The sequence below is a fragment of the Oncorhynchus kisutch genome, linkage group LG16 (genome assembly GCF_002021735.2).
Source record: "Oncorhynchus kisutch isolate 150728-3 linkage group LG16, Okis_V2, whole genome shotgun sequence".
In the NCBI taxonomy this organism is placed as follows: Eukaryota; Metazoa; Chordata; class Actinopteri; order Salmoniformes; family Salmonidae; genus Oncorhynchus; species Oncorhynchus kisutch.
In genome coordinates, this window is record NC_034189.2 from 4,558,324 (window position 1) to 4,630,412 (window position 72,089).

General features: G+C 45.2%; 3 protein-coding genes across 3 annotated transcripts in view; 1 reads left to right on the top strand and 2 right to left on the bottom strand.

The window, feature by feature from the left end:
• Positions 1 to 4,247: 4,247 nt before the first annotated feature.
• Positions 4,248 to 9,900, bottom strand: LOC116353912 (uncharacterized). Its single transcript, XM_031791627.1, has 2 exons — positions 9,367 to 9,900; positions 4,248 to 7,872 (listed from the first exon to the last, which is right to left on the bottom strand). Exon 2 carries the CDS (start codon positions 7,777 to 7,779, stop codon positions 5,293 to 5,295), a length of 2,487 nt encoding a protein of 828 aa, XP_031647487.1. The 5' UTR covers positions 7,780 to 7,872; positions 9,367 to 9,900; the 3' UTR covers positions 4,248 to 5,292.
• Positions 9,901 to 21,112: 11,212 nt separating this feature from the next.
• Positions 21,113 to 58,903, top strand: LOC109881161 (protein phosphatase methylesterase 1). Its single transcript, XM_031791631.1, has 13 exons — positions 21,113 to 21,356; positions 22,879 to 23,047; positions 29,832 to 29,889; positions 30,064 to 30,115; positions 30,912 to 31,066; positions 32,140 to 32,230; positions 34,469 to 34,534; positions 37,089 to 37,242; positions 51,580 to 51,697; positions 53,624 to 53,668; positions 54,807 to 54,871; positions 54,959 to 55,029; positions 55,504 to 58,903. Exons 1-13 carry the CDS (start codon positions 21,136 to 21,138, stop codon positions 55,526 to 55,528), a joined length of 1,290 nt encoding a protein of 429 aa, XP_031647491.1. The 5' UTR covers positions 21,113 to 21,135; the 3' UTR covers positions 55,529 to 58,903.
• Positions 58,904 to 67,571: 8,668 nt separating this feature from the next.
• Positions 67,572 to 72,089, bottom strand: part of LOC109884453 (RING finger protein 150) — a 27,376-nt gene continuing 22,858 nt past the window's right edge. Inside the window, exons 5-6 of the mRNA XM_031791634.1 lie at positions 71,048 to 71,286; positions 67,572 to 69,507 (exon numbers count right to left, since the gene is read on the bottom strand). Of these exons, the coding sequence (XP_031647494.1) occupies positions 71,146 to 71,286 (141 nt within the window). The 3' untranslated portion in view covers positions 67,572 to 69,507; positions 71,048 to 71,145. The remainder of the gene's footprint in view (positions 69,508 to 71,047; positions 71,287 to 72,089) is intronic.

Here is a 72,089-nt window from a genome sequence, read left to right on the forward strand (position 1 = left end):
TATTTGATATCTGTCTCTGTCCACTAGAGGGAGACACATCCTCTTATCAGTAGAGCTGTTCACACACCAGCATGTCCATGGAATGAAGGTATTAGATATTTCAACCATGTGTAATGAGCATTTTAAACGTTAACGTGATACTGCAACACGTTTCCCCCCACAGTAACAATACAGTCTTATCAGACTGACTCTGGCATAGAAGGGAGATGATTCCTCTGGCTATACTGATTCCTCATAGAATGATTCCTCTGGCTATACTGATTCCTCAGGCTATACTGATTCCTTATAGAATGTCTCATCTGGCTATACTGATTCCTCATATAATGATTCCTCTGGCTATACTGATTCCTCATATAATGTCTCATCTGGCTATACTGATTCCTCATAGACTGATTCCTCAGGCTATACTGATTCCTTATAGAATGTCTCATCTGGCTATACTGATTCCTCATATAATGATTCCTCTGGCTATACTGATTCCTCATATAATGTCTCATCTGGCTATACTGATTCCTCATAGACTGATTCCTCTGGCTATACTGATTCCTCATAGAATGTATCATCTGGCTATACTGATTCCTCATAAACTGATTCCTCATATAATGATTCCTCTGGCTATACTGATTCCTTATAGAATGTCTCATCTGGCTATACTGATTCCTTATAGAATGTCTCATCTGGCTATAGTGTGTGATCAGGGAACACCATCAACCCGTTCTCCAGCTGGTGTGTGTCTCCCTTTAAATAAAATATCCCTGCTCTCCTTCTTTTCCCTGTGAACATGCACCGTTACTTGAATACAGTGTGAATAATTCAAACAGGCCTCTGTGAATCAAACAGCCTCTGTGAATCAAACAGCCTCTGTGATTCAAACAGCCTCTGTGAATCAAACAGGCCTCTGTGAATCAAACAGGCCTCTGTGATTCAAACAGGCCTCTGTGATTCAAACAGGCCTCTGTGATTCAAACAGACTCTGTGATTCAAACAGGCCTCTGTGATTCAAACAGGCCTCTGTGATTCAAACAGACAGAGAGAGAGAGACAGAGAGAGACAGAGAGAGACAGAGAGACAGAGAGAGAGAGAGAGAGAGAGAGAGAGACAGAGAGTGAGAGAGAGAGAGAGAGAGAGAGAGAGAGAGAGAGAGAGAGAGAGAGAGAGAGAGAGAGAGACAGAGAGACAGAGAGAGAGAGAGAGAGAGAGAGAGAGAGAGAGAGAGAGAGAGAGAGAGACAGAGAGAGAGAGAGAGAGAGAGAGAGAGAGAGACAGAGAGACAGAGAGAGAGAGAGAGAGAGAGAGAGAGAGAGAGAGAGAGAGAATATTTCCATATATCTTTCCAAATAGAAGTAGGCCACGTATTCCACACGGAATGAAACAATGAACAAACACAGGGTTTTCTTCCAATTTTGAAAGACTTTTACTTTTTCCAGATAAATTCAAATCATGTGTAGTGAATAGAGTACATAAATAGAACAATCAATATCCTCTCAAAGTCCTGAAAGAAACAGGGAGGTGAGCCCCCCCCCTCCTCTAGCAGTATGCCAGTGCTGATACACAGGGCCCAATCATCATGTGTTAGTGTACAGTGTTAATGGTGCCCCCCCCCCCCCCCCTCTACTAGGTGGTGTGTTAGTGTACAGTGTTAATGGTGCCCCCCCTCCCCCCCCCCTCCTCCCTCCTCTAGCAGTATGCCAGTGCTGATACACAGGGCCCAATCATCATGTGTTAGTGTACAGTGTTAATGGTGCCCCCCCCCCCCCCTCTACTAGGTGGTGTGTTAGTGTACAGTGTTAATGGTGCCCCCCCACCCCCCCCACCCTCCTCTAGCAGTATGCCAGTGCTGATACACAGGGCCCAATCATCAAATGGACCCCCTAAACTCTACGTCCCATTCACTTATGGAGATCTGAGTGGATTTGACAGGTGTACGCAAAATGGTAATAGCTCCCACCTTGCCCTCTGATAGGCTAGGTAGGTTATTTTATTGCTAACACCAATCAAATCCTCTCAGAGCTAACTCTGTTAGCAATTACATCAAGAGTCTAACGTATGACCCGGTACGAGACACCGTGTCCTGTGGGAGAAGAAGAGACACGCTTTTTCGTTTCACTGATCACATCACGACACTCAGTACAACTTCCTAACCTCCACCCACCTCCCTCGCAAGGCCTCTAAGTGCAGAATAAAAGCTCTCTGGCGTGTATATACTGTGTGTGTGTGTGTCAGCGTGGGGATTCTAACAGAGGAAGTGGATGAAATATTAACCAACAGTAAAAGCAGACAGGTGAAAGCTTCTGAAATGCTGAGGCAATCTGTCCTGTTGTATTACAGCTAGCTGGAAATAGGCCATCAAAATTACACGCACTTTCCCACAGCCCACATGTTCCAGATGTCCTGGTTAGAGGACTCACAGGACTCCTGTTTATTCCGTTTAAATTCACGGGATCTTCCAAGCAGGATTTCTAGAACACCTGGGGACATCTTGGGAAAGTTAATGGAATAGTAGAGCTACTATGAGTTAGCTAAAACGGAGTGCTACAATATACTGTAAAATATGAATAAAGTTATTTTGAAGTCCTGGAATGTGATCATATACTGTAAAATATGAATAAAGTTATTTTGAAGTCCTGGAATGTGATCATACACTGTAAAATATGAATAAAGTTATTTTGAAGTCCTGGAATGTGATCATATACTGTAAAATATGAATAAAGTTATTTTGAAGTCCTGGAATGTGATCATATATAAGATAAATAAAGTTATTTCTTGCCACAGTGTTTTTTGTTGTTGTATTTTACCCCCCCCCCCCCCCCCAAATTTCATGATATCCAATTGCAATCTTGTCTAATCGCTGCAACTCCCCAACGGCCTCGGGAGAGGCGAAGGTCGAGTCATGCATCCTCCGAAACGTGACTCACTAAACCGCACTCCTTAAACACCCTCCCCGCTTAACCCGGGAAGCCAGACGCACCAATGTGTCGGAGGAAACACTGTTCAACTGATGACGAGAGTCAGCCTGCAGGCACCCGGCCCACCACAAGGAGTCGCTAGAGCGCGATGAGCCAAGTAGAGCCCCCACCGGCCAAACCCTCCTCTAACCCGGACGACGCTGGGCCAATTGTGCGCCGCCCTATGGGACTCCAGGTCACGGCTGGTTGTGACACAGCCTGGGATCGAACCCGGGTCTGTGGTGACGCTTCAAGCACTCGTGAAGCCCTATACTTCAGGGTTCTTGCTCCATTCCCATACAGTACTAATACAGTGTATTCCATTGTGTCACAGTAAAATGTATAATTCATGTATTTCTGTTAGTGTTAGTCTAAACTATTATACAAAATACCACCTATGATCTCCTCAGTGAAAACAGCTGATATGAATATATATATTGAGTCTCTCCTCAGTGAAAACAGCTGATATGAATGTATATTGAGTCTCTCAGTGAAAACAGCTGATGTTAATGTATATTGAGTCTCTCAGTGAAAACAGCTGATGTTAATGTATATTGAGTCTCTCCTCAGTGAAAACAGCTGATATGAATGTATATTGAGTCTCTCCTCAGTGAAAACAGCTGATATGAATGTATATTGAGTCTCTCAGTGAAAACAGCTGATATGAATGTATATTGAGTCTCTCCTCAGTGAAAACAGCTGATATGAATGTATATTGAGTCTCTCAGTGAAAACAGCTGATATGAATGTATATTGAGTCTCTCAGTGAAAACAGCTGATATGAATGTATATTGAGTCTCTCAGTGAAAACAGCTGATGTTAATGTATATTGAGTCTCTCCTCAGTGAAAACAGCTGATATGAATGTATATTGAGTCTCTCAGTGAAAACAGCTGATATGAATATATATTGAGTCTCTCCTCAGTGAAAACAGCTGATATGAATGTATATTGAGTCTCTCAGTGAAAACAGCTGATATGAATGTATATTGAGTCTCTCAGTGAAAACAGCTGATATGAATGTATATTGAGTCTCTCCTCAGTGAAAACAGCTGATATGAATGTATATTGAGTCTCTCCTCAGTGAAAACAGCTGATATGAATGTATATTGAGTCTCTCAGTGAAAACAGCTGATGTCGATAAACAGTGTATTGTAGCTACTCTCATACATTCTTGAGAATCATATAATCGTATTGCCTTTTATCCAGTTTTAGCTACAAACTCATCTTCTTCGTTCAATGATACAGTGATACAGTATAGGTCATGGTCCGTGTCCCAAAATCCCCCCCCCCCCCCCCCCCCTTATTCCCTGTATGGGCTCTGGTCAAAAGTAGCACACTATAAGTAGGGTGTGACAGAGTGCCTTCTGGGACATAACCTTGCTGTTCATGTGGCTACTGTCTTGGCTAACAGCAGATACGTGGTATCATAGCAAAGCGTGAAAGTTGTCCATAGTTTCAGTTTTTTTTGTGTCCTTGTGCTACAAACAGTTGACGGATTGAACATCTCTTCTCCTTCCCGAGAACGACTCCAAGATACAACTGTAGAAAATGTATCCTCGTAATCAGATTTCAGGAACAGGTTTGCTGTTCCAGAATGTTCCAGATTAGAACCAGTGGGAGGCTGCCGAGGGGGAGGAGCATCATAATAATGGAGGCTGCCGAGGGGGAGGAGCATCATAATAATGGGGGCTGCCGAGGGGGAGGAGCATCATAATAATGGGGCTGCCGAGGGGGAGGAGCATCATAATAATGGAGACTGCCGAGGGGGAGGAGCATCATAATAATGGAGACTGCCGAGGGGGAGGAGCATCATAATAATGGAGACTGCCAAGGGGGAGGAGCATCATAATAATGGAGGCTGCCGAGGGGGAGGAGCATCATAATAATGGGGCTGCCGAGGGGGAGGAGCATCATAATAATGGAGACTGCCGAGGGGGAGGAGCATCATAATAATGGAGACTGCTGAGGGGGAGGAGCATCATAATAATGGAGACTGCCGAGGGGGAGGAGCATCATAATAATGGAGGCTGGGAAAGAGTCAATGGAATGGCAGCAAACAACATGGAAACCATGGAAACCAGGTGTTTGGTGTATTTGATACCATTCCACTAACTCCGCTCCAGTCGTAACCACGAGCTCGTCTTCCCCAATTAGAGGGCCACCAACCTCCTGTGACTATAATGTTGTTCTAGAATATCCATCCGTGAACATTCTGGAATGCCCACGAACATTCCTGAATATTCTCTCACTTCCTGACGGGTGATGTTCTAGAACAGATCTACAATCTAGATTTAGAACGTTCTAGAATGTTTCGTCTGTAAACATTCCAAACATTCCGAGACTGTATCACTTCCCTGCGGGCGACGCGGGAGGTTTCCTGCAGCATCCCGGTCGGCATATTGACCGGATAACGCTCCTCCTCTTCTTCTCCTTCCACTTCTTCGATCCCGGAGAGGGAACCTCTAGGGAGACAGACTTCCGTAGTGTTCCGATGCGTTTCTCGTGCTCTCGGATCTTACACTGCAGGTGTGACTGGATGGCGAACCCCAGACTCTCTAGATCCACCGACGCGCCGTACACCTCCCAGGTCATCCCTTGTTCGTCCCAAACCACGTTCTGCACCGGCCCAGAGTCCTTCCTCTCCTGTTCGGGGTCATTCTCCGCAGTCAGTTTGGTGGTACTCTTCCCTGGGTCTGGCTGGAACAGGTCCGATCCAGTCTGGTTCCATTCCAACCCCGGTTTCTGTTTGTCTCTGCCCGAGCCTGGTTTGTGTCTGTGGGTCCTGTGAGAGGAGGAGTGGGAAGGAGAGGAGTGGGTTCTGTGTTTGTGGCTAGTCTTGGTACCTGAATTGTCTGTCTGTCTGGTTTTAGCTTTGATGTGGGTCTCGGATGGTTTCTGCTGCTTGTCGTTGGTGACACTGGTCGGCAGCTCCTCATTGGTGGTCGGCAGCTTATCTTTACTGCTCGGGTGCTCTGATTGGCTGCAGAGCTCGATGTCTATCTGACAGATGTGTTGGAATGGGGCTAGGCCAATAGGAATGCAGCACAGGGGCGGGGCTACTGCATTCAGTCCCGCCTCCTGGTTCTGCGGTGTGACCAACCTTGACTGACAGCTCTGTAAACCAATCAAAGGCCCCAGTTCTCCATTTAACCCCTGACCTCTGACCTGCTGGTCCATGCAGAGGTCACAGACAAGGATACTCCCCCTCTGAACCCCAGCTGTCATCCCATTGGACCGCGAGTCTGTGTCTCTCTGTCTGTCACTAGCAACCCCTTCCTGTTTCCCTGCGTTGCCACGGTGAGTGCGTAGGGACAGGGTGAGCAGGCGGGGGCTGGTAGTGGCGGAGTGGTCACACACCTCCACTACAGCCTGAACCCCTACCTCCCTCCGGGCCTCACCCCAGGAACGCCTCACCTCGTTGGGGTTAGTCATGGTGCCGGCCTCTTTACGCACTCTGGAGCTCCAGGTCCCTGGAGGCTGGTGTTTATCCTTCTCCTCCTTTCTTCCCATTTCTTTCTTCCCCTTCTCCGTTGCCCTTGACGACGCTTCATTGTTGTTGCCGCCGGTGACGGCGATGACATTTCCATCTCCCACGTGACTCGGGTCTCCCAGCGGGACTCCAGGTGTTTTGGTCTCCCACAGCAACTGGCCTGCGCAATCGTCTTGGCTATGTCCGTCATCCCGGCGATACTCTGGGGAATGGACGTCCCTCTCCAGGGCCTCGCACGTCGCCGCCGTGTCACTCTGCTGCATGGCCTTCTGGGATAGCGTAGGTCCTGCGGACATTCCCCCTCCTATCAGACAGGTGCCGCTCTGTGATCTCATCGTCCCTGTCGACGACCCCTCTGAGACTTTGGCGGCCATTTTGGATTCCAGTTGGCGAGCTGCGTTTTCTAGAGTCGTCTCTGTGTTGTCTGTTGCCGTAGCAAAGGGGTCAGGGGTCAGGAATGGAGAATTATGAGGTGTGTTGCCCTTGACCCCTAGTGATCCCATCGACAGGTCAGAGTCCGAAGCTCGTCCCCCTGTGATGATGTCAGAGGTGGTTGATGTGAGCATCACGTCAACGGTGGTTCTACATTTGGGGCTTGAGGTGGCCAGAGGGGCGGGTGGTGGAGCAGGACCTTTAGAACTAGAACCCTTCTGATTATCCTTAGAACCCTGCATGGTTCTGGAAGCCGAGGGCTTGGAGTTCACCGCAGACAAGTGATGGGTTCTGGAGTGTTCTACTTTGGAGCTGGCATCCCAGGTGTGTTCTGTTCGGTGTGTGTGTGTTTTAGGGCTTGTGGTGTGTTTGATGTTGGGAGACCTCAGCCTTCGTTCGCTGCTAGTAGTGGTCGTGTGTGTGGTGTGTGTGGTGTGTGAGGAGTGTGTGTGGGTGTGTGGTGTGTGAGGAGTGTGTGTGGTGTGTGAGGAGTGTGTGTGGGTGTGTGTGTCCGTCTTCAAGGAGAGAGCCATAGGGATCCTGCTTTTCTTAGCTTCCTCTCTCTCAGGCGTTGTTAGTGGTTTTAATACCCCTCCTCCTCTCCCTCCTCCGCTCACAACTATACTCCCTCCTTTACTCTGCCATGATCCCTCCTTTCCCGTGCAATCAGCCCTCAGACAGGAAGGTGAGGTGCCACTACCAAGTCCTCCATTCAACTTCCTGGTATCCGCGGCGACATGGGGGAAGGCCTCACCTGGCGACAGTTGGAGATTGAGTTTAGGCTCCACCCCTCGGTTGGTGTTGGGTTCTGTGTTGCCGAGGACGTCAACAAGCATAGCCACACCCCCTGCGCGGGGCGACTCCATCTGTGCGACCACCGTCCTCCGCTTGGAACCCGGGGGCGTTTCCATGGCAATGGCGTTGTCTTCTAGAACCCCCTCAGGTACAGTTAGAAGTGAATTGATTGGTTGTTGGAGTCAATGGTTGATCTTCACATTGATAGCCTGGTGGAGAATTACCAAATGTATATTATAGTCATTAGGCTTACTTGAATTGCAGTACAATAAATGTGTTATTGGAAAATAGAAATAGGAAAATAGATATGATTTCTCTCAACACACATTTTAAATATTTGCTTGGAAAACAACATAGCAGTGTCAGGATTATACATTTGTTGTCACTGATGATACTCTGAAATACAGATGTGACTAAACTAAATATCCCCCCACCTTCTCATCTCCTGTCCCCTCACCTCCCTTCATCTCCTCTCCTTTCCCTTCCCCTCCCTTCCTCTCCTGTCCTCTCCCCTCATCTCCTCCCCTCCTTTCTTCTCCCTTCCGCTCCTCCCCTTTCCCCTCTTCTCCCTTCCTCATCTCCTCTCCTTTCCCCTCTTCTCCCTTCCTCTCCTCCCCTCATCTCCTCTCCTTTCCCCTCTTCTCCCTTCCTCTCCCCTCATCTCCTCCCCTCCCTTCTTCTCCTGTCCTGTCCACTCCCCTCACCTCCCCTCCCCTCATCTCCTCTCCTTTCCCCTCCCCTCCCTTCATTTCCTGTCCTCTCCCCTCACCTCTCCTTTACCCTCTTCTCCTTTCCCCTCTCCTCCCTTCCTCTCCTGTCCTCTCCCCTCCCCTCACCTCCTCTCCTTTACCCTCTTCTCATTTTCCCTCCCCTCCCCTCCCTTCCTCTCCTGTCCTTTTCCCTCACCTCCTCTCCTTTCCCCTCATCTCCTCTCCCCTTCTCACTTCTCTCCCCTGCCCTGATCTCCTCTCCTTTCCCCTCACCTCCCCTCATCTCCTCTCCTTTCCCCTCTTCTCCTTTCCCCTCCCCTCCCTTCCTCTCCTGTCCTCTCCCCTCACCTCCTCTCCTTTCCCCTCCTGTCCTCTCCCCTCCCCTCTTCTCCTCTCCCCTCCCCTCTTCTCCTATCCCCTCCTCTCCTATCCTCTCCTCTCCTCTCCTCTCCTCTCCTCTCCTCTCCTCTCCTCTCCTCTCCTCTCCTCTCCTCTCCTCTCCTCTCCTCTCCTCTCCTCTCCTCTCCTCTCCTCTCCTCTCCTCTCCTCTCCTCTCCTCTCCTCTCCTCTCCTCTCCTCTCCTCTCCTCTCCTCTCCCCTCATCTCCTATCCCCTCCCCTCCTCCCCTCATCTCCTTTCATCTCCTCTCCCCTCCCCTCCTCTCATGTCCTCTCCCCTTCTCCCCTGTCATCTCCCCTACCCTACCCTCCTCTCCTCTCCTCTCCTCCCCTCCTCTCATGTCCTCTCCTATCATCTCCCCTCCCCTCCCCTCCTGTTCTTCCTCTCCCCTCCTCTCCTGGGTTATCTTCCTGCAAATCTAAAGCTTATCAGGACCATCATTGACATCATCTATAGCCTATATGTTAATATATAAACATCCCTGAAACCTACTGTGAGTTAAATATGAATCTAAATTAACGTTTATACCGGAAACGACAGCTTTACACACAATCAACTGGTAAATAAACTAGCCCACGCCTCATACACACGTACCTTTCGCTCGTATTCCACTACCTGAAGTTACTGTCGACCTTGCCAAGGAATCCATAACGTTATCAGCCTATAGGGAGGCACAGAACGTCTTAGAAAGATCGCGTTTTCTTGCAGTTATTTAGCAGAAAATCCACGATTATTTTGAATCGTTTTTTTGTTTTTTTTTGTCAAAGCGATTACGATACACTTGCAATGCGTGTCCTTCTTGGTGCGTCTTTCATTTGTCAGTGAACGCGACTCGCTACCCTTTGCATACAGTAGGTGAATGAATGAAACGATGCATTCATTGGGGGCGGAGACAGAGATGGAGATGGGAGATCCTAGAGTCCGGAGGGAGGCGAGAGAGAGAGAGAGCGCGGCGGGGTGCCACCACGCATTCAAGGATGGATACACGAAAACATCACGGGGCAGAGAGAGCAGAGGAAAATAGAAGAGAATCCGAGCTAACTAGGTCGCGCGTCTCAAGTTATCATACACATTTTCTATAAGCTATTTAACCCCCTAATGGGAGTGTTTCGTAAAGCCTACACAAGAAGTGTATTGATCATTTTCAAGGGGGTCTTGGTGTTACACAGTGGCGATTTTAGCATGTAAATCTTGTTGGGGCAAGCTCCCCAAAATGTTGTAAATGCGTGACAGCAAAGCCGCTATACAACACTAAACAATACATTCATTGCACTATATAACGGTGACACACGGTGCCCACAAAAACTGTTAGGGTCTATATAAAGCTGTCCCAACAGCAGAGCTTTCTTTCCAGCACCATGGGAATTAATTCTTACCGCCGCTACACCTGGCTATTAGTGAAGCCTTGTCTGGCAGCGAAACGGTTCATTCAGCCTCATGCCGTTAAAAAACAAAACATGGCTGACTTGTGGTTTCTACTGGCAGTTGAGATGTACAAAACATGGCTGACTTGTGGTTTCTACTGACAGTTGAGATGTACAAAACATGGCTGACTTGTGGTTTCTACTGACAGTTGAGATGTACAAAACATGGCTGACTTGTGGTTTCTACTGACAGTTGAGATGTACAAAACATGGCTGACTTGTGGTTTCTACTGACAGTTGAGATGTACAAAACAACGGCATAAGGGGAAGATAAGCGGATAAAAGGCAAATCCATAATTTCTATTAATACATGGCATTTGTCAATATAACTATTTGTTCAGCACTTTTGAATGGCAGCTACAGAATTCTCCCTGTACACCAAGTCAGGACCTTATGATAAATAAAGGGGGAGGAATATAAGCAGATAATGAAAGCTTTAACAATATTCAATGATACAATTTCTCTTAAACAGGCTATAGACTACATGTACACCACCAAGTTAGAACAGTAGGCAGTAACAGTAAGTAATGAAAGGGACCAAGTTATTAGGACGAAGCACATGGGGTCCTAACAGCTTACTGCACAACATACACTTAGTATTAATTAGTTACAGTATACATATCTCCCTGGCATATTTCTACACGACATACAATTAGTATTACTACAGTATACATATCTCCCTAACAACTTACTGCACAGCATACACTTAGTATTACTCTCTTAGCTACAGTATACATATCTCCCTGGTATATTACATCATTTATACAGCAGCATACAAGACATTTTAGGACTCACCTTGTTGTGCTGTTCTCACAGCGATACTTGTGGGCAAATTTTGGCATTACAGTCTGGCATTCTCTGCACTTATGGTGCTTCCAAGACAACTGGGCACTGTGGGGAAAAAAACAAGGTTGAATGTCAAGATGTCGGTGATCTTCAGGTCGGAGCTCTAGAAAGAGGCCAGAGTTCCCCACTTGGAATCATGACATCAGTGATCTTCAGGTCGGAGCTCTAGAAAGAGGCCTGAGTTCCCCACTTGGAATTCTGAGTTGGATGACCGTTCAAAACGTTTTACCCCAGTCGGAGCTCGTTATTTTCCCAGTTCCGAGTTCCCAGTTGTCTTGAACTCACTGAAGCCTGATATTTCCCAGTTCCGAGTTCCCAGTTGTCTTGAACTCACTGAAGCCTGAGATTTCCCAGTTCCGAGTTCCCAGTTGTCTTGAACTCACTGAAGCCTGAGATTTCCCAGTTCCGAGTTCCCAGTTGTCTTGAACTCACTGAAGCCTGAGATTTCCCAGTTCCCAGTTCCCAGTTGTCTTGAACTCACTGAAGCCTGAGATTTCCCAGTTCCCAGTTCCCAGTTGTCTTGAACTCACTGAAGCCTGAGATTTCCCAGTTCCCAGTTCCCAGTTGTCTTGAACTCACTGAAGCCTGAGATTTCCCAGTTCCCAGTTCCCAGTTGTCTTGAACTCACTGAAGCCTGAGATTTCCCAGTTCCGAGTTCCCAGTTGTCTTAAACTCACTGATGCCTGAGATTTCCCAGTTCCGAGTTCCCAGTTGTCTTGAACTCACTGAAGCCTGAGATTTCCCAGTTCCGAGTTCCCAGTTGTCTTGAACTCACTGAAGCCTGAGATTTCCCAGTTCCGAGTTCCCAGTTGTCTTGAACTCACTGAAGCCTGAGATTTCCCAGTTCCGAGTTCCCAGTTGTCTTGAACTCACTGAAGCCTGAGATTTCCGAGTTCTCAGTTGTCTTGAACTCACTGAAGCCTGAGATTTCCCAGTTCCGAGTTCCCAGTTGTCTTGAACTCACTGAAGCCTGAGATTTCCCAGTTCCGAGTTCCCAGTCGTCTTGAACTCACTGAAGCCTGAGATTTCCCAGTTCCGAGTTCCCAGTCATCTTGAACTCACTGAAGCCTGAGATTTCCCAGTTCTGAGTTTCCAGTTGTTTTGAAATGCGGCAGAAGTCATGCTGGATTGACAGCGTGGACAATGCATTCAACCTTTTCTGACCCATTGTGATACATGTGAATGTTTATCCTTTTAAGCTTGGAAAAGAGACCCTTAAACCCAGACCTGGACCACACACCCACTCCACTGAATAGCAGGCTAATGATTGCTTTGCAATGCTTGCAGTTAGCCACTGATTCCTTCAAAACCACTCATTGCTGAATTTGCGATTTCCAACTTGTGTAATGTTTATGTCCAATGGCCGATGAACACCGATACGTTTTATAATTTATTTTCATGGATTGAAAAGGATTTGCCAGTAGATTGTCAATTTGATTCATGATGATGATTGCTTCTCTAGCTTGCTAGCTATGATTTTGAAAGTATGATGTTGACATGTACAAGTACAAAGCTACGGTAGATATCATTTTATCTTTGGCCAATGACTTTGAGCCTTCTTGGATGGGCACTTCTAATGGAACTCTATGGCAGCACCCGAGGGGCTTGAATTTTCGAGCTCTCCCCGTAGATTGTGAGGTGACGTGGTGTCCCCATGAGTGACAGAACACTGAGCCAATCATGGCGCAACTACAGAACATTACCAACCCCTACGCTCCGTATTTTTCTGCTGGCTGCCCCACCACCACAGAAAGCACTGACATGAAGGTCAGTCAATCCGTAAAATGTCAAGAACTTTTAAAGTTTCTTCAAGTGCAGTCGCAAAAACAATCAAGCATGGCTACCACAGCATTCTGTATTTCCCACCGTGAAGCATGGAGGAGGAGGTGAGATGGTGTGATGCTGCTTTGCTGGTGACACCCTGTGATTTATTTAGAATTCAAGGCACACTTAACCAGCATGGCTACCACAGCATTCTGCAGCGATACGCTGCAGCATTCCAGGTGGAGCTGGTTGAGAGAATGTCAAGAGTGTGCAAAGCTGTCATTAAGGCAAAGGGTGGCAACTTTGAAGAATCTCAAATATAAAATATATTATGATTTGTTTAACACTTTTTTTTGGTAACTACCTGATTCCATGTGTGTTATTTCATAGTTTCGATATTTTCACTATTATTCTACAATGTAGTAGGTGTGTCCAATCTTTTCACTGGTGCTGTGTATATTATAATCTTTGTGTGGACAGGTGGGGCTCTGCGCTACCTGCCCTGAATGACGGGTCGCCACTGGTGCTACTTATCTGTCCTATCGATATAGGACCGTTCAATTCTATTTTATTATTTTATATTCCAACTGTCTGAATTTAAATCATAACATTTCTCTATTCTCTTCTTCTTCTTGGGTTGAATGTATAATTAATTAGACAACTTGACTATTTGGTTTTGAAACTTTTAGCTTTGTAATAAATAAATTAAATTTCCCCCTAAGCAGAAGAAACAGGAAGTAGGAAGTAGGAAATAACACTGCAACATCAATAGAACTTAAACGAAGCCCCTAGACCTTCTCGATGCTGTAGTTCACCGGTTTATATAAACCTATTATTACTCAAATCACACCAACTTGAAGTTGAACCTACTGGCTTATCAAAACCAACCCAAATCACACCACATTGAAGTTGAACCTACTGGCTTATCAAAACCAACCCAAATCACACCACATTGAAGTTGAACCTACTGGCTTATCAAAACCAACCTAAATCAAACCAGCTTGAAGTTGAACCTATTGGCTTATCAAAACCAACCCAAATCACACCACATTGAAGTTGAACCTACTGGCTTATCAAAACCAACCTAAATCAAACCAGTGTAACGGAGACGCTGTGAGTTGAGAAGCAGGTGCAACGTTCAATAAGACAGGAACAGACTGAGGAAGGAACCCCAGGGAGGGAGGTAATGGAGTCCAGGTGAGTGTCATAACGTAATGATGGATCCCAGGAACAGACTGAGGAAGGAACCCCAGGGAGGGAGGTAATGGAGTCCAGGTGAGTATCATAACGTAATGATGGATCCCAGGAACAGACTGAGGAAGGAACCCCAGGGAGGGAGGTAATGGAGTCCAGGTGAGTATCATAACGTAATGATGGATCCCAGGAACAGACTGAGGAAGGAACCCCAGGGAGGGAGGTAATGGAGTCCAGGTGAGTATCATAACGTAATGATGGATCCCAGGAATAGACTGAGGAAGGAACCCCAGGGAGGGAGGTAATGGAGTCTAGGTGAATATCATAACATAATGATGGATCCCAGGAACCGATTGAGGAAGGAACCCCAGGGAGGGAGGTAATGGAGTCTAGGTGAGTGTCATAACATAATGATGGATCCCAGGAACCGATTGAGGAAGGAACCCCAGGGAGGGAGGTAATGGAGTCTAGGTGAGTATCATAACGTAATGATGGATCCCAGGAACCGATTGAGGAAGGAACCCCAGGGAGGGAGGTAATGGAGTCTAGGTGAGTATCATAACGTAATGATGGATCCCAGGAACCGATTGAGGAAGGAACCCCAGGGAGGGAGGTAATGGAGTTTAGGTGAGTGTCATAATGTAATGATGGATCCCAGGAACCGATTGAGGAAGGAACCCCAGGGAGGGAGGTAATGGAGTCCAGGTGAGTGTCATAACGTAATGATGGATCCCAGGAACAGACTGAGGAAGGAACCCCAGTGAAGGAGGTAATGGAGTCCAGGTGAGTATCATAACGTAATGATGGATCCCAGGAACTGACTGAGGAAGGAACCCCAGGGAGGGAGGTAATGGAGTCCAGGTCATAACGTAATGATGGATCCCAGGAACCGACTGAGGAAGGAACCCCAGGGAGGGAGGTAATGGAGTCCAGGTCATAACGTAATGATGGATCCCAGGAACCGACTGAGGAAGGAACCCCAGGGAGGGATGTAATGGAGTCCAGGTCATAACGAAATGATGGATCCCAGTACCAGACTGAGGAAGGAACCCCAGGGAGGGAGGTAATGGAGTCCAGGTGAGTATCATAACGTAATGATGGATCCCAGGAACCGACTGAGGAAGGAACCCCAGGGAGGGAGGTAATGGAGTCCAGGTGAGTATCATAACGTAATGATAGATCCCAGGAACAGACTGAGGAAGGAACCCCAGGGAGGGAGGTAATGGAGTCCAGGTCATAACGTAATGATGGATCCCAGGAACAGACTGAGGAAGGAACCCCAGGGAGGGAGGTAATGGAGTCCAGGTCATAACGTAATGATGGATCCCAGGAACCGACTGAGGAAGGAACCCCAGGGAGGGAGGTAATGGAGTCCAGGTGAGTATCATAACGTAATGATGGATCCCAGGAACTGACTGAGGAAGGAACCCCAGGGAGGGAGGTAATGGAGTCCAGGTCATAACGTAATGATGGATCCCAGGAACCGACTGAGGAAAGAACCCCAGGGAGGGAGGTAATGGAGTCCAGGTCATAACGTAATGATGGATCCCAGGAACCGACTGAGGAAGGAACCCCAGGGAGGGAGGTAATGGAGTCCAGGTCATAACGTAATGATGGATCCCAGGAACAGACTGAGGAAGGAACCCCAGGGAGGGAGGTAATGGAGTCCAGGTGAGTATCATAACGTAATGATGGATCCCAGGAACAGACTGAGGAAGGAACCCCAGGGAGGGAGGTAATGGTGTCCAGGTGAGTATCATAACGTAATGATGGATCCCAGGAACAGACTGAGGAAGGAACCCCAGGGAGGGGGGTAATGGAGTCCAGGTGAGTATCATAACGTAATGATGGATCCCAGGAACAGACTGAGGAAGGAACCCCAGGGAGGGAGGTAATGGAGTCCAGGTCATAACGTAATGATGGATCCCAGGAACCGACTGAGGAAGGAACCCCAGGGAGGGAGGTAATGGAGTCCAGGTGAGTATCATAACGTAATGATGGATCCCAGGACCCGACTGAGGAAGGAACCCCAGGGAGGGAGGTAATGGAGTCCAGGTCATAACGTAATGATGGATCCCAGGAACAGACTGAGGAAGGAACCCCAGGGAGGGAGGTAATGGAGTGCAGGTCATAACGTAATGATGGATCCCAGGAACCGACTGAGGAAGGAACCCCAGGGAGGGAGGTAATGGAGTCCAGGTCATAACGTAATGATGGATCCCAGGAACAGACTGAGGAAGGAACCCCAGGGAGGGAGGTAATGGAGTCCAGGTGAGTATCATAACGTAATGATGGATCCCAGGAACAGACTGAGGAAGGAACCCCAGGGAGGGAGGTAATGGAGTCCAGGTGAGTATCATAACGTAATGATGGATCCCAGGAACCGACTAAGGAAGGAACCCCAGGGAGGGAGGTAATGGAGTCCAGGTGAGTATCATAATGTAATGATGGATCCCAGGACCCGACTGAGGAAGGAACCCCAGGGAGGGAGGTAATGGAGTCCAGGTCATAACGTAATGATGGATCCCAGGAACAGACTGAGGAAGGAACCCCAGGGAGGGAGGTAATGGAGTCCAGGTGAGTATCATAACGTAATGATGGATCCCAGGAACCAACTAAGGAAGGAACCCCAGGGAGGGAGGTAATGGAGTCCAGGTGAGTATCATAACGTAATGATGGATCCCAGGAACCGACTAAGGAAGGAACCCCAGGGAGGGAGGTAATGGAGTCCAGGTGAGTATCATAATGTAATGATGGATCCCAGGACCCGACTGAGGAAGGAACCCCAGGGAGGGAGGTAATGGAGTCCAGGTCATAACGTAATGATGGATCCCAGGAACAGACTGAGGAAGGAACCCCAGGGAGGGAGGTAATGGAGTCCAGGTGAGTATCATAACGTAATGATGGATCCCAGGAACCAACTAAGGAAGGAACCCCAGGGAGGGAGGTAATGGAGTCCAGGTGAGTATCATAATGTAATGATGGATCCCAGGACCCGACTGAGGAAGGAACCCCAGGGAGGGAGGTAATGGAGTCCAGGTCATAACGTAATGATGGATCCCAGGAACAGACTGAGGAAGGAACCCCAGGGAGGGAGATAATGGAGTCCAGGTGAGTGTCATAACGTAATGATGGATCCCAGGAACGGTGTACCGGCGACGTCGAACGCCGGAGTGGAAGAGATGGAGTAGACCCAAATCCTACACCCATTCATCACTGTTTATCTGTGTATTGAGATGGAAAGATATGTATATGTTTGTATTTGAATGAAGGTATTATGTCTCTCTAATATGCATTTCCAGGCCGTGTATCTCCTCTCTCTGCCGTCATCCTGTATATACTAACAGGGCCGTTGTTGCTTAGAAACCAGCCACGACTGTCACGACCAGCTGTGTGTGTGTGTGTGTGTGTGTGTGTGTGTGTGTGTGTGTGTGTGTGTGTGTGTGTGTGTGTGTGTGTGTGTGTGTGTGTGTGTGTGTGTGTGTGTGTGTGTGTGTGTGTGTGTGTGTGTGTGTGTGTGTGTGTGACTATGAGAATGTTCTAGGGCCAAGAAATATATTCTTCCCCACAACAACAGCTTTCTTCTTAAAAGTTTATCATAAGGGCTTTCTGTCTCTCTTGGTTTCTACAGTTGAAGTCAGAAGTTTACATAAACTTTGGAAGGACTGGTGCACTTCACAAAATAGATGGCATCATGAGGTAGGAAAATTATGCGGATATATTGAAGCAACATCTCAAGACATCAATCAGGAAGTTAAAGCTTGGTCGCAAATGGGTCTTCCAAATGGACAATGACCCCAAGCATACTTCCAAAGTTGTGGCAAAATGTCTTAAGGACAATAAAGTCAAAGTATTGGAGTGGCCATCACAAAGCCCTGACCTCAATCCTATAGAAAATATGTGGGCAGAACTGAAAAACGGTGTGCGAGCAAGGAGGCCTACAAACCTGACTCAGTTATACCAGCTCTGTCAGGAGGAATGAGCCAAAATTCACCCAACTTATTGTGAGAAGGTTGTGGAAGGCTACCCGATACGTTTGACCCAAGTTAAACCATTTATAGGCAATGCTACCAAATACTAATTGAGTGTATGTAAACTTCTGACCCACTGGGAACGTGATGAAAGAAATAAAAGCTGAAATAAGTAATTCTCTCTACTATTATTCTGACATTTCACATTCGGAAAATAAAGTGGGTCAGAATTTTTTTAAATGTCAGGAATTGTGAAAAAACTGAGTTTAAATGTATTTGGCTAAAGGTTTATGTAAACTTCTGACTTCAACTGCATATCTATCTGGTATTAAACTAAAATCATACTCACAATTGATTAAATCCTTCATTAAAGGGGCAATGGGCAGTAGAAACAATAACAAAGCATGATCCCCGCCCCTGTTTTGGTAAAAAAAAAACTGAGGGATGAGGGTGGAGTAATGTATGAATGCTAGGTCTGACCGGTCATGATATGGCCAGCAGGTGGCCTAGCAGTTAGAGTACTAGACCAGTAACTAAGATGTTGCTCGTTCAAATCCCTGATCCAACAAGGTGAAAAATTTGCCCATCTACCCTAGAAACATGACTCTAATTGCTCCAGGGTTGCCGTTGGTAACGGCTGGTAACTGCCCCCCAGAAGGAGGAGTTGGGATAATGTCTGGCTGTGACACCGCCCCCAGAAGGGGGAGGTGGGATAATGGCTGGCTGTGACCCCGCACCCATGAGGGGGAATTGGGATAAAGGCTGGCTGTGACCCCGCCCCCAGAAGGGGGAGTTGGGATAATGGCTGGCTGTGACCCCGCCCCCAGAAGGGGGAGTTGGGATAACGGCTGGCTGTGACCCCGCCCCCAGAACGGGGAGTTGGGATAACGGCTGGCTGTGACCCCGCCCCCAGAAGGAGTTTGGATAACGGCTGGCTGTGACCCCGCCCCCAGAAAAGGGAGTTGGGATAACAGCTGGCTGTGACCCCGCCCCCAGAAGGGAGAGTTGGGATAACGGCTGGCTGTGACCCCGCCCCCAGAAGAGGGAGTTGGGATAACAGCTGGCTGTGACCCCGCCCCCAGAAGAGGGAGTTGGGATAAATGGCTGGCTGTGACCCCGCCCCCAGAAGGGGGAGTTGGGATAACGGCTGGCTGTGACCCCGCCCCCAGAAGGGGGAGTTGGGATAACAGCTGGCTGTGACCCCGCCCCCAGAAGAGGGAGTTGGGATAAATGGCTGGCTGTGACCCCGCCCCCAGAAGAGGGAGTTGGGATAACAGCTGGCTGTGACCCCGCCCCCAGAAGAGGGAGTTGGGATAAATGGCTGGCTGTGACCCCGCCCCCAGAAGGGGGAGTTGGGATAATGTCTGGCTGTGACCCCGCCCCCAGAAGGGGGAGTTGGGATAACGGCTGGCTGTGACCCCGCCCCCAGAAGGGGGAGTTGGGATAACGGCTGGCTGTGACCCCGCCCCCAGAAGGGGGAGTTGGGATAACGGCTGGCTGTGACCCCGCCCCCAGAAGGGGGAGTTGGGATAACGGCTGGCTGTGACCCCGCCCCCAGAAGGAGTTTGGATAACGGCTGGCTGTGACCCCGCCCCCAGAAGAGGGAGTTGGGATAACAGCTGGCTGTGACCCCGCCCCCAGAAGAGGGAGTTGGGATAACGGCTGGCTGTGACCCCGCCCCCAGAAGGAGTTTGGATAACGGCTGGCTGTGACCCCGCCCCCAGAAGAGGGAGTTGGGATAACAGCTGGCTGTGACCCCGCCCCCAGAAGGGGGAGTTGGGATAACGGCTGGCTGTGACCCCGCCCCCAGAAGGGGGAGTTGGGATAACGGCTGGCTGTGACCCCGCCCCCAGAAGGGGGAGTTGGGATAACGGCTGGCTGTGACCCCGCCCCCAGAAGGGGGAGTTGGGATAACGGCTGGCTGTGACCCCGCCCCCAGAAGGGGTAGTTGGGATAACGGCTGGCTGTGACCCCGCCCCCAGAAGGGGGAGTTGGGATAACGGCTGGCTGTGACCCCGCCCCCAGAAGGGGGAGTTGGGATAACAGCTGGCTGTGACCCCGCCCCCAGAAGAGGGAGTTGGGATAACGGCTGGCTGTGACCCCGCCCCCAGAAGGGGGAGTTGGGATAACGGCTGGCTGTGACCCCGCCCCCAGAAGGGGGAGTTGGGATAACGGCTGGCTGTGACCCCGCCCCCAGAAGAGGGAGTTGGGATAACGGCTGGCTGTGACCCCGCCCCCAGAAGAGGGAGTTGGGATAACGGCTGGCTGTGACCCCGCCCCCAGAAGAGGGAGTTGGGATAACGGCTGGCTGTGACCCCGCCCCCAGAAGGGGGAGTTGGGATAACAGCTGGCTGTGACCCCGCCCCCAGAAGGGGGAGTTGGGATAACGGCTGGCTGTGACCCCGCCCCCAGAAGGGGGAGTTGGGATAACGGCTGGCTGTGATCCCGCCCCCAGAAGGGGGAGTTGGGATAACAGCTGGCTGTGACCCCGCCCCCAGAAGGGGGAGTTGGGATAACGGCTGGCTGTGACCCCGCAGGACTAATAAAAGCTCAATATGATAATTTGTTAGTGTTTGTTTATATTTACTTTATTTACAAACATCGGAATAAAACAAGTTTTTTTCAAGGGGGGGTTCTGATGGAGTGTGACAGTTGAACTGAGATCATGAGGCATTTATAAGTTATATTCTTCAACAATCTATGAATTGATATATAATGAATTTTTATTTATTTATTATGTAACTGCTGATTCCTCCTTTAATTCCCAAACGTTATATTTTAAAATCATCCCTTAGTTCTAGAATCCTCTCCCAGCACATCATACCGTCTCACACAGCCTTCTCTGGAGGTACACCATTGGTCAGCAGTCACCTAGGTCACACACTCCCCAGGGCCCTTAACCAATAGGACGTTCTATCCCAGATGCTACCTGTCCTCACCATCTGTCTAAGACTGTATCCCAAATGGTAGCATATTCCCTATATAGTGCACTTCTTCCTTATATAATGCGCTGCTTGACCCGATGACTCTGGTCAAAAGTAGTGCACTCTATAGGGAAAAGGGTGCCATTTGGGACGAAACCCACGCATTGTCCTGTCAGGTACTTGTAGTGTACTTGGTGGGTACTTAGGCTTCGTGCCACACTGTTAGATGTCATTTGGTCGATGGCAGAGGTACGCAGTGAGGTGGAGACTAGTTCTCTAGGTCTAGGAGCCCCACAGTCGGCAGATTACCCTCAGCTACCACACCCTGCTGCAGACCCTACGCTGCCTGTAGCAGAGCCCCTGAAGGTACCGGAGGACCTCCAGCCAGAGACACAGGCTGAGCCTGACACCTGTCCACTGCCACCCAGGAGGATGTGGGAGGACAGCTTCGACACAGAGAAGTGAGTTATATTCTAGAAGGGGTTCTGTCTGTGTTCTATTAGGTGTTCTGTGTTCTAAAGTGTTTCCTGAGCGTTCTGTCAAATGTTATAGTCTAGTGTGTTTTGTGTTCTAGAGTGTTCAGCTGTTTTAATCTTGAGTGTTCTGTCTCTGTTCTAGTCTAGTGTTCTGTGTTCTAGAGGGTTCTGTCTATATTATAGTCTAGTGTTCTGTGTTCTAGAGGGTTCTGTCTATATTATAGTCTAGTGTTCTGTGTTCTAGAGGGTTCTGTCTGTGTACTAGTCTAGTGTTCTGTGTTCTAGAGGGTTCTGTCTGTGTACTAGTCTAGTGTTCTGTGTTCTAGAGGGTTCTGTCTATATTATAGTCTAGTGTTCTGTGTTCTCAAAGGTTCTGTCGGTGTAATAGTTTAATGTTTGTGTTTCAGACTAAGTGTTCCGTCTGTGTTCTAATGTTCTGTGTTCTCGAGGGTTCTGTCTGTGTTGTAGTCTAGTGCTCTAATCAAGAGGGTTCTGTCTGTGTTGTAGTCTAATGTGCTAATCTAGAGGGTTCTGTCTGTGTTGTAGTCTAGTGCTCTAATCTAGAGGGTTCTGTCTGTGTTGTAGTCTAGTGCTCTAATCTAGAGGGTTCTGTCTGTGTTGTAGTCTAGTGCTCTAATCAAGAGGGTTCTGTCTGTGTTGTAGTCTAGTGATCTAATCTAGAGGGTTCTGTCTGTGTTGTAGTCTAGTGTTCTAATCTAGAGGGTTCTGTCTGTGTTGAAGTCTAGTGTTCTAATCTAGAGGGTTCTGTCTGCTTTCTAGAATGGGATAGAATCATCGGCAGGAAAGTGATAACTAATATAGTTCACCGTCTTTAAAATGGGTTGTTGTGAGAGTTATCAATCATATCAGATCCACATTTCACAGACAGGCTACACACACACACCCGCACACACACACACACACACACACACACACACACACCTGCACGCACGCACACACACACACACACACACACACACACACACACACACACACACACACACACACACACACACACACACACACACACACACACACACACACACACACACACACACACACACACACACACACACGCACAGGCAATGTGTTACTATTAGCTTTTTACTTTTGCTCATTTTGAACTCTGCATTGTTGGAAAGTCTACCCCTGTTGTATTTGGAGCATGTGACAAATAAAATTAGATTTTACACCCCCCCCCCCCCCCACCACCACCACCACACACTCACACACGTTACACCCCCCCCCCCCCCCCCACACACACACACACTACACCCCCCTCCGCCACACACACACACGTTACACCCCCCACCACCACCACACACTCACACACGTTACACCCCCCCCACACACACACACTACACCCCCCCCCACTGCCACACACACACATGTTACACCCCCACACTGCCACACTCACACACGTTACCACCCCCCCCACACTGCCACACACACACACACGTTACACCCCCCCCCCACCACACTAACTCTGTGTATTCTCCTCTACCAGTTACTCAGCAGTGTCGTGGAGGCAGTATTTTGACCAGTCAGAGGACATCCCAGTAGGACCGTCAGAGACCAGAGATGTGTTCAGGGTCTACAGGAACGGGACTGATGGACCTCTACTGGTTCTGCTGCACGGAGGAGGACACTCTGCCTTGTCCTGGGCTGTTTTTACTGTGAGTCCACTATCTTTACAATTATTATCTACAGCTCGGTGAACAACGTTCACAATCCTGTAAGGTTACATGTGTTCCCCTTAGTTCAGTCCTGTCTGACCCATTACTCTGAACCATTACTCTAAACTAATCCATTACTCTAAACCATTACTCTAAACCATTACTCTAAACTAATCCATTACTCTAAACTAATCCATTACTCTAAACTGAACCATTACTCTAAACTAAACCATTACTCTAAACTAAACCATTACTCTAAACCATTACTCTAAACTATTACTCTAAACTGAACCATTACTCTAAACTAAACCATTACTCTAAACTAAACCATTACTCTAAACTGAACCATTACTCTGAACCATTACTCTAAACCATTACTCTAAACTGAACAATTACTCTAAACCATTACTCTAAACTGAACCATTACTCTAAACCATTACTCTAAACTAAACCATTACTCTAAACTGAACCATTACTCTAAACCATTACCCTAAACTAATCCATTACTCTAAACCATTACTCTAAACTAAACCATTACTCTAATCCATTACTCTAAACTAAACCATTACTCTAAACTAAACCATTACTCTAAACTGAACCATTACTCTAAACCATTACTCTAAACTGAACCATTACTCTAAACCATTACTCTAAACTGAACCATTACTCTAAACCATTACTCTAATCCATTACTCTAAAGTGAACTATTACTCTAAACTAAACCATTACTCTAAACTAAACCATTACTCTAAACTGAACCATTACACTAAACTAAACCATTACTCTAAACCATTACTCTAAACTAAACCATTACTCTAAACCATTACTCTAAACTAAACCATTACTCTAAACTAATCCATTACTCTAAACCATTACCCTAAACTAATCCATTACTCTAAACCATTACTCTAAACTAATCCATTACTCTAAACTAAACAATTACTCTAAACCATTACTCTAAACTAATCCATTACTCTAAACTAATCCATTACTCTAAACCATTACTCTAAACGAATCCATTACTCTAAACTAATCCATTACCCTAAACTAATCCATTACTCTAAACCATTACTCTAAACTAAACCATTACTCTAATCCATTACTCTAAACTAAACCATTACTCTAAACTAAACCATTACTCTAAACTGAACCATTACTCTAAACCATTACTCTAAACTGAACCATTACTCTAAACCATTACTCTAAACTGAACCATTACTCTAAACCATTACTCTAATCCATTACTCTAATGTGAACTATTACTCTAAACTAATCCATTACTCTAAACTAAACAATTACTCTAAACCATTACTCTAAACTAATCCATTACTCTAAACTAATCCATTACTCTAAACTAATCCATTACTCTAAACCATTACTCTAAACTAATCAATTACTCTAAACTGAACCATTATTCTAAACTAAACCATTACTCTAAACTAATCCATTACTATAAACCATTACTCTAAACTAATCCATTACTCTAAACCATTACTCTAAACCATTACTCTAAACTAATCCATTACTCTAAACTAAACCATTACTCTAAACCATTACTCTAAACTATTACTCTAAACTAATCCATTACTCTAACTGAACCATTACTCTAAACTAATCCATTACTCTAAACTAAACCATTACTCTAAACTGAACCATTACTCTAAACCATTACTCTAAACCATTACTCTAAACTAATCCATTACTCTAAACTGAACCATTACTCTAAACTTAACCATTACTCTAATCTAAACCATTACTATAATCCATTACTCTAAACCATTACTCTAAGCTAATCCATTACTCTAATCCATTACTCTAAACTAAACCATTACTCTAAACTAAACCATTACTCTAATCCATTACTCTAATCCATTACTCTAAACCATTACTCTAAACTAATCCATTACTCTAATCCATTACTCTAAACTAAACCATTACTCTAAACTAAACCATTACTCTAATCCATTACTCTAAACTAAACCATTACTCTAAACTAAACCATTACTCTAAACTAAACCATTACTCTAAACTAAACCATTACTCTAATCCATTACTCTTAACTAATCCATTACTCTAAACTAAACCATTACTCTAAACTAACCATTACTCTAATCCATTACTCTAAACTAAACCATTACTCTAATCCATTACTCTAAAGTGAACTATTACTCTAAACTAAACCATTACTCTAAACTAAACCATTACTCTAAACTGAACCATTACACTAAACTAAACCATTACTCTAAACCATTACTCTAAACTAAACCATTACTCTAAACCATTACTCTAAACTAAACCATTACTCTAAACTAATCCATTACTCTAAACCATTACCCTAAACTAATCCATTACTCTAAACCATTACTCTAAACTAATCCATTACTCTAAACTAAACAATTACTCTAAACCATTACTCTAAACCATTACTCTAAACTAATCCATTACTCTAAACTAATCCATTACCCTAAACTAATCCATTACTCTAAACCATTACTCTAAACTAAACCATTACTCTAATCCATTACTCTAAACTAAACCATTACTCTAAACTAAACCATTACTCTAAACTGAACCATTACTCTAAACCATTACTCTAAACTGAACCATTACTCTAAACCATTACTCTAAACTGAACCATTACTCTAAACCATTACTCTAATCCATTACTCTAAAGTGAACTATTACTCTAAACTAAACCATTACTCTAAACTAAACCATTACTCTAAACTGAACCATTACACTAAACTAAACCATTACTCTAAACCATTACTCTAAACTAAACCATTACTCTAAACCATTACTCTAAACTAAACCATTACTCTAAACTAATCCATTACTCTAAACCATTACCCTAAACTAATCCATTACTCTAAACCATTACTCTAAACTAATCCATTACTCTAAACTAAACAATTACTCTAAACCATTACTCTAAACTAATCCATTACTCTAAACTAATCCATTACTCTAAACCATTACTCTAAACCATTACTCTAAACTAATCCATTACCTTAAACTAAACCATTACTCTAAACCATTACTCTAAACCATTACTCTAAACTATTACTCTAAACTAATCCATTACTCTAAACTGAACCATTACTCTAAACTAATCCATTACTCTAAACTAAACCATTACTCTAAACTGAACCATTACTCTAAACCATTACTCTAAACCATTACTCTAAACTAATCCATTACTCTAAACTAAACCATTACTCTAATCCATTACTATAAACCATTACTCTAAACTGAACCATTACTCTAAACTGAACCATTACTCTAAACTTAACCATTACTCTAATCTAAACCATTACTCTAATCCATTACTCTAAACCATTACTCTAAACTAATACATTACTCTAATCCATTACTCTAAACTAAACCATTACTCTAAACTAAACCATTACTCTAATCCATTACTCTAAACCATTACTCTAAACTAATCCATTACTCTAATCCATTACTCTAAACTAAACCATTACTCTAAACTAAACCATTACTCTAATCCATTACTCTAAACTAAACCATTACTCTAAACTAAACCATTACTCTAAACTAAACCATTACTCTAAACTAAACCATTACTCTAATCCATTACTCTAAACTAATCCATTACTCTAAACTAAACCATTACTCTAAACTAAACCATTACTCTAATACATTACTCTAAACTAAACCATTACTCTAATCCATTACTCTAAACTAAACCATTACTCTAAACCATTACTATAAACTGAACCATTACTCTAATCCGTTACTCTAAACTAAACCATTACTCTAAACTAAACCATTACTCTAATCCATTACTCTAAACTAATCCATTACTCTAAACTAAACCATTACTCTAAACTAAACCATTACTCTAATCCATTACTATAAACTAAACCATTACTCTAAACCATTACTCTAATCCATTACTCTAAAGTGAACTATTACTCTAAACTAAACCATTACTCTAAACTAAACCATTACTCTAAACTGAACCATTACACTAAACTAAACCATTACTCTAAACCATTACTCTAAACTAAACCATTACTCTAAACCATTACTCTAAACTAAACCATTACTCTAAACTAATCCATTACTCTAAACCATTACCCTAAACTAATCCATTACTCTAAACCATTACTCTAAACTAATCCATTACTCTAAACTAAACAATTACTCTAAACCATTACTCTAAACTAATCCATTACTCTAAACTAATCCATTACTCTAAACCATTACTCTAAACTAATCCATTACTCTAAACTAATCCATTACCCTAAACTAATCCATTACTCTAAACCATTACTCTAAACTAAACCATTACTCTAATCCATTACTCTAAACTAAACCATTACTCTAAACTAAACCATTACTCTAAACTGAACCATTACTCTAAACCATTACTCTAAACCATTACTCTAAACTGAACCATTACTCTAAACCATTACTCTAATCCATTACTCTAAAGTGAACTATTACTCTAAACTAAACCATTACTCTAAACTAAACCATTACTCTAAACTGAACCATTACACTAAACTAAACCATTACTCTAAACCATTACTCTAAACTAAACCATTACTCTAAACCATTACTCTAAACTAAACCATTACTCTAAACTAATCCATTACTCTAAACCATTACCCTAAACTAATCCATTACTCTAAACCATTACTCTAAACTAATCCATTACTCTAAACTAAACAATTACTCTAAACCATTACTCTAAACTAATCCATTACTCTAAACTAATCCATTACTCTAAACCATTACTCTAAACTAATCAATTACTCTAAACTGAACCATTATTCTAAACTAAACCATTACTCTAAACTAATCCATTACTCTAAACCATTACTCTAAACCATTACTCTAAACTAATCCATTACTCTAAACTAAACCATTACTCTAAACCATTACTCTAAACCATTACTCTAAACTATTACTCTAAACTAATCCATTACTCTAAACTGAACCATTACTCTAAACTAATCCATTACTCTAAACTAAACCATTACTCTAAACTGAACCATTACTCTAAACCATTACTCTAAACCATTACTCTAAACTAATCCATTACTCTAAACTAAACCATTACTCTAATCCATTACTGTAAACCATTACTCTAAACTGAACCATTACTCTAAACTGAACCATTACTCTAAACTTAACCATTACTCTAATCTAAACCATTACTCTAATCCATTACTCTAAACCATTACTCTAAACTAATACATTACTCTAATCCATTACTCTAAACTAAACCATTACTCTAAACTAAACCATGACTCTAATCCATTACTCTAATCCATTACTCTAAACCATTACTCTAAACTAATCCATTACTCTAATCCATTACTCTAAACTAAACCATTACTCTAAACTAAACCATTACTCTAATCCATTACTCTAAACTAAACCATTACTCTAAACTAAACCATTACTCTAAACTAAACCATTACTCTAAACTAAACCATTACTCTAATCCATTACTCTAAACTAATCCATTACTCTAAACTAAACCATTACTCTAAACTAAACCATTACTCTAATCCATTACTCTAAACTAAACCATTACTCTAATCCATTACTCTAAACTAAACCATTACTCTAAACCATTACTATAAACTGAACCATTACTCTAATCCGTTACTCTAAACTAAACCATTACTCTAAACTAAACCATTACTCTAATCCATTACTCTAAACTAAACCATTACTCTAATCCATTACTCTAAACTAAACCATTACTCTAAACCATTACTCTAAACTGAACCATTACTCTAAACCATTACTCTAAACTGAACCATTACTCTAAACCATTACTCTAATCCATTACTCTAAAGTGAACTATTACTCTAAACTAAACCATTACTCTAAACTAAACCATTACTCTAAACTGAACCATTACACTAAACTAAACCATTACTCTAAACCATTACTCTAATCCATTACTCTAATCCATTACTCTAAACCATTACTCTAATCCATTACTCTAATCCATTACTCTAAACTAATCCATTACTCTAAACTAAACCATTACTCTAATCCATTACTCTAAACTAAACCATTACTCTAAACTAAACCATTACTCTAATCCATTACTCTAAACTAAACCATTACTCTAATCCATTACTCTAAACTAAACCATTACTCTAAACCATTACTCTAATCCATTACTCTAAAGTGAACTATTACTCTAAACTAAACCATTACTCTAAACTAAACCATTACTCTAAACTGAACCATTACACTAAACTAAACCATCACTCTAAACCATTACTCTAAACTAAACCATTACTCTAACCATTACCCTAATCCATTACTCTAAACTAAACCATTACTCTAAACTAAACCATTACTCTAATCCATTACTCTAAACTAATCCATTACTCTAAACTAAACCATTACTCTAAACTAAACCATTACTCTAATCCATTACTCTAAACTAAACCATTACTCTAAACTAAACCATTACTCTAATCCATTACTCTAAACTAAACCATTACTCTAATCCATTACTCTAAACTAATCCATTACTCTAAACTGTCTATACAATAAATACAGCATTTTTTGTGTGTTTTTACTGACCAGTGTTTGAAACTGCTTAAACACTTTCCATTCCTGTAAAAAAAACAATGTCTGTTTTCTTTTGTTTCTATGTAAACTGTCCATACGGTCATCATCTATAAACTCCGGGCTCCTCTCCTGACCAGCATTTGAGATTTCCATTCCTGTTATAATACCCATTTCTCTTGTTTATCTGTCGCTCCGTCTCCTCGGTCTCCAGACAGCCATAGCCAGTAGGGTGACCTGCAGGGTGCTGGCCATGGACCTCAGGGGTCACGGTGAGTTCAGAGAGCAAAGGTCATCTCAGAATGCCACTCTATTTGATTGTAGTGAACTAGTCATGACAATAAGGGTGCCATTTTGGATCCGTCCATAGTGTTTAATATAGTCACATCATAAAGAAATTAAAAACCCAATGTTTACAGAATGTGTTCACCTCTCCTTCTCTCCAGGTTCCACCCAGGTACGTCAGTCAGACGACCTCTCCACACAGACCATGTCTAGGTAAGAAGATACACACCTGTAAAACATAAGGAAATAACTTCCTGTCCCTCTACCCATCACCTGTCCCTCTACCTCTCACCTCTACACACCTGTCCCTCTACCTCTCACATGTCCCTCTACCTCTCACCGGTCCCTCTACCTCTCACCTGTACACACCTGTCCCTCTCTCACACCTGTCCCTCTACCTCTTACCTGTACATCACCTGTCCCTCTACCTCTCACCTGTCCCTCTACCTCTCACCTGTACATCACCTGTCCCTCTATCTCTCACCTGTACATCACCTGTCTCTCTATCTCTTACCTGTCCACACCTGTCCCTCTATCTCTCACCTGTACCAACCCTGTCCCTCTATCTCTCACCTGTACATCACCTGTCCCTCTATCTCTCACCTGTACCTCACCTGTCCCTCTACCTCTCACCTGTACATCACCTGTCCCTCTATCTCTCACCTGTACACACCTGTCCCTCTCTCACACCTGTCCCTCTACCTCTTACCTGTACACACCTGTCCCTCTACCTCTCACCTGTCCCTCTACCTCTCACCTGTACATCACCTGTCCCTCTACCTCTCACCTGTACACACCTGTCCCTCTCTCACACCTGTCCCTCTACCTCTTACCTGTACATCACCTGTCCCTCTACCTCTCACCTGTCCCTCTACCTCTCACCTGTACATCACCTGTCCCTCTATCTCTCACCTGTACATCACCTGTCTCTCTATCTCTCACCTGTCGACACCTGTCCCTCTATCTCTCACCTGTACTGCACCTGTCCCTCTTGTCCCGCCACTCATAGGGATGTGGCCAATGTGGTGCGAGCGTGCTACGGAGAGGCCCCTCCCCCCATCGTCCTGGTTGGTCACAGTATGGGCGGGGCCATCGCTGTCCACACCGCCTCCAGCATGCTCCTCCCCACTACTGTAGGATTGGTGGTGATAGACGTGGTGGAAGGTAGGGCCCAGTCCATACCGTTAGCAGCAGGCTCCTCCCCACTACTGTAGGATTGGTGGTGATAGACGTGGTGGAAGGTAGGGCCCAGTCCATACCGTTAGCAGCAGGCTCCTCCCCACTACTGTAGGACTGGTGGTGATAGACGTGGTGGAAGGTAGGGCCCAGTCCATACCGTTAGCAGCAGGCTCCTCCCCACTACTGTAGGACTGGTGGTGATAGACGTGGTGGAAGGTAGGGCCCAGTCCATACCGTTAGCAGCAGGCTCCTCCCCACTACTGTAGGATTGGTGGTGATAGACGTGGTGGAAGGTAGGGCCCAGTCCATACCGTTAGCAGCAGGCTCCTCCCCACTACTGTAGGATTGGTGGTGATATACGTGGTGGAAGGTAGGGCCCAGTCCATACCGTTAGCAGCAGGCTCCTCCCAACTACTGTAGGACTGGTGGTGATAGACGTGGTGGAAGGTAGGGCCCAGTCCATACCGTTAGCAGCAGGCTCCTCCCCACTACTGTAGGATTGGTGGTGATAGACGTGGTGGAAGGTAGGGCCCAGTCCATACCGTTAGCAGCAGGCTCCTCCCCACTACTGTAGGATTGGTGGTGATAGACGTGGTGGAAGGTAGGGCCCAGTCCATACCGTTAGCAGCAGGCTCCTCCCCACTACACTTCAAAATCTTTGTGGGATCTGTGTAATCTGAGGGAAATATGTGTCTCTAATATGGTCATACATTTGGCAGGTTAGGAAGTGCAGCTCAGTTTCCACCTCATTTTGTGGGCAGTGTACACATAGCTTGTCTTCTCTTGAGAGCCAGATCTGCCTACGGTGGCCTCTCTTAATAGCAAGGCTATGCTCACTGAGTCTGTACATAGTCAAAGCTTTCCTTAAGTTTGGGTCAGGCACAGTGGTCAGGTATTCTGCCACGATGTACTCTCTTTTTAGGGCCAAGTAGCATCTTAGTTTGCTCTGTTTGTTTGTAAATTCCTTCCAATGTGTCAAGTAAATGACCTTTTTGTTTTCTCATGATTTGGTCTAATTGTGTTGCTGTCCTGGGGCTCTGCGGGGTCTCTCTCTCTAGGCAGTGCCATGGAGATGCTACACAGCATGCAGAACTTCCTGAAAGGACGACCCAGGTCTTTTGAGTCTATTGCCCATGCCATAGAGTGGAGGTGAGGAGCGTTCAGCAACGCACCACTCCTTATATGTTTAGGTAGCGTTCAGCAACACACCACTCCTTATATGTTAGGTAGCGTTCAGCAACACACCACTCCTTATATGTTAGGTAGCGTTCAGCAACACACCACTCCTTATATGTTAGGTAGCGTTCAGCAACACACCACTCCTTATATGTTAGGTAGCGTTCAGCAACACACCACTCCTTATATGTTAGGTAGCGTTCAGCAACGCACCACTCCTTATATGTTTAGGTAGCGTTCAGCAACGCACCACTCCTTATATGTTTAGGTAGCGTTCAGCAACACACCACTCCTTATATGTTTAGGTAGCGTTCAGCAACACACCACTCCTTATATGTTAGGTAGCGTTCAGCAACACACCACTCCTTATATGTTAGGTAGCGTTCAGCAACACACCACTCCTTATATGTTAGGTAGCGTTCAGCAACACACCACTCCTTATATGTTAGGTAGCGTTCAGCAACACACCACTCCTTATATGTTAGGTAGCGTTCAGCAACACACCACTCCTTATATGTTAGGTAGCGTTCAGCAACACACCACTCCTTATATGTTAGGTAGCGTTCAGCAACACACCACTCCTTATATGTTAGGTAGCGTTCAGCAACACACCACTCCTTATATGTTAGGTAGCGTTCAGCAACACACCACTCCTTATATGTTAGGTAGCGTTCAGCAACACACCACTCCTTATATGTTAGGTAGCGTTCAGCAACACACCACTCCTTATATGTTAGGTAGCGTTCAGCAACGCACCACTCCTTATATGTTTAGGTAGCGTTCAGCAACACACCACTCCTTATATGTTAGGTAGCGTTCAGCAACGCACCACTCCTTATATGTTTAGGTAGCGTTCAGCAACGCACCACTCCTTATATGTTTAGGTAGCGTTCAGCAACACACCACTCCTTATATGTTTAGGTAGCGTTCAGCAACACACCACTCCTTATATGTTAGGTAGCGTTCAGCAACACACCACTCCTTATATGTTAGGTAGCGTTCAGCAACACACCACTCCTTATATGTTAGGTAGCGTTCAGCAACACACCACTCCTTATATGTTAGGTAGCGTTCAGCAACACACCACTCCTTATATGTTAGGTAGCGTTCAGCAACACACCACTCCTTATATGTTAGGTAGCGTTCAGCAACACACCACTCCTTATATGTTAGGTAGCATTCAGCAACACACCACTCCTTATATGTTAGGTAGCGTTCAGCAACACACCACTCCTTATATGTTAGGTAGCGTTCAGCAACACACCACTCCTTATATGTTAGGTAGCGTTCAGCAACACACCACTCCTTATATGTTAGGTAGCGTTCAGCAACACACCACTCCTTATATGTTAGGTAGCGTTCAGCAACACACCACTCCTTATATGTTAGGTAGCGTTCAGCAACACACCACTCCTTATATGTTAGGTAGCGTTCAGCAACGCACCACTCCTTATATGTTTAGGTAGCGTTCAGCAACGCACCACTCCTTATATGTTAGGTAGCGTTCAGCAACACACCACTCCTTATATGTTAGGTAGCGTTCAGCAACACACCACTCCTTATATGTTAGGTAGCGTTCAGCAACACACCACTCCTTATATGTTAGGTAGCGTTCAGCAACACACCACTCCTTATATGTTAGGTAGCGTTCAGCAACACACCACTCCTTATATGTTTAGGTAGCGTTCAGCAACACACCACTCCTTATATGTTAGGTAGCGTTCAGCAACACACCACTCCTTATATGCTATGCTACGTTTCAGTGTTTCACAGTGTTGGTAGTGCTGTTCCATAGAGTGCTATGCTACGTTTCAGTGTTTCACAGTGTTGGTAGTGCTGTTCCATAGAGTGCTATGCTATGCTATGCTACGTTTCAGTGTTTGTAGTGCTGTTCCATAGAGTGCTATGCTATGCTACGTTTCAGTGTTTCACAGTGTTGGTAGTGCTGTTCCATAGAGTGCTATCCTATGCTATGCTACGTTTCAGTGTTTCACAGTGTTGGTAGTACTCTTTCTCAACTGTTCCTGTTATCTCTCTCTCTCTCTCTGTGTGTGTGTGTGTGTGTGTGTGTGTGTGTGTGTGTGTGTGTGTGTGTGTGTGTGTGTGTGTGTGTGTGTGTGTGTGTGTGTGTGTGTGTGTGTGTGTGTGTGTGTGTGTGTGTGTGTGTGTGTGTGTGTGTGTGTGTGTGTGCTCTCATGCGCTCTCCTTCAGTGTTAAGAGCGGTCAGATCAGGAACCGGGAATCAGCACGAGTATCCATGGTGGGACAGATCAAGAGGTAAACCATGCTAATTCTACTCTACTGGAACCAGAGGGGAATACTTGCACAGCCGCCTAAATATTCAGAAATAACAGATAGACCCCGGACACATATCTTAATTGATCTATCTTTCCTAACGAACCAGAAAATCTGTTTATCAATGTTAGCTGGCTAATTTATTGATACCGCTTTAAAGTAAACCCTTCTTGTCGTTGCTGGTTGTATATATATATATACAGTGGGGCAAAAAAAGGATTTAGTCAGCCACCAATTGTGCACGTTCTCCCACTTAAAAAGATGAGGCCTGTAATTTTCATCGTAGGTACACTTCAACTCTGACAGACAAAATGAAAAAAAAAGAAATCCAGAAAATCACATTGTAGGATTTTTAATGAATTTATTTGCAAATGACAGCCGGAAAATCCTGGACATCCCTAAAACATAACTTCTACCCTATTTATATATATACATACTGTATATTATAGTATACGAAATAACATATTCAATGTAAACTCAGTTAGTCCTATCCTTGACATCCCTAAAACATAACTTCTACCCTCGACTCTGGACTTTTCCCACATTTTGTTACGTTACAGCCTTATTCGAAAATGGATTAAATTACTTTTCCCCCTCATCAATCTACACACAATATCCCATAATGACAAAGCGAAAACAGGTTCCATAATTTTTGGGGGGGCAAATTTGTTAAAAATAAGAAACAGAAATACCTTATTTACATAAGTCTTCAGACTCTTTGCTATGAGAATTTTGAAATTGAGCTCAGGTGCATCCTGTTTCCATGGATCATCCTTGAGATGTTTCTACGACTTGATTCGAGTCCACCTGTGGTAAATTCAATTGATTGGACATGATTTGGAAAGGCAAACAGTCCCACAATTGACAGTGCATGTCAGAGCAAAAACCAAACCATGAGGTCGAAGGAATTATCCGTAGAGCTCCGAGAGAGGACTGTGATGAGGCACAGATCTGGGGAAGGGTACCAAAACATTTCTGCAGCATTGAAGGTCCCTAAGAACACAGTGGCCTCCATCAGTCTTCAATGGAAGAAGTCTGGAACCAACAAGATTCTTCATAGAGCTGGCCGACCCGGCCAAACTGAGCAATTGGGGGAGAAGGGCCTTGATCAGAGAGGTGACCAAGAACCCGATGGTCACTCTGACAGAGCTCCAGAGTTCCTCTGTGGAGATGGGGGATGGGAGAACCTTCCAGAAGGACAACCATCTCTGCACCAATCAGGCCTTTATGGTAGAGTGGCCAGACGGAAGCCACTCATTAAAAAGTACATGGCAGCCCACTTGGAGTTTGACAAAAGGCATCTAAAGGAGTCTCAGACCATGAGAAACAAGATCCTCTGGTCTGATGAAACCAAGATTGAATTCTTTGGCCTGAATACCAAGTGTCACATCTGGAGGAAGCCTGGCAACATCCCTATAGTGAAGCATGGTGGTGGCAGTGGAGATTGAGAAAGAAACCCAGCAAGGTTTAGACAAACCCCAACTGTCGCAAACGGAATGCTAGCCTAGTAGCTTGAGGAAATAATGTCTTTAATAACGTTTTTTACATGGGAGATGAAGTTTATAAATTGACTGGCTGGGCTGTGGGCTAGTGGATGTGCATTGATACATCTAATGCAACTGTGAACTGGAATTACCCCGGGGGGAATACGAAGATTGTAGCGCTATAACTTCCTGTTATTAACCAATCAGCATCCAGTATCCGAACACACCATTTTATAATGGTTGGCAGATTAAGCCAATGCCTATGAGTTTTTTTCCCAAGTCTTTCTGTATTGGCTAATGAAGGCCAAGTTTGACGCGTTGGTCTACCAGACTCTTCACGCATTTGGGCAGAAGTGTCTGGGAAGAAGATTACCCAAAACCGAACCTTAAAGACGTCCTCTGCCGATTTTGGAACTTGTACTGTTGAAAAGCGATACTCAAGTATAAATACAGTAAATGTTCCGCCTGCTCACTGTGACTATTTATTCCACCTGGCTGTGCTGCTGCTCCAGTTTCAACTGTTCTGCCTGTGATGATTTATTTCACCATGCTGGTTATTTATGAACATTTGAACATCTTGGCCATGTTCTGTTATAATCTCCACCCGGCACAGCCAGAAGAGGACTGGCCACCCCACATAGCCTGGTTCCTCTCTAGGTTTCTTCCTAAGTTCTGGCCTTTCTAGGGAGTTTTTCCCTAGCCACCGTGCTTCTACATCTGCATTGCTTGCTGTTTGAGGGTTTTAGGCTGGGTTTCTGTACAGCACTTTGATATATCAGCTGATGTAAGAAGGGCTATATAAATAAATTACATTTGATTTAAAGTAGACTAAACTGCAAACTTCACAAAGGGAATCTGTAATCTGTATCATGATATCATACCTGGACCACCTATTGAGATGTGCCTTCTGTTCAGTAAACCAGATGTTAAACAGAGACTGAAGTTCCACTTTAAAACCACTTAGAATGTCAACTTCAATGGGGTGACATCAGAGTTGGACATCCCAAGGATCCAATTTAGACTTCTCAAAATGTCTCACCTGTACTCTGTAGGCATGTAGAGGTGGAGGATGTTGTTGAATCGCCTGAGCAGGCCGTCCCTGTTAGTGACGTAGTCGTCGAGGGCAACGAGGAGATCTGCGTTGACCCGAGCTACGTTAGCGACAAGCCAGACGGTACATCAGAGGTGAGCATCCCGGAACCCGAGGTAAGAAACCAACGTCCTTTACTTACACACACACACACACACACACACACACACACACACACACACACACACACACACACACACACACACACACACACACACACACACACACACACACACACACACACACACACACACTAACCACCATTTTGTTTGTTGTTTTACCTTTATTTAAGCAGGGGACTCACCATTGAGACAAGGGTATCTTTCACAAGGGAGCAAATATATTTTATCAGAAACATGATCAAAAGACAAAATCAAACAAAAACGATATAATGTAATAGAAAACCAGTAAATTACAACACAACACGCTATTCAAGAAGAAGGTCCCCAGTCAATAATTTAAATTGCCAGAACGGCACCAGAACATGGAAATGTATTGTGTAGTTGGATCCAGCAATGAAGTGCTTTAAAACTAAAAGAGGATTTACTTAAGTAGTTCGGTGCAGTGTTAATTTTGTCAATACATTTTTTAATGAGACGATGACTTACTAAATAGATCCAGAAAAAAAACTATAGCTAAATGAAAAATATTTAAATGTTGACTAAAACGAGACAATATCTCTGTGACTGAAATATGACTACTAAGTGGACTGGACAGCGTAGCCTAGTGGTTAGAGTGTTGGACTAGTATCCGAAAGGTTTGCAAGTTCAAATCCCCGAACTGACAAGGTACAAATCTGTCGTTCTGCCCCTGAACGAGGCAGTTAACCCCACTGTTCCCTGGTAGGCCGTCATTGAAAATAAGAATTTGTTCTTAAACTGACTTGCCTGGTAAAATAAATAAATAAAAACAATAGTTTTTGGAGATATTGAGAACTTTTCACATCATGATAAACACAATTAATATTAGCAGCGTAGATGAGCAGTGGGAAGAACACGTCACGCAGGCGACATCAGCTGGTGAGCTGCAGAGGAGCAAGTGATGTGTGGGCAGACAAGCTCTGGCTCCGCCTCCGATTATACAGATCACGCAGGCGACATCAGCTGGTGAGCTGCAGAGGAGCAAGTGATGTGTGGGCAGACAAGCTCTGGCTCCGCCTCCGATTATACAGATCACGCAGCCGACATCAGCTGGTGAGCTGCAGAGGAGCAAGTGATGTGTGGGCAGACAAGCTCTGGCTCCGCCTCCGATTATACAGATCACGCAGGCGACATCAGCTGGTGAGCTGCAGAGGAGCAAGTGATGTGTGGGCAGACAAGCTCTGGCTCCGCCTCCGATTATACAGATCACGCAGGCGACTCTCTTGCTTCACCTTAGCTAACCAGTCACCACCATCCTTCTTGTTAGCTACCCTTTGACTGGTTAAGAAACACAAGTTGTTTTACGAATTTAAAACAAAAGCTTAGTTTGAGTTTAATAGTTAAACAAGTCTGTTTTCATTTATCTTGAGTTTAATAGTAAAACATCAAGTCTGTCTTAATTTCTCTTGAGTAGGCTCTAGAAAATTAGGTGGTGTTTGAATTTACAATCTCTCTCAATCCTCCCACTTTTCCCACTACATTTCATATACAGGTTCTGTAACCAATGTAAGCCAAGTCTTCCTACTTTCCTCAGAGAAAACTGCTTGACTCTGGCCCTTATAGGCTACCATACAAAAGATATGACCCAGAATACCGAAGCTTCATTTCTATTGGTGCATTGCCAGGATGCATTTTATACTCATGAAGCATATGGTGGTCAATTCTAAAACTTGGTTACTTGCAGAAACTGCTTGATTCTGGCCCTTATAGGCTACCGTACGGACTGGACCGTTAAACACATGAAAAAGCTACACCATGTTACCTCACTAGCTAGTTCTAGCTAACGACCTGGTGGGCACGTTCAGCAGGACGCAATGTTTTGGAACATTCAGATAGAATATACTATGTAGAGCAAATATGCCTCTCTGACATGTTGAAATAAGGAATAACGTTGGCTCTATTAGATTAATTTATATCTGCTACGTTCAAGAAAGTTTTTCAACTTAATGTAGCCGTGGTAACATTACCGGTAGTTTACTGAACGTAACCGTGGTAACATTACCGGTAGCCTACGGAACGTAGCCGTGGTAACGTTACCGGTAGCCTACTGAATGTAACCGTGGTAACATTACCGGTAGTTTACTGAACGTAGCCGTGGTAACGTTACCGGTAGCCTACTGAACGTAGCCGTGGTAACATTACCGGTAGCCTACTGAACGTAGCCGTGGTAACATTACCGGTAGTTTACTGAATGTAACCGTGGTAACATTACCGTTAGTTTACTGAACGTAACCGTGGTAACATTACCGGTAGTTTACTGAACGTAGCCGTGGTAACATTACCGGTAGCCTACTGAACGTAGCCGTGGTAACATTACCGGTTTGCCTACTGAATGTAGCCGTGGTAACATTACCGGTAGCCTACTGAACGTAGCCGTGGTAACATTACCGGTAGCCTACTGAACGTAGTCGTGGTAACATTACCGGTAGCCTACTGAACGTAGCCGTGGTAACATTACCAGTAGCCTACTGAACGTAGCCGTGGTAACATTACCGGTTTGCCTACTGAATGTAGCCGTGGTAACATTACCGGTAGCCTACTGAACGTAGCCGTGGTAACATTACCGGTAGCCTACTGAACGTAGTCGTGGTAACATTACCGGTAGCCTACTGAACATAGCCGTGGTAACATTACCAGTAGCCTACTGAACGTAGCCGTGGTAACATTACCGGTAGCCTACTGAACGTAGCCGTGGTAACATTACCGGTAGCCTACTGAACGTAGTCGTGGTAACATTACCGGTAGCCTACTGAACGTAGCCGTGGTAACATTACCAGTAGTCTACTGAACGTAGCCGTGGTAACATTACCGGTAGCCTACTGAACGTAGCCGTGGTAACATTACCGGTAGCCTACTGAACGTAGCCGTGGTAACATGGAGCAATAATGGAGATCCAGAAAACCAAAACATGAGATACAGTGAGATGGGAGACAAAGCAGTGAGATGCAGCCTACGACAGTGAGATGCAGCCTACTACAGAGAGATGCAGTCTACAGTCTACTACAGTGAGATGCAGCCTACAGTCTACTACAGTGAGATGCAGCCTACAGTCTACTACAGTGAGATGCAGCCTACTACAGTGAGATGCAGCCTACAGTCTACTACAGTGAGATGCAGCCTACAGTCTACTACAGTGAGATGCAGCCTACTACAGTGAGATGCAGCCTACAGTCTACTACAGTGAGATGCAGCCTACAGTCTACTACAGTGAGATGCAGCCTACAGTCTACTACAGTGAGATGCAGCCTACAGTCTACTACAGTGAGATGCAGCCTACAGTCTACTACAGTGAGATGCAGCCTACAGTCTACTACAGTGAGATGCAGCCTACAGTCTACTACAGTGAGATGCAGCCTACAGTCTACTACAGTGAGATGCAGCCTCCAGTCTACTACAGTGAGATGCAGCCTACTACAGTGAGATGCAGCCTACAGTCTACTACAGTGAGATGCAGCCTACAGTCTACTACAGTGAGATGCAGCCTACAGTCTACTGCAGTGAGATGCAGCCTACTACAGTGAGATGCAGTCTACTACAGTGAGATGCAGCCTACAGTCTACTACAGTGAGATGCAGCCTACAGCCTACTACAGTGAGATGCAGTCTACAGTCTACTACAGTGAGATGCAGCCTACAGTCTACTACAGTGAGATGCAGCCTACAGTCTACTACAGTGAGATGCAGCCTACTACAGTGAGATGCAGCCTACAGTCTACTACAGTGAGATGCAGCCTACAGTCTACTACAGTGAGATGCAGCCTACAGTCTACTGCAGTGAGATGCAGCCTACTACAGTGAGATGCAGTCTACTACAGTGAGATGCAGCCTACAGTCTACTACAGTGAGATGCAGCCTACAGTCTACTACAGTGAGATGCAGTCTACAGTCTACTACAGTGAGATGCAGCCTACAGTCTACTACAGTGAGATGCAGCCTACAGTCTACTACAGTGAGATGCAGCCTACTACAGTGAGATGCAGCCTACAGTCTACTACAGTGAGATGCAGCCTACAGTCTACTACAGTGAGATGCAGCCTACAGTCTACTGCAGTGAGATGCAGCCTACTACAGTGAGATGCAGTCTACTACAGTGAGATGCAGCCTACAGTCTACTACAGTGAGATGCAGCCTACAGTCTACTACAGTGAGATGCAGTCTACAGTCTACTACAGTGAGATGCAGCCTACAGTCTACTACAGTGAGATGCAGCCTACAGTCTACTACAGTGAGATGCAGCCTACAGTCTACTACAGTGAGATGCAGCCTACAGTCTACTACAGTGAGATGCAGCCTACAGTCTACTGCAGTGAGATGCAGCCTACTACAGTGAGATGCAGTCTACTACAGTGAGATGCAGCCTACAGTCTACTACAGTGAGATGCAGCCTACAGTCTACTACAGTGAGATGCAGCCTACAGTCTACTGCAGTGAGATGCAGCCTACAGTCTACTACAGTGAGATGCAGCCTACAGTCTACTACAGTGAGATGCAGCCTACAGTCTACTACAGTGAGATGCAGCCTACAGTCTACTACAGTGAGATGCAGCCTACAGTCTACTACAGTGAGATGCAGCCTACAGTCTACTACAGTGAGATGCAGCCTACAGTCTACTACAGTGAGATGCAGTCTACTACAGTGAGATGCAGCCTACAGTCTACTACAGTGAGATGCAGCCTACAGTCTACTACAGTGAGATGCAGCCTACAGTCTACTACAGTGAGATGCAGCCTACAGTCTACTACAGTGAGATGCAGCCTACAGTCTACTACAGTGAGATGCAGCCTACAGTCTACTACAGTGAGATGCAGCCTACAGTCTACTACAGTGAGATGCAGCCTACAGTCTACTACAGTGAGATGCAGCCTACAGTCCACTGCAGTGAGATGCAGCCTACAGTCTACTACAGTGAGATGCAGTCTACAGTCTACTACAGTGAGATGCAGTCTACTACAGTGAGATGCAGCCTACAGTCTACTACAGTGAGATGCAGCCTACAGTCTACTGCAGTGAGATGCAGCCTACAGTCTACTACAGTGAGATGCAGTCTACAGTCTACTACAGTGAGATGCAGTCTACTACAGTGAGATGCAGCCTACAGTCTACTACAGTGAGATGCAGCCTACAGTCTACTACAGTGAGATGCAGCCTACAGTCTACTACAGTGAGATGCAGCCTACAGTCTACTACAGTGAGATGCAGCCTACAGTCTACTACAGTGAGATGCAGTCTACTACAGTGAGATGCAGCCTACAGTCTACTACAGTGAGATGCAGCCTACAGTCTACTACAGTGAGATGCAGCCTACAGTCTACTACAGTGAGATGCAGCCTACAGTCTACTACAGTGAGATGCAGCCTACAGTCTACTACAGTGAGATGCAGCCTACAGTCTACTACAGTGAGATGCAGCCTACAGTCTACTACAGTGAGATGCAGCCTACAGTCTACTACAGTGAGATGCAGCCTACAGTCTACTACAGTGAGATGCAGCCTACAGTCTACTACAGTGAGATGCAGCCTACAGTCTACTACAGTGAGATGCAGCCTACAGTCTACTACAGTGAGATGCAGCCTACAGTCTACTACAGTGAGATGCAGCCTACAGTCTACTACAGTGAGATGCAGCTACAGTCTACTACAGTGAGATGCAGCCTACAGTCTACTACAGTGAGATGCAGCCTACAGTCTACTACAGTGAGATGCAGCCTACAGTCTACTACAGTGAGATGCAGCCTACAGTCTACTACAGTGAGATGCAGCCTACAGTCTACTACAGTGAGATGCAGCCTACAGTCTACTACAGTGAGATGCAGCCTACAGTCTACTACAGTGAGATGCAGCCTACAGTCTACTACAGTGAGATGCAGCCTACAGTCTACTACAGTGAGATGCAGCCTACAGTGAGATGCAGCCTACAGTCTACTACAGTGAGATGCAGCCTACAGTCTACTACAGTGAGATGCAGCCTACAGTCTACTACAGTGAGATGCAGCCTACAGTCTACTACAGTGAGATGCAGCCTACAGTCTACTACAGTGAGATGCAGCCTACAGTCTACAGTACAGTGAGATGCAGCCTACAGTCTACTACAGTGAGATGCAGCCTACAGTCTACTACAGTGAGATGCAGCCTACAGTCTACTACAGTGAGATGCAGCCTACAGTCTACTACAGTGAGATGCAGCCTACAGTCTACTACAGTGAGATGCAGCCTACAGCCTACTGCAGTGAGATGCAGTCTACAGCCTACTGCAGTGAGATGCTGTCTACTACAGTGAGATGCAGTCTACTACAGTGAGATGCAGCCTACAGTCTACTACAGTGAGATGCAGCCTACAGTCTACTACAGTGAGATGCAGCCTACTACAGTGAGATGCAGCCTGCTACAGTGAGATGCAGCCTACTACAGTCAGATGCAGTCTACTACAGTGAAATACAGCCTACTACAGTGAGATGGGAGACAAAGCAGTGAGATGCAGCCTACAGTCTACTACAGTGAGATGGGAGACAAAGCAGTGAGATGCAGCCTACTACAGTGAGATGCAGCCTACTACAGTGAGATGCAGTCTACTACAGTGAGATGCAGTCTACTACAGTGAGATGCAGTCTACAGCCTACTGCAGTGAGATGCAGCCTACTACAGTGAGATGCAGCCTACTACAGTGAGATGCAGCCTACTACAGTGAGATGCAGTCTACTACAGTGAGATGCAGCCTACAGTCTACTACAGTGAGATGCAGCCTACAGTCTACTACAGTGAGATGCAGCCTACAGTCTACTGCAGTGAGATGCAGTCTTACTACAGTGCGATACAGTCTACTACAGTGAGATGCAGCCTACAGTCTACTACAGTGAGATGCAGTCTACTACAGTGCGATACAGTCTACTACAGTGAGATACAGCCTACTACAGTGAGGTGCAGTCTACTACAGTGCGATCCAGTCTACTACAGTGAGATGCAGTCTACTACAGTGAGATGCAGTCTACTACAGTGAGATACAGCCTACTACAGTGAGGTGCAGTCTACTACAGTGCGATCCAGTCTACTACAGTGAGATGCAGTCTACCACAGTGAGATGCAGCCTACTACAGTGAGGTACAGTCTACTACAGTGAGATACAGTCTACTACAGTGAGATACAGTCTACAGCCTACTACATTGAGATGCAGCATACAGCCTACTACAGTGAGATGCAGTCTACTACAGTGAGATACAGTCTACTACAGTGAGATACAGTCTACTACAGTAAGATGCAGTCTACAGCCTACTACAGTGAGGTGCAATCTACTACAGTGAGATGCAGTTTGCAGTCTACCACAGTGAGGTGCAGTCTACTACAGTGAGATACAGTCTACAGTCTACTACATTGCGATGCAGTCTACTACAGTGAGATGGAGTCTACAGTCTACTACAGTGAGATACCGTCTACAGTCTACTACAGTGAGATGCAGTCTACAGTCTACTACAGTGAGATGCAGTCTACTACAGTGAGATGCAGCCTACAGTCTACTACAATGAGATGAAGCCTACAGTCTACTACAGTGAGATGCAGCCTACAGTCTACTACAGTGAGATGCAGCCTACAGTCTACTACAGTGAGATGCAGCCTACAGTCTACTACAGTGAGATGCAGTCTACTACAGTGAGATGCAGCCTACAGTCTACTACAGTGAGATGCAGCCTACAGTCTACTACAGTGAGATGCAGCCTACAGTCTACTACAGTGAGATGCAGCCTACAGTCTACTACAGTGAGATGCAGCCTACAGTCTACTACAGTGAGATGCAGCCTACAGTCTACTACAGTGAGATGCAGCCTACAGTCTACTACAGTGAGATGCAGTCTACAGTCTACTACAGTGAGATGCAGCCTACAGTCTACTACAGTGAGATGCAGCCTACAGTCTACTACAGTGAGATGCAGCCTACAGTCTACTACAGTGAGATGCAGCCTACAGTCTACTACAGTGAGATGCAGCTACAGTCTACTACAGTGAGATGCAGCCTACAGTCTACTACAGTGAGATGCAGCCTACAGTCTACTACAGTGAGATGCAGCCTACAGTCTACTACAGTGAGATGCAGCCTACAGTCTACTACAGTGAGATGCAGCCTACAGTCTACTACAGTGAGATGCAGCCTACAGTCTACTACAGTGAGATGCAGCCTACAGTCTACTACAGTGAGATGCAGCCTACAGTCTACTACAGTGAGATGCAGCCTACAGTCTACTACAGTGAGATGCAGCCTACAGTCTACTACAGTGAGATGCAGCCTACAGTCTACTACAGTGAGATGCAGCCTACAGTCTACTACAGTGAGATGCAGCCTACAGTCTACTACAGTGAGATGCAGCCTACAGTCTACTACAGTGAGATGCAGCCTACAGTCTACTACAGTGAGATGCAGCCTACAGTCTACTACAGTGAGATGCAGCCTACAGTCTACTACAGTGAGATGCAGCCTACAGTCTACTACAGTGAGATGCAGCCTACAGTCTACTACAGTGAGATGCAGCCTACAGTCTACTACAGTGAGATGCAGCCTACAGTCTACTACAGTGAGATGCAGCCTACAGCCTACTGCAGTGAGATGCAGTCTACAGCCTACTGCAGTGAGATGCAGTCTACTACAGTGAGATGCAGCCTACAGTCTACTACAGTGAGATGCAGCCTACAGTCTACTACAGTGAGATGGAGCCTACTACAGTGAGATGCAGCCTACTACAGTGAGATGCAGCCTACTACAGTCAGATGCAGTCTACTACAGTGAGATACAGCCTACTACAGTGAGATGCAGCCTACTACAGTGAGATGCAGTCTACTACAGTGAGATGCAGCCTACAGTCTACTACAGTGAGATGCAGCCTACAGTCTACTACAGTGAGATGCAGCCTACAGTCTACTGCAGTGAGATGCAGTCTTACTACAGTGCGATACAGTCTACTACAGTGAGATGCAGCCTACAGTCTACTACAGTGAGATGCAGTCTACTACAGTGCGATACAGTCTGCTACAGTGAGATACAGCCTACTACAGTGAGGTGCAGTCTACTACAGTGCGATCCAGTCTACTACAGTGAGATGCAGTCTACTACAGTGAGATGCAGTCTACTACAGTGAGATACAGCCTACTACAGTGAGATACAGTCTACTACAGTGAGATGCAGTCTACTACAGTGAGATGCAGCCTACTACAGTGAGATACAGTCTACTACAGTGAGATACAGTCTACTACAGTGAGATACAGTCTACAGCCTACTACATTGAGATGCAGCCTACAGCCTACTACAGTGAGATGCAGTCTACTACAGTGAGATACAGTCTACTACAGTGAGATACAGTCTACTACAGTAAGATGCAGTCTACAGCCTACTACAGTGAGGTGCAGTCTACTACAGTGAGATGCAGTTTGCAGTCTACCACAGTGAGGTGCAGTCTACTACAGTGAGATACAGTCTACAGTCTACTACATTGCGATGCAGTCTACTACAGTGAGATGGAGTCTACAGTCTACTACAGTGAGATACCGTCTACAGTCTACTACAGTGAGATGCAGTCTACTACAGTGAGATGCAGTCTACTACAGTGAGATGCAGTGTACAGCCTACTGCAGTGAGATGCAGCCTACTACAGTGAGATGCAGCCTACTACAGTGAGATGCAGTCTACTACAGTGAGATGCAGCCTACAGTCTACTACAGTGAGATGCAGCCTACAGTCTACTACAGTGAGATGCAGCCTACAGTCTACTGCAGTGAGATGCAGTCTACTACAGTGAGATGCAGTCTACTACAGTGAGATACAGTCTACTACAGTGAGATGCAGTCTACTACAGTGAGATACAGTCTACTACAGTGAGATGCAGTCTACTACAGTGCGATCCAGTCTACTACAGTGAGAAGCAGTCTACTACAGTGAGATGCAGCCTACAGTCTACTACAGTGAGATGTCGTCTACTCCAGTGAGATACAGTCTACTACAGTGAGATACAGTCTACTACAGTAAGATGCAGTCTACAGTCTACTACAGTGAGATGCAGTTTGCAGTCTACTACAGTGAGATGCAGTTTGCAGTCTACCACAGTGAGGTGCAGTCTACTACAGTGAGATACAGTCTACAGTCTACTACATTGCGATGCAGTCTACTACAGTGAGATGGAGTCTACAGTCTACTACAGTGAGATACCGTCTACAGTCTACTACAGTGAGATGCAGTCTACTACAGTGAGATGCAGTCTACTACAGTGAGATGCAGTGTACAGCCTACTGCAGTGAGATGCAGCCTACTACAGTGAGATGCAGCCTACTACAGTGAGATGCAGTCTACTACAGTGAGATGCAGCCTACAGTCTACTACAGTGAGATGCAGCCTACAGTCTACTACAGTGAGATGCAGCCTACAGTCTACTGCAGTGAGATGCAGTCTACTACAGTGAGATGCAGCCTACAGTCTACTACAGTGAGATGCAGCCTACAGTCTACTACAGTGAGATGCAGCCTACAGTCTACTACAGTGAGATGCAGCCTACAGTCTACTACAGTGAGATGCAGCCTACAGTCTACTACAGTGAGATGCAGCCTACAGCCTACTGCAGTGAGATGCAGTCTACAGCCTACTGCAGTGAGATGCAGTCTACTACAGTGAGATGCAGCCTACAGTCTACTACAGTGAGATGCAGCCTACAGTCTACTACAGTGAGATGGAGCCTACTACAGTGAGATGCAGCCTACTACAGTGAGATGCAGCCTACTACAGTCAGATGCAGTCTACTACAGTGAGATACAGCCTACTACAGTGAGATGCAGCCTACTACAGTGAGATGCAGTCTACTACAGTGAGATGCAGCCTACAGTCTACTACAGTGAGATGCAGCCTACAGTCTACTACAGTGAGATGCAGCCTACAGTCTACTGCAGTGAGATGCAGTCTTACTACAGTGCGATACAGTCTACTACAGTGAGATGCAGCCTACAGTCTACTACAGTGAGATGCAGTCTACTACAGTGCGATACAGTCTGCTACAGTGAGATACAGCCTACTACAGTGAGGTGCAGTCTACTACAGTGCGATCCAGTCTACTACAGTGAGATGCAGTCTACTACAGTGAGATGCAGTCTACTACAGTGAGATACAGCCTACTACAGTGAGATACAGTCTACTACAGTGAGATGCAGTCTACTACAGTGAGATGCAGCCTACTACAGTGAGATACAGTCTACTACAGTGAGATACAGTCTACTACAGTGAGATACAGTCTACAGCCTACTACATTGAGATGCAGCCTACAGCCTACTACAGTGAGATGCAGTCTACTACAGTGAGATACAGTCTACTACAGTGAGATACAGTCTACTACAGTAAGATGCAGTCTACAGCCTACTACAGTGAGGTGCAGTCTACTACAGTGAGATGCAGTTTGCAGTCTACCACAGTGAGGTGCAGTCTACTACAGTGAGATACAGTCTACAGTCTACTACATTGCGATGCAGTCTACTACAGTGAGATGGAGTCTACAGTCTACTACAGTGAGATACCGTCTACAGTCTACTACAGTGAGATGCAGTCTACTACAGTGAGATGCAGTCTACTACAGTGAGATGCAGTGTACAGCCTACTGCAGTGAGATGCAGCCTACTACAGTGAGATGCAGCCTACTACAGTGAGATGCAGTCTACTACAGTGAGATGCAGCCTACAGTCTACTACAGTGAGATGCAGCCTACAGTCTACTACAGTGAGATGCAGCCTACAGTCTACTGCAGTGAGATGCAGTCTACTACAGTGAGATGCAGTCTACTACAGTGAGATACAGTCTACTACAGTGAGATGCAGTCTACTACAGTGAGATACAGTCTACTACAGTGAGATGCAGTCTACTACAGTGCGATCCAGTCTACTACAGTGAGAAGCAGTCTACTACAGTGAGATGCAGCCTACAGTCTACTACAGTGAGATGTCGTCTACTCCAGTGAGATACAGTCTACTACAGTGAGATACAGTCTACTACAGTAAGATGCAGTCTACAGTCTACTACAGTGAGATGCAGTTTGCAGTCTACTACAGTGAGATGCAGTTTGCAGTCTACCACAGTGAGGTGCAGTCTACTACAGTGAGATACAGTCTACAGTCTACTACATTGCGATGCAGTCTACTACAGTGAGATGGAGTCTACAGTCTACTACAGTGAGATACCGTCTACAGTCTACTACAGTGAGATGCAGTCTACTACAGTGAGATGCAGTCTACTACAGTGAGATGCAGTGTACAGCCTACTGCAGTGAGATGCAGCCTACTACAGTGAGATGCAGCCTACTACAGTGAGATGCAGTCTACTACAGTGAGATGCAGCCTACAGTCTACTACAGTGAGATGCAGCCTACAGTCTACTACAGTGAGATGCAGCCTACAGTCTACTGCAGTGAGATGCAGTCTACTACAGTGAGATGCAGTCTACTACAGTGAGATACAGTCTACTACAGTGAGATGCAGTCTACTACAGTGAGATACAGTCTACTACAGTGAGATGCAGTCTACTACAGTGCGATCCAGTCTACTACAGTGAGAAGCAGTCTACTACAGTGAGATGCAGCCTACAGTCTACTACAGTGAGATGTCGTCTACTCCAGTGAGATACAGTCTACTACAGTGAGATACAGTCTACTACAGTAAGATGCAGTCTACAGCCTACTACAGTGAGGTGCAGTCTACTACAGTGAGATGCAGTTTGCAGTCTACTACAGTGAGATGCAGTTTGCAGTCTACCACAGTGAGGTGCAGTCTACTACAGTGAGATACAGTCTACAGTCTACTACATTGCGATGCAGTCTACTACAGTGAGATGGAGTCTACAGTCTACTACAGTGAGATGCAGTCTACTACAGTCAGATGCAGTCTACTACAGTGAGATGCAGTCTACTACAGTGAGATACAGTCTACTACAGTGAGATACAGTCTACTACAGTGAGATACAGTCTACTACAGTGAGATACAGTCTACTACAGTGAGATACAGTCTACTACAGTGAGATACAGTCTACAGCCTACTACAGTGAGATACAGTCTACTACAGTGAGATACAGTCTACTACAGTGAGATACAGTCTACTAAAGTGAGATACAGTCTACAGCCTACTACAGTGAGATAGTCTACTACAGTGAGATACAGTCTACTACAGTGAGATGCAGCCTAGTCTACTACAGTGAGATGCAGTCTACTACAGTGAGATGCGGTCTACAGTCTACTAGAGTGAGATGCAGTCTACAGTCTACTACAGTGAGATGCAGTCTACAGTCTACTACAGTGAGATGCAGTCTACAGTCTACTACAGTGAGATGCAGTCTACAGTCTACTACAGTGAGATGCGGTCTACAGTCTACTACAGTGAGATGCAGTCTACAGTCTACTACAGTGAGATGCAGTCTACAGTCTACTACAGTGAGATGCAGTCTACTACAGTGAGATGCAGTCTACTACAGTGAGATGCAGTCTACAGTCTACTACAGTGAGATACAGTCTACAGTCTACTACAGTGATGCACCCTACAGCCTACTACAGTGAGATACAGTCTACTACAGTGAGATGCAGCCTACAGTCTACTACAGTGATGCACCCTACAGTGGGTTAACTGTCTTGTTCAGGGACAGATGACAGACTTTTACCTTGTCAGCTCGATCCAGCAACCTTTCGGTTACTGGTCCAACGCTCTAAACACTAGGCTACCTGCTATTCATGGTAGAATCCACAGCAGCTACTGTAGAGGACTCCAGTCTCCTGGTTCATATTCATGGTAGAATCCACAGCAGCTACTGGAGAGGACTCTAGTCTCCTGGTTTATATTCATGGTAGAATCCACAGCAGCTACTGTAGAGGACTCTAGTCTCCTGGTTCATATTCATGGTAGAATCCACAGCAGCTACTGTAGAGGACTCCAGTCTCCTGGTTCATATTCATGGTAGAATCCACAGCAGCTACTGTAGAGGACTCTAGTCTCGTCGAGCAGCAGTGACGGTCCCCTTCGCTAGTTTAACAGTGTTGGCATCAAAAACAGCATTCAGCTTTTAAAGTCCTCCTTGTTAAGAGTGAGACGCTCTTTTCGGTGATTTTCTCTTAAACAGTTCACCGATCCATTCTCAACACAGGGTTGTGTATACTTATTACAAGGGGTCGCTGGTCTCACATTTGAGTGTGACCAGTATTTCGTTTTTTGACGTTGTTGTTGTTCAGTTTACGCACTCCAGGATTGGCCGAAGTGACCGATGCATTCCTTGTGTTCTTCTCGTTACCTTGGTGACGGGTTTAACCCTTTGGTGTGTTATCAGGGTGTGTACAGCTGGCGTATAGACCTGTCCAAAGCAGAGAAGTACTGGGACGGATGGTTCAGAGGGATCTCTAATCTGTTCCTGGGATGTAACCTGCCCAAACTCCTCCTGTTAGCAGGTAAATCACAATAGAGTCTAATCCATCCTTATTTTACCCCCAGATACATGACACTACAGTCTAATCCATCCTTATTTTACCCCAGGTACATGACACTACAGTCTAATCCATCCTTACTTTACCCCAGGTACATGACACTACAGTCTAATCCATCCTTACTTTACCCCAGATACATGACACTACATGACACTACAGTCTAATCCAGCCTTACTTTACCCCAGATACATGACACTACAGTCTAATCCATCCTTACTTTACCCCAGATACATGACACTACATGACACTACAGTCTAATCCATCCTTACTTTACCCCAGATACATGACACTACAGTCTAATCCATCCTTACTTTACCCCAGATACATGACACTACAGTCTAATCCATCCTTACTTTACCCCAAATACATGACACTACCGTCTAATCCATCCTTACTTTACCCCAGATACATGACACTACATGACACTACAGTCTAATCCATCCTTACTTTACCCCAGATACATGACACTACAGTCTAATCCATCCTTACTTTACCCCAGATACATGACACTACATGACACTACAGTCTAATCCATCCTTACTTTACCCCAGATACATGACACTACCGTCTAATCCATCCTTACTTTACCCCAGATACATGACACTACAGTCTAATCCAGCCTTACTTTACCCCAGATACATGACACTACATGACACTACATGACACTACATGACACTACATGACACTGCATGACACTACATGACACTACATGACACTACATGACACTACATGACACTGCATGACACTGCATGACACTACATGACACTACATGACACTACATGACACTACATGACACTGCATGACACTACATGACACTACATGACACTACATGACACTGCATGACACTGCATGACACTACATGACACTACATGACACTACATGACACTGCATGACACTACATGACACTACATGACACTACATGACACTACATGACACTACAGTCTAATCCATCCTTACTTTACCCCAGATACATGACACTACATGACACTACATGACACTACATGACACTACATGACACTACAGTCTAATCCATCCTTCCTTTACCCCAGATACATGACACTACATGACACTACATGACACTACATGACACTACATGACACTGCATGACACTGCATGACACTACATGACACTACATGACACTGCATGACACTACATGACACTACATGACACTACATGACACTACATGACACTACATGACACTACAGTCTAATCCATCCTTACTTTAACCCAGATACATGACACTACATGACACTACATGACACTGCATGACACTACATGACACTGCATGACACTACATCACACTACATGACACTACATGACACTGCATGACACTACATGACACTGCATGACACTACATGACACTACATGACACTACATGACACTGCATGACACTACATGACACTACATGACACTACATGACACTACATGACACTACATGACACTACAGTCTAATCCATCCTTACTTTACCCCAGATACATGACACTACATGACACTACATGAGACTACATGACACTGCATGACACTACATGACACTACATGACACTACATGACACTACAGTCTAATCCATCCTTCCTTTACCCCAGATACATGACACTACAGTCTAATCCATCCTTACTTTACCCCAGATACATGACACTACATGACACTACAGTCTAATCCATCCTTATTTTACCCCAGATACATGACACTACAGTCTAATCCATCCTTACTTTACCCCAGATACATGACACTACATGACACTACATGACACTACATGACACTACATGACACTGCATGACACTACATGACACTACATGACACTACATGACACTACATGACACTACATGACACTACACTAAAAGAACCCTGTGAGGTAACATACTGATGAAGGATGCGTGTTTGTCTCCAGGTGTAGATCGTCTGGACAGGGACCTGACTATAGGCCAAATGCAAGGTAGGTCGGTGTGTGTGTGTGTGTGTTTAAACTATACTTGAAGACCAGGGGGTTTAGGTTTAGGGTTGGTTTTTAGGGTTAGGAGCTAGGAGCTAGGGTTAGTTTTAGGGTTAGGAGCTAGGGTTGGGTTTAGGGTTAGGAGCTAGGGTTAGTTTTAGGGTTAGGAGCTAGGGTTGGGTTTAGGGTTAGGAGCTAGGGTTAGTTTTAGGGTTAGGAGCTAGGGTTGGGTTTAGGGTTAGGAGCTAGGGTTAGTTTTAGGGTTAGGAGCTAGGGTTGGGTTTAGGGTTAGGAGCTAGGGTTAGTTTTAGGGTTAGGAGCTAGGGTTGGGTTTAGGGTTAGGAGCTAGGGTTAGTTTTAGGGTTAGGAGCTAGGGTTGGGTTTAGGGTTAGGAGCTAGGGTTAGTTTTAGGGTTAGGAGCTAGGGTTGGGTTTAGGGTTAGGAGCTAGGGTTGGGTTTAGGGTTAGGAGCTAGGGTTAGTTTTAGGGTTAGGAGCTAGGGTTGGGTTTAGGGTTAGGAGCTAGGGTTAGTTTTAGGGTTAGGAGCTAGGGTTGGGTTTAGGGTTAGGAGCTAGGGTTAGTTTTAGGGTTAGGAGCTAGGGTTGGGTTTAGGGTTAGGAGCTAGGGTTAGTTTTAGGGTTAGGAGCTAGGGTTGGGTTTAGGGTTAGGAGCTAGGGTTCGTTTTAGGGTTAGGAGCTAGGGTTGGGTTTAGGGTTAGGAGCTAGGGTTAGTTTTAGGGTTAGGATCTAGTGTTGGATTTAGGGTTAGGTGCTAGGGTTAGGTTTAGGGTTAGGAGCTAGTGTTGGATTTAGGGTTAGGTGCTAGTGTTGGATTTAGGGTTAGGTTTAGGGTTAGGGAAAATAGTATTTTGAATGGGACTGAATTGTGTGTTAGCTGTACAAGACTGTGCGTGATAGAGAGAGCTAGTGTGTGTGTGTGTGTGTGTGTGTGTGTGTGTGTGTGTGTGTGTGTGTGTGTGTGTGTGTGTGTGTGTGTGTGTGTGTGTGTGTGTGTGTGTGTGTGTGTGTGTGTGTGTGTGTGTGTGTGTGTGTGTGTGTGAGAAAGAGAGTGGGACGTGTGCGAGATTGACACACACACACTGTTCTCTGACTGAAGACCACCTGTTATATTATTCTCCTCAGGAAAATTCATGATGCAGGTGCTGCCCCCTAGTGGCCACGCAGTGCACGAGGACACACCAGACAAAGTAAGACACACGCGCACACACACACACGCACGCACGCACGCACACACACACACACACACACTAACATGCATGTTGTCTCTTGTGCAGGTTGCAGATGCTCTGGCCAGCTTTCTGTTCAGACACAAGTTTGCTGAGGCCAGCAGAGGTCAGCGCACGAGGTGAGACATGCTAACACGCTAACTGACCCTGAACCTATAGTGAATCTATAGAAACATGCTAACATGCTAACTGAACCTATAGAAACATGCTAACTGACCCTGTACCTATAGAAACATGCTAACTGACCCTGAACTTATTGTGAATCTAACGAAAACATGTTAATTGACCCTGAACCTATTGTAAACCTATAGAAACATGCTAACATGCTAACTAACCCTGCACCTATTGTAAACCTATAGAAACATGCTAACTGACCCTGAACCTATTATAAACCTATTGAAACATGCTAACTGACCCTGAACCTATTGTAAACCTATAGAGACATGCTAACTGACCCTGAACCTATTGTAAACCTATAGAAACATGCTAACTGACCCTGCACCTATTGTAAACCTACAGAAATATGCTAACATGCTAACTGACCCTGAACCTATTGTAAACCTATAGAAACATGCTAACTCACTCTCTTTCAGCTCCTCCTACCCTTTCACGCGGTGAAGTCAGGCAGACCAACAGAGAACATCCAGTCTTTCTGTGTCCTGAACAACAAATATTTCAATCATTTTCATATTTTACTTTCCAACAGTTTATAATGTTTTAGTATTCACTTCGGTTACCTCATTTTAGCTTCTTAGTCACTTAGAATTCTATCTTTTACAGTCGTAGTGTAGTTCAGTAAACATGTTGCAGTGTTTTTAAAGTACAAGCCCCAGTAGTATGGGCAGTGGGATGGTGTTATGTATGTAGTAAAATGTGTCTAGTTGGACTGTGACTCAAACATGTGTTGGGTAAACAGTTCTCATGGGAGAGGAATGTAACGATCACTAACACACACACACAGGAAAGCAGGCATGCACACACACACACAGGAAGTAGGCATACACACACACACACACAGGAAAGTAGGCATACACACACACACAGGAAAGTAGGCATACACACACACACACACACACACTAAGGAAAGCAGGCATGCACACACACACACTAAGTAGGCATACACACACACACTAAGGAAAGCAGGCATGCACACACACACACTAAGGAAAGTAGGCACACACACACAGTAATATGATACAGGAGGGGAGTGATGATATTTTCATAAAAGCTACATTTCTTGTTGTGTGAAGGAAGCCATGTTTTAAAAGGACGCTAGAAAGACAACAATAACATGTAGTAGCAGGAAACGGACTAGTTTCTGATAAACATAGACCTGAATGTGGACTAGTTTCTGATAAACATAGTCCTGGACTGTGGACTAGTTTCTGATAAACATAATCCTGAATATGGACTAGTTTCTGATAAACATAGTCCTGGACTGTGGACTAGTTTCTGATAAACATAGTCCTGAATGTGGACTAGTTTCTGATAAACATAATCCTGAATATGGACTAGTTTCTGATAAACATAGTCCTGAATGTGGACTAGTTTCTGATAAACATAGTCCTGTACTGTGGACTAGTTTCTGATAAACATAGTCCTGGACTGTGGACTAGTTTCTGATAAACATAGTCCTGGACTGTGGACTAGTTTCTGATAAACATAGTCCTGAATGTGGACTAGTTTCTGATAAACATAGTCCTGAATGTGGACTAGTTTCTGATAAACATAATCCTGAATATGGACTAGTTTCTGATAAACATAGTCCTGAATGTGGACTGGTTTCTGATAAACACAGTCCTGAATGTGGACTAGTTTCTGATAAACATAGTCCTGTACTGTGGACTAGTTTCTGATAAACATAGTCCTGGACTGTGGACTAGTTTCTGATAAACATAGTCCTGGACTGTGGACTAGTTTCTGATAAACATAGTCCTGAATGTGGACTAGTTTCTGATAAACATAGTCCTGAATGTGGACTAGTTTCTGATAAACATAGTCCTGAATGTGGACTAGTTTCTGATAAACATAGTCCTGGACTGTGGGCTAGTTTCTGATAAACATAGTCCTGAATGTGGACTAGTTTCTGATAAACATAGTCCTGAATGTGGACTAGTTTCTGATAAACATAGTCCTGAATGTGGACTAGTTTCTGATAAACATAGTCCTGGACTGTGGACTAGTTTCTGATAAACATAGTCCTGAATGTGGACTAGTTTCTGATAAACATTGTCCTGGAATGTGGACTAGTTTCTGATAAACATAATCCTGAATGTGGACTAGTTTCTGATAAACATAGTCCTGGACTGTGGACTAGTTTCTGATAAACATAGTCCTGGACTGTGGACTAGTTTCTGATAAACATAGTCCTGAATGTGGACTAGTTTCTGATAAACATAGTCCTGAATGTGGACTAGTTTCTGATAAACATAGTCCTGAATGTGGACTAGTTTCTGATAAACATAGTCCTGGACTGTGGACTAGTTTCTGATAAGCATAGTCCTGAATGTGGACTAGTTTCTGATAAATATAGTCCTGGATGTGGACTGAATCTGTTTTGGAAACCAGTGTGTTGTAAATAGACACCAGGCTCATATAGTTTGTAGTGTCCTTCCATGTTATTCTGTCATGTAATGTCTCTCTTAAGGGTTTATTCATGATAATCTGTAATGTCTCTCTAAGGGTTTATTCATGTTAATCTGTAATGTCTCTAAGGGTTTTATTCATGTTAATCTGTAATGTCTCCCTAAGGGTTTATTCATGATAATCTGTAATGTCTCCCTAAGGGTTTATTCATGATAATCTGTAATGTCTCTAAGGGTTTTATTCATGTTAATCTGTAATGTCTCTAAGTGTTTATTCATGTTAATCTGTAATGTCTCTAAGGGTTTATTCATGTTAATCTGTAATGTCTCCCTAAGGTTTTTATTCATGATAATCTGTAATGTCTCTCTAAGGGTTTATTCATGATAATCTGTTAATCTGTAATGTCTCTAAGGGTTTATTCATGATTATCTGTTAATCTGTAATGTCTCCCTAAGGGTTTTATTCATGATAATCTGTAATGTCTCCCTAAGGGTTTATTCATGATAATCTGTAATGTCTCCCTAAGGGTTTATTCATGATAATCTGTAATGTCTCCCTAAGGGTTTATTCATGATAATCTGTAATGTCTCCCTAAGGGTTTATTCATGTTAATCTATAATGTCTCTCTTAAGGGTTTATTCATGATAATCTGTAATGTCTCCCTAAGGGTTTTATTCATGATAATCTGTAATGTCTCTAAGGGTTTATTCATGATAATCTGTAATGTCTCTCTAAGGGTTTATTCATGATAATCTGTAATGTCTCCCTAAGGGTTTATTCATGTTAATCTGTAATGTCTCCCTAAGGGTTTATTCATGATAATCTGTTAATCTGTAATGTCTCTAGGGGTTTATTCATGATAATCTGTAATGTCTCCCTAAGGTTTTATTCATGATAATCTGTAATGTCTCTAAGGGTTTATTCATGATAATCTGTAATGTCTCCCTAAGGGTTTTATTCATGATAATCTGTAATGTCTCCCTAAGGGTTTATTCATGATAATCTGTAATGTCTCTAAGGGTTTATTCATGATAATCTGTAATGTCTCTAAGGGTTTTATTCATGATAATCTGTTAATCTGTAATGTCTCCCTAAGGGTTTATTCATGATAATCTGTAATGTCTCTAAGGGTTTATTCATGATAATCTGTAATGTCTCTAAGGGTTTATTCATGATAATCTGTAATGTCTCTAAGGGTTTATTCATGATAATCTGTAATGTCTCTAAGGGTTTATTCATGATAATCTGTAATGTCTCCCTAAGGTTTTATTCATGATAATCTGTAATGTCTCTAAGGGTTTATTCATGATAATCTGTCATGTCTCTAAGGGTTTTATTCATGATAATCTGTTAATCTGTAATGTCTCTAAGGGTTTATTCATTAAAAGAGAGACGTGAAAAAGAAAACATGCCATACAATTTATTGGAACACGTGCAACATTTTTACAGACAATCAAAAATACCCCACGGCTGTTGTGTATCTTACACACACTTACCCTGTGTGTGAAAACCCATACTACTAATTCTGTATGTTCTGGATACCCCCAAAACACCAACCGTGCCGTTACCATGGTTACAAACACCACGGAAGAGGAGGGGGTCGTAACTAACTCTCAGCCGGTCGGATTGCAGAGAACCTTGACGATCCACTCTCTTTATGTGGACGACTCTAGGGATGGATACCCAATTCTCTAAACTTCTACCCCCCCCTTGGAAGTGTGCACTTGTTCCCTATCCCTCATCGATTTGAAAGTAATGGATTCAGGGCAAAGAATGATAATCTCTCATTGAAAATGACTTCCAACCCAGAATCCTAACGGGAGTAGTTGAGGAAAGAGGGAACTATAATCCCCCCTCGGGGCTCCTATAATCTCTCTCATCAGGTCCCCCCCTCGGGGCTCCTATAATCTCTCTCATCAGGTCCCCCCCTCAGGGCTCCTATAATCTCTCTCATCAGGTCCCCCCCTCGGGGCTCCTATAATCTCTCTCATCAGGGCTCCTATAATCTCTCTCATCAGGTTCCCCCCTCGGGGCTCCTATAATCTCTCTCATCAGGTTCCCCCACCCCCGGGGCTCCTATAATCTCTCTCATCAGGTCCCCCCCTCAGGGCTCCTATAATCTCTCTCATCAGGGCTCCTATAATCTCTCTCATCAGGTCCCCCCTCGGGGCTCCTATAATCTCTCTCATCAGGTCCCCCCCTCGGGCTCCTATAATCTCTCTCATCAGGGCTCCTATAATCTCTCTCATCAGGTCCCCCCTCGGGGCTCCTATAATCTCTCTCATCAGGTCCCCCCCTCGGGCTCCTATAATCTCTCTCATCAGGGCTCCTATAATCTCTCTCATCAGGTCCCCCCCTCGGGGCTCCTATAATCTCTCTCATCAGATCCCCCCTCAGGGCTCCTTTAATCTCTCTCATCAGGTCCCCCCCTCAGGGCTCCTATAATCTCTCTCATCAGGTTTCCCCCCCTCAGGGCTCCTATAATCTCTCTCATCAGGGCTCCTATAATCTCTCTCATCAGGTCCCCCCCTCAGGGCTCCTATAATCTCTCTCATCAGGCCCCCCCCCTCGGGGCTCCTATAATCTCTCATCAGGTCCCCCCCTCAGGGCTCCTATAATCTCTCTCATCAGGTCCCCCCCTCGGGGCTCCTATAATCTCTCTCATCGGGTCCCCCCCTCAGGGCTCCTATAATCTCTCTCATCAGGGCTCCTATAATCTCTCTCATCAGGTCCCCCCCTCGGGGCTCCTATAATCTCTCTCATCAGGTCCCCCCCTCAGGGCTCCTATAATCTCTCTCATCAGGTTCCCCCACCCCCGGGGCTCCTATAATCTCTCTCATCAGGTCCCCCCCCTCAGGGCTCCTATAATCTCTCTCATCAGGGCTCCTATAATCTCTCTCATCAGGTCCCCCCCTCGGGGCTCCTATAATCTCTCTCATCAGGTCCCCCCCTCAGGGCTCCTATAATCTCTCTCATCAGGTCCCCCCCTCAGGGCTCCTATAATCTCTCTCATCAGGTCCCCCCCTCAGGGCTCCTATAATCTCTCTCATCAGGGCTCCTATAATCTCTCTCATCAGGTCCCCCCCTCGGGGCTCCTATAATCTCTCTCATCAGATCCCCCCTCAGGGCTCCTTTAATCTCTCTCTTCAGGTCCCTCCCTCGGGGCTCCTATAATCTCTCTCATCAGGGCTCCTATAATCTCTCTCATCAGGTCCCCCCGTCGGGGCTCCTATAATCTCTCTCATCAGGTCCCCCCTCAGGGCTCCCGGGTGGAACAATGGTCTAAATCACTGCATCTCAGTACTAGAGGTTTCACTACAGACCCTAGTTCGAATCCAGGCTGAATCACAACCGGCCGTGGTTGGAAGTCCCATAGACGCTGGGCACACAAACACAACAGTGTCGTCCGGGTTTGGCTCAGTGTCGTCTGTCATTGTAAACAAGAATTTGTTATTAACGGACTTGCCAAATTAAATAAAAGGTCAAAACTATTATGTCCAGTCCTCTCAGAGTAGGAGTGCTGATCTAGGATCAGGTTAGGCTTCAGCCAACATGTATTCAGTTAGTGGCTAGGTTGGCTAAAGCATAAACTGATCCTAGGTCAGCACTCCTAGGCTTTATGACTACTGGCCCTGGTGTACGATTCCAAATCCACGCAATAGTGAGTCTGTGTGAGGATTGTTGTTGACGCTCTGCCTGACAGGTGCCCGGGTCTGATCTCACAGTCAAATCCTTTGGGAGTGAAGTCATTTGAATAGCAGGGGGCGGAGAACATAGGAGCTTACGAAGCTGAGCCCAGCTTTTTAGAAAGACATGTCTATGAAGCGGGCTCATTTGACAGGGGGGGTTGTGTTTGCACGGAGACGGGCTGTAATTGGCTGTCTCTCTCTCTCGTCTCGTCGATGATCGCCAGGCACAGGCAAGCTTCATTACCTGTCCTGTCAAAGCCAGAGCCCTTCTGATCACAGGAGATGTCTCAGCGTGTGATTGGCCCCCGGCCTGTGACGTGGCGGGGCTGATTTACAAACTCTCTCAGTCTCACGTCGCAATTGGATGTTGTTGATCCATGTTTTTCAAAATGTCACAATTTTGAAGTTGTTCCAAACATAAAAAAAGTGTTTAAGATAACCCTTCAGAGTTAGTGCCTACCCTTTAACCAATCAGAGTTAGTGCCTACCCTTTAACCAATCAGAGTTAGTGCCTAACCTTTTAACCAATCAGTTAGTGCCTAACCTTTAACCAATCAGTTAGTGCCTACCCTTTAACAAATCAGAGTTAGTGCCTAACCTTTAACCAATCAGTTAGTGCCTAGCCTTTAACCAATCAGAGTTAGTGCCTAGCCTTTAACCAATCAGAGTTAGGGCCTAACCTTTAACCAATCAGAGTTAGTGCCTAACCTTTTAACCAATCAGTTAGTGCCTAACCTTTTAACCAATCAGTTAGTGCCTAACCTTTTAACCAATCAGTTAGTGCCTAACCTTTTAACCAATCAGTTAGTGCCTAACCTTTTAACCAATCAGTTAGTGCCTAACCTTTAACCATTCAGTTAGTGCCTAACCTTTAACCAATCAGTTAGTGCCTAACCTTTTAACCATTCAGTTAGTGCCTAACCTTTTAACCAATCAGTTAGTGCCTAACCTTTTAACCAATCAGTTAGTGCCTAGCCTTTAACCAATCAGAGTTAGTGCCTAGCCTTTAACCAATCAGAGTTAGGGCCTAACCTTTTAACCAATCAGTTAGTGCCTAGCCTTTAACCAATCAGAGTTAGTGCCTAGCCTTTAACCAATCAGAGTTAGTGCCTAGCCTTTAACCAATCAGAGTTAGTGCCTAAGCATTTATCTTTAAGGTTAGGGCCTAACCTTTAACCAATCAGAGTTAGTGCCTACCCTTTAACCAATCAGAGTTAGTGCCTAACCTTTAACCAATCAGAGTTAGTGCCTACCCTTTAACAAATCAGAGTTAGTGCCTAACCTTTAACCAATCAGAGTTAGTGCCTAACCTTTAACCAATCAGTTAGTGCCTAACCTTTAACCAATCAGAGTTAGTGCCTAACCTTTTAACCAATCAGTTAGTGCCTAACCTTTAACCAATCAGAGTTAGTGCCTAACCTTTAACCAATCAGAGTTAGTGCCTACCCTTTAACCAATCAGAGTTAGTGCCTACCCTTTAACAAATCAGTTAGTGCCTAACCTTTAACCAATCAGAGTTAGTGCCTAACCTTTAACCAATCAGAGTTAGTGCCTATACGTTTATCTTTAAGGTTAGGGCCTAACCTTTAACCAATCAGAGTTAGTGCCTAACCTTTAACCAATCAGAGTTAGTGCCTATACGTTTATCTTTAAGGTTAGGGCCTAACCTTTAACCAATCAGAGTTAGGGCCTAACCTTTAACCAATCAGAGTTAGTGCCTAACCTTTAACCAATCAGTTAGTGCCTAACCTTTAACCAATCAGAGTTAGTGCCTAGCCTTTAACCAATCAGAGTTAGTGCCTAGCCTTTAACCAATCAGAGTTAGTGCCTATACGTTTATCTTTAAGGTTAGGGCAACTGTGATAGACTCAAAACATTTATTTTTCTTTTTGAAACAAACATTATTGCTGGATTGAAAAGATGCAACCTTTGGAATCAGAGGCTGCCGTTACCTACCTGAAGGTAACAGTGCTCACTGTTGCCTCCTAGTGGTCGGTTCCCACATCGTTTCCCCCGACATCCTCAGACGTCGAATAATGACTTCTGACACGGGTGACCTGGCTGTGGTAACACGGCCTAAAAATCATACCTAAACATTTTTTTAAATATAGGTTTTCTTTAAATACACTGTCATTTAAAAAAAGGTAAAATACAAAACAGTCAGCAATAGTCTTAATCAATTCTGGGCTGGTGAAATGATACCTAGGTTAAATATAAACCCTTCCACAACTATAAAACCCACTAATAAATGTACAGTTTTATCAAGGTAGTAGTTTAAACCTGTTTTTTGTTGTTGTTATTGTTTTGTTGTTGTTATTGTTTTGTTGTTGTTATTGTTTTGTTATTGTTTTGTTGTTGTTATTGTTTTGTTGTTGTTATTGTTTTGTTGTTGTTATTGTTTTGTTGTTGTTATTGTTTTGTTGTTATTGTTTTGTTGTTGCAATAATCAATGATCTAGCTTGTAAGTCTATGAAAATGTCCTTTTTATTAGAAACGTGACCAGTACCATGCATAAAACACACATTCAACCAATAATGACCAACTTCTGGAAGCAGGCGTGATAGAATATTAAATAAACAGGCGTCGTCAACTAAATCTCTCAAACACCTAGAAATGTAACGTTTATCCAACTCTTTAAACAACAAGTTGCTAGTTCACAAGGTAAAACTGAATTGTTATGAAACTGGACTGTTTGAACAGAGCGGTCACGTTGGAAATCAGGTGGCCTTGTTTCTCAGAGTGAGAACGAGTTGCCAATCCCTTATAGAATACAGCTTTATGCTTATTGCACATTTTAAACATAAATATTTTTTTTTTTTAAATTAAATTTAAAAAAAAAGACAAACAGCATGTAGAATAGTACCTGGCTAAAATGAGCGCAGATGCCCACAGCAGAATGAGCGAAGATGCCCACAGCAGAAGGAGCAAAGATGCCCACAGCAGAAGGAGCAAAGATGCCCACAGCAGAATGAGCGAAGATGCCCACAGCAGAAGGAGCAAAGATGCCCACAGCAGAATGAGCGAAGATGCCCACAGCAGAAGGAGCGAAGATGCCCACAGCAGAATGAGCGAAGATGCCCACAGCGGAATGAGCGAAGATGCCCACAGCGGAAGGAGCGAAGATGCCCACAGCGGAAGGAGCGAAGATGCCCACAGCAGAATGAGCGAAGATGCCCACAGCAGAAGGAGCAAAGATGCCCACAGCAGAATGAGCGAAGATGCCCACAGCAGAAGGAGCGAAGATGCCCACAGCAGAATGAGCGAAGATGCCCACAGCAGAATGAGCGAAGATGCCCACAGCGGAAGGAGCGAAGATGCCCACAGCAGAATGAGCGAAGATGCCCACAGCAGAATGAGCGAAGATGCCCACAGCAGAATGAGCGAAGATGCCCACAGCGGAAGGAGCGAAGATGCCCACAGCAGAATGAGCGAAGATGCCCACAGCAGAATGAGCGAAGATGCCCACAGCAGAATGAGCGAAGATGCCCACAGCAGAATGAGCGAAGATGCCCACAGCAGAATGAGCGAAGATGCCCACAGCAGAATGAGCGAAGATGCCCACAGCAGAAGGAGCGAAGATGCCCACAGCAGAAGGAGCGAAGATGCCCACAGCAGAATGAGCGAAGATGCCCACAGCGGAAGGAGCGAAGATGCCCACAGCAGAATGAGCGAAGATGCCCACAGCAGAATGAGCGAAGATGCCCACAGCAGAATGAGCGAAGATGCCCACAGCAGAATGAGCGAAGATGCCCACAGCAGAATGAGCGAAGATGCCCACAGCAGAATGAGCGAAGATGCCCACAGCAGAATGAGCGAAGATGCCCACAGCAGAATGAGCGAAGATGCCCACAGCAGAATGAGCGAAGATGCCCACAGCAGAATGAGCGAAGATGCCCACAGCAGAATGAGCGAAGATGCCCACAGCAGAATGAGCGAAGATGCCCACAGCAGAATGAGCGAAGATGCCCACAGCAGAATGAGCGAAGATGCCCACAGCAGAAGGAACGAAGATGCCCACAGCAGAAGGAACGAAGATGCCCACAGCAGAAGGAGCGAAGAAGACGAGACAAGGTGACAAACCTCTCAGGCAAAAAAAACAACCCCCCCCAAAAAACAGAATATTGTTTCTGTCAATACAGGCATTTGGAATATCACACACAAAAAAAAACATACAATTGAAATGAGCTTGATATTTAAAAAAATATTTAAAAAATAAAAATCGCCCAGCCCCTAGTGTGTGACGACACAGCATCCGAATGGGCCACTGGGGAGGTGGGGGATCTCTCTCTGTACATAACCTCAATATGGTTGTTCCTCAGGGGAGGTAGGGGATATCTCTGTCATTCACCCTAAAGCTGTATGTGTGCTCTTAACAGAACCGGTTGTCATTCTACACACAGCCTCTGTAGGGCAGCGGGAGGGTCCCGGTGACTCGGTTCACTTGAGGCATAATAAATATATAAATCTACTTCCTGCTGTTGCCAAACACTGGACCGTATCAGATATTTTTCCCCTCCTCTCATTGGAAACTACTTCCAACCAGTTCAGACCAATACTTTCAGAATCCTGAGGGGAGTGAACAGGTGCCTAGTTCAACTCACGCTTGGCTATTTATCTACACACACACACACACAAAGATCGTTTGTCACCTCGATCCAGAATATATTGTATTGAGTCATTGTGGAGCTGTTTGTTTCAGGTCAGTAATACGGTGACTCTCTCTCTGTGTCGGTACAAAAATAAAACATTTATGTTTTTATCAAAATAGTTGTTATAATACTATACTAATATACTAATAATACTCGATTTCTCTTTCCCATCACACACTCAGTGAGCATAACGGCTCTGGTCAAAAATAGTGTTACTGTATAGGGAATAGGGTGCCATTGAGATGACATCCGTTGAGATTACACAGACATGTTATTTTGTAGCCAGTCCCTCCCACCCAAAACACCCAACAAATAACGTTCCAGAAGAGGTTCTGAGAAGGATTCTAGAACGTTCCAGAAGATGTTCTGAGAAGGATTCTAGAACGTTCCAGAGGAGGTTCTGAGAAGGATTCTAGAACATTCCAGAGGAGTTTCTGAGAAGGACTCTAGAACGTTCCAGAAGAGGTTCTGAGAAGGATTCTAGAACGTTCCAGAGGAGGTTCTGAGAAGGATTCTAGAACGTTCCAGAAGAGGTTCTGAGAAGGATTCTAGAACGTTCCAGAGGAGGTTCTGAGAAGGATTCTAGAACGTTCCAGAGGAGGTTCTGAGAAGGATTCTAGAACATTCCAGAGGAGGTTCTGAGAAGGATTCTAGAACATTCCAGAGGAGTTTCTGAGAAGGACTCTAGAACGTTCCAGAAGAGGTTCTGAGAAGGATTCTAGAACGTTCCAGAGGAGGTTCTGAGAAGGATTCTAGAACGTTCCAGAAGAGGTTCTGAGAAGGATTCTAGAACGTTCCAGAGGAGGTTCTGAGAAGGATTCTAGAACGTTCCAGAGGAGGTTCTGAGGAGGATTCTAGAACATTCCAGAGCATTGCTGTAACATCTGATTGTCAAAAAAGGGGAGTTATTGGGCAACACCATAAATAACACAACCAACTCTGATTGGTCAGTTAAGTCAGAAAAAGGTAGTAAAAAAAACCAACCAGGAAATAAAACAACTCTTTGCTGTGAGATCATCGTACAGATATAGACAGACGGACGGACGGATGGAGGATAAAAGAACGTACTTCTTCCAGATATATAACCATAGAATATACACAGGTAGACTGAAGGAGAGAATATAGCATTTACTACAACAATACTGCACTTTGTAGTGGTGTGACCTTATCCATGGTTACCAGTAGTAGAGACCGTGTCAGCCCAGACAGAAAAACCTAAGTATAGTAAAGGGAAGATAGTGCGCAGTTCACTGACTACATCTCCCAGAGGTCTTTGAGGCTTTTTCAAAATAAAATGTCCCCGTCATATATGCTCCAGTTCTTGGAAGTCCTGTTTCAAAATAGTAGTTTTAGAAATCTGGTTTCACAAAAAGGTTCTGTTGATTCCATACTGCTCAGTGTGTGTGTGAGATCTGAACTCTTATTGTGAAACATTTCCAGGGCTCCAGGTAACAGGAACCTCTCCATTGACACACAGAATACCCCACCAGGTGACAGGAACTAAACAGTCAGATCGCTCCATAACCAGGTGAGTCTATTCTCTACGTAGGCAAGGACACAGAGTTGAATCTATAGCGTACACTATACATGGTGTCCCATCCCATATGGGGTTTATCCGGGTAGGTACGACTCATATTACAAAACACACCCATTGTTGCTTTGGAGCACCTACAGATTGAACACTATGGAGTCTCCCAGGAGGACTGGGTAAGGTCAAAATGTCAGAAATATGCCACATTTGATTAATACTTTTATTTATTTATTATGCTTTAGATACAAAATGTAAAAAACGTCAAATATGTGAATAATCCTTCCTCCAAAAAGGACCATTCTATGGATACAATTTCCAGAAAATCCCACAAATGTGGTTCTTTTTTTGTCCTGGTTTCATCTGGAATCACACACAGGTAGGTTTATCCAGGTAGGCCCATTCCAGGTAGGTTTATCCAGGTAGTCCCATTCCAGGTAGGTTTATCCAGGTAGGCCCATTCCAGGTAGGTTTATCCAGGTAGTCCCATTCCAGGTAGGTTTATCCAGGTAGGCCCATTCCAGGTAGGTTTATCCAGGTAGGCCCATTCCAGGTAAGTTTAACCAGGTAGACCCATTCCAGGTAGGTTTATCCAGGTAGGCCCATTCCAGGTAAGTTTAACCAGGTAGACCCATTCCAGGTAGGTTTATCCAGGTAGGCCCATTCCAGGTAGGCTCATTCCAGGCAGATTTATCCAGGTAGGTTTATCCAGGTAGACCCATTCTAGGCAGGTTTATCCAGGTAGGCCCATTCCAGGCAGATTTATCCAGGTAGGTTATCCAGGTAGGCCCATTCCAGGCAGGTTTATCCAGGTAGGCCCATTCCAGGTAGGTTTATCCAGGTAGGCCCAATCCAGGTAGGTTATCCAGGTAGGCACAATTCAGGTATGTTTATCCAGGTAGGCCCAATCCAGGTAGGTTTATCCAGGTAGGCCCATCCAGGTAGGTTTATCCAGGTAGGCCCAATCCAGGTAGGGTTATCCAGGTAGGCCCATTCCAGGTAGGTTTATCCAGGTAGGCCCATTCCAGGTAGGCCCAATCCAGGTAGGTTTATCCAGGTAGGCCCATTCCAGGCAGATTTATCCAGGTAGGTTATCCAGGTAGGCCCATTCCAGGTAGGTTTATCCAGGTAAGCCCATTCCAGGTAGGTTTATCCAGGTAGGCCCATTCCAGGTAGGTTTACCCAGGTAGGCCCATTCCAGGTAGGTTTATCCAGGTAGGCCCATTCCAGGTAAGTTTATCCAGGTAGGCCTATTCCAGGTAGGCCCATTCCAGGTAGGTTTATCCAGGTAGGTCCCCATTCCAGGTAGGTTTATCCAGGTAGGCCCATTCAGGTAGGTTTATCCAGGTAGGCCCAATCCAGGTAGGGTTATCCAGGTAGGCCCATTCCAGGTAGGTTTATCCAGGTAGGCCCATTCCAGGTAGGTTTATCCAGGTAGGCCCATTCCAGTTAGGTTTACCCAGGTAGGCCCATTCCAGGTAGGTTTATCCAGATAGGCCCATTCCAGGTAAGTTTATCCAGGTAGGCCTATTCCAGGTAGGCCCATTCCAGGTAGGTTTATCCAGGTAGGTCCCCATTCCAGGTAGGTTTATCCAGGTAGGCCCATTCAGGTAGGTTTATCCAGGTAGGCCCAATCCAGGTAGGGTTATCCAGGTAGGCCCATTCCAGGTAGGTTTATCCAGGTAGGCCCATTCCAGGTAGGTTTATCCAGGTAGGCCCATTCCAGTTAGGTTTATCCAGGTAGGCCCATTCCAGTTAGGTTTATCCAGGTAGGCCCATTCCAGTTAGGTTTATCCAGGTAGGCCCATTCCAGGTAGGTTTATCCAGGTAGTCCCATTCCAGGTAGGTTCATCCAGGTAGGCCCATTCCAGGTAGGCCCATTCAAGGCAGGTTTATCCAGCCTACAGGTATGTCTCTGTCCTCTGTCCCAAGTTAGATTTGTCCCAAGTATAGTCAAGACAATACAGAACCAAGGTAACCCAGACTCACCCAGGTAAGACCTTGTTCTGGTCCTGGTGTGGCCCGGGTCTCAGGACTTGTTGTCCCCAGCAGGGGCTGGTTGTTCCAGTGAAAGGTCTTCGTCCGACAGCCCTGTTTCTACAGCGAACACCAGGGACGCACTGCTCGTCACGGGCAGGAGTTCACCTAGAGAGGAGGATGAGAGACGAGAGGGGGGGATGCGAGGGAGAGGGGTGCGAGGGAGAGGAGGATGAGAGACGAGAGGGGGATGTGCGAGGGAGAGGAGGATGAGAGACGAGAGGGGGGATGCGAGGGAGAGGAGGATGAGAGACGAGAGGGGGGATGCGAGGGAGAGGAGGATGAGAGACGAGAGGGGGGGGTGCGAGGGAGAGGAGGATGAGAGACGAGAGGGGGGGGTGCGAGGGAGAGATGCGAGGGAGAGGATGCGAGGGAGAGGAGGGTGAGAGACGAGGGGGGGATGCGAGAGAGAGGGGGGATGCGAGGGAGAGGGGGGGATGCGAGGGAGAGGGGGGGTGCGGAGGAGGATGAGAGACGAGAGGGGGGGGATGCAAGGGAGAGGGGGGATGTGAGGGAGAGGGTGCAATTCATAAAGTAACCACCAGGTGGCACTATGACTATGGCACTATCCCACCCTTTCTCTCACCTGTGTGTGTGGGTATCAGTAGTCTCACCTGTGTGTGTGGGTATCAGTAGTCTCACCTGTGTGGGTGGGTATCAGTAGTCTCACCTGTGTGTGTGGGTATCAGTAGTCTCACCTGTATGTGTGGGTATCAGTAGTCCCACCTGTGTGGGTGGGTATTAGTAGTCTCACCTGTGTGTGTGGGTATCAGTAGTCTCACCTGTGTGTGTGGGTATCAGTGGGTTCTCACCTGTGTGTGTGGTATCAGTAGTCTCACCTGTGTGTGTGGGTATCAGTAGTCTCACCTGTGTGTGTGGGTATCAGTAGTCTCACCTGTATGTGTGGGTATCAGTAGTCTCACCTGTGTGTGGGTGGGTATTAGTAGTCTCACCTGTGTGTGTGGGTATCAGTAGTCTCACCTGTGTGTGTGGGTATCAGTGGTCTCACCTGTGTGGGTGGGTATCAGTAGTCTAACCTGTGTGTGTGGGTATCAGTAGTCTCACCTGTGTGTGTGGGTATCAGTAGTCTCACCTGTGTGTGTGGGTATCAGTAGTCTCACCTGTGTGGGTATCAGTAGTCTCACCTGTGTGTGTGGGTATCAGTAGTCTCACCTGTGTGTGTGGGTATCAGTAGTCTCACCTGTGTGTGTGGGTATCAGTAGTCTCACCTGTGTGGGTATCAGTAGTCTCACCTGTGTGTGTGGGTATCAGTAGTCTCACCTGTGGGGTATCAGTAGTCTCACCTGTGTGTGTGGGTATCAGTAGTCTCACCTGTGTGTGTGGGTATCAGTAGTCTCACCTGTGTGTGTGGGTATCAGTAGTCTCACCTGTGTGGGTATCAGTAGTCTCACCTGTGTGGGTATCAGTAGTCTCACCTGTGTGGGTATCAGTAGTCTCACCTGTGTGTGTGGGTATCAGTAGTCTCACCTGTGTGGGTATCAGTAGTCCTCACCTGTGGTGTGTGGGTATCAGTAGTCTCACCTGTGTGTGTGGGTATCAGTAGTCTCACCTGTGTGGGTATCAGTAGTCTCACCTGTGTGGGTATCAGTAGTCCTCACCTGTGTGTTGTGGGTATCAGTAGTCTCACCTGTGTGGGTATCAGTATAAGTAACGGTAATGGGACTGTCCCTCAGAGGGTCTGGGTCGTGGTAGTCTTGGGGTAGCCCCACCCTCCGCATCCCCGGTCTAGAACCACCGACCCCCCCTCACTGAGGTCCCGTCACTGGATCCTGCCGACACCACAGCCTCCAGGACCAGACCCTCCACCCCCACCCCACCCACCATCTCATAGTCCAAGGGCAGGTCATCCAGACAGTCTGCATTTAACTGGAGAGGAGAGAGATGAGAGAGACGGGGAAGGGGATGAGAGACGGGGAGGGGATGAGAGAGACGGGGATGAGAGAGACGGGGGATGAGAGAGACGGGGAGGGATGAGAGAGACGGGATGAGAGAGACGGGGAGGGGATGAGAGAGAACGGGATGAGAGAGACGGGGAGGGATGAGAGAGACGGGGATGGAGAGACGGGGAGGGATGAGAGAGACGGGGAGGGGATGAGAGAGACGGGATGAGAGAGACGGGGAGGGGATGAGAGAGACGGGGATGAGAGAGACGGATGAGAGAGACAGGGATGGGATGAGAGAGATGGGGATGGATGAGGAGACGGGGATGAGATGAGAGAGACGGCGGATGGGAGGAATGAGAGAGACGGGGATGGGATGAGAGAGACGGGGATGGATGAGAGAGGGATGAGGGAGGAGACGGGGATGAGAGAGACGGGGATGAGAGAGACGGGGAGGGATGGAGAGACGGGGATGAGAGAGACGGGGAGGGATGAGAGAGACGGGATGAGAGAGACGGGATGAGAGAGACGGGGAGGGGATGAGAGAGACGGAGAGGGATGAGAGAGACGGGGAGGGGATGAGAGAGACGGGGAGGGGATGAGAGGACGGAGAGGGGATGAGAGAGACGGAGAGGGGAGAGAGAGACGGGGAGGGGATGAGAGAGACGGGATAGAGAGACGGGGATGAGAGAGACGGAGAGGGGATGAGAGAGACAGGGATGAGAGAGACGGAGAGGGGATGAGAGAGACGGAGAGGGGATGAGAGAGACGGGAGAGAGAAAATGGAGA

Bases quoted from the DNA above. Each gene is read 5' to 3' on its own strand.
- LOC116353912 (XM_031791627.1), bottom strand. From the start codon at position 7,779: ATGGAAACGCCCCCGGGTTCCAAGCGGAGGACGGTGGTCGCACAGATG.
- LOC109881161 (XM_031791631.1), top strand. From the start codon at position 21,136: ATGGCAGAGGTACGCAGTGAGGTGGAGACTAGTTCTCTAGGTCTAGGA. The intron at 51,698-53,623 runs GTAAATCACAAT...GTTTGTCTCCAG, and splicing joins CAAACTCCTCCTGTTAGCAG to GTGTAGATCGTCTGGACAGG. The intron at 55,030-55,503 runs GTGAGACATGCT...ACTCTCTTTCAG, and splicing joins AGCAGAGGTCAGCGCACGAG to CTCCTCCTACCCTTTCACGC.